The sequence below is a fragment of the Hordeum vulgare genome, chromosome 2H, assembly GCF_904849725.1.
Source record: "Hordeum vulgare subsp. vulgare chromosome 2H, MorexV3_pseudomolecules_assembly, whole genome shotgun sequence".
NCBI classification, from domain to species: domain Eukaryota; kingdom Viridiplantae; phylum Streptophyta; class Magnoliopsida; order Poales; family Poaceae; genus Hordeum; species Hordeum vulgare.
Genome location: NC_058519.1, coordinates 465,452,543 through 465,524,631, shown reverse-complemented (window position 1 = coordinate 465,524,631; position 72,089 = coordinate 465,452,543). Strand labels below are relative to the sequence as shown.

At 43.6% G+C, this 72,089-nt stretch overlaps 1 protein-coding gene across 1 annotated transcript; it reads right to left on the bottom strand.

Annotated features, from left to right (window-relative positions):
• Positions 1-43,814: 43,814 nt before the first annotated feature.
• LOC123430259 (transcription repressor OFP13-like) lies at positions 43,815-45,079 on the bottom strand. The gene is made up of 2 exons (XM_045114135.1): positions 44,484-45,079; positions 43,815-44,405 (listed from the first exon to the last, which is right to left on the bottom strand). Exons 1-2 carry the CDS (start codon positions 45,039-45,041, stop codon positions 43,992-43,994), a joined length of 972 nt encoding a protein of 323 aa, XP_044970070.1. The 5' UTR covers positions 45,042-45,079; the 3' UTR covers positions 43,815-43,991.
• Positions 45,080-72,089: the final 27,010 nt, after the last annotated feature.

Below are 72,089 nucleotides of genomic sequence, written 5' to 3'. Positions count from 1 at the left end.
GAAATACTTGTGTTGAAGTTAGTGTCGGAAATATGCCCTAGAGGCAATAATAAATTAGTTATTATTATATTTTTAGTTCATGATAATCGTTTATTATCCATGCTATAATTGTATTGATTGGAAACACAATACTTGTGTGGATACATACACAAAACACTGTCCCTAGTAAGCCTCTAGTTGACTAGCTCGTTGATCAAAGATGGTCAAGGTTTCCTGGCCATAGGCAAGTGTTGTCACTTGATAACGGGATCACATCATTAGGAGAATCATGTGATGGACTAGACCCAAACTAATAGACGTAGCATGTTGATCGTGTCATTTTGTTGCTACTGTTTTCTGCGTGTCAAGAATTTGTTCCTATGACCATGAGATCATATAACTCACGGACACCGGAGGAATGCTTTGTGTGTATCAAACGTCGCAACGTAACTGGGTGACTATAAAGATGCTCTACAGGTATCTCCGAAGGTGTTCGTTGAGTTAGTATAGATCGAGACTGGGATTTGTCACTCCGTGTGACGGAGAGGTATCTCGGGGCCCACTCGGTAATACAACATCACACACAAGCCTTGCAAGCAATGTAACTTAATGTAAGTTGTGGGATCTTGTATTACGGAACCAGTAAAGAGACTTGCCGGTAAACGAGATTGAAATAGGTATGCGGATACTAACGATCGAATCTCGGGCAAGTAACATACCGAAGGACAAAGGGAATGACATACGGGATTATATGAATCCTTGGCACTGAGGTTCAAACGATAAGATCTTTGTAGAATATGTAGGATCCAATATGGGCATCCAGGTCCCGCTATTGGATATTGACCGAGGAGTCTCTCGGGTCATGTCTACATAGTTCTCGAACCCGCAGGGTCTGCACACTTAAGGTTCGACGTTGTTTTATGCGTATTTGAGTTATATGGTTGGTTACCGAATGTTGTTCGGAGTCCCGGATGAGATCACAGACGTCACGAGGGTTTCCGGAATGGTCCGGAAACGAAGATTGATATATAGGATGACCTCATTTGGTTACCGGAAGGTTTTCGTGCATTACCGGAAAAGTTTCGGGCTCATCGGTAGTGTACCGGGAGTGCCGGGAGGGGTGCCGGGGACCATCGGGAGGGGTGTCACGCCCCAAGGGGTCTCATGGGCTATGGGAGGAGATAAACCAGCCCCTAGTGGGCTGGAATAAGTTCCCACTAAGGCCCATAAGGTTCGAGAAGGAAAAAACACAAGGTGGAAAGTGTTTCCAAGTGGGAAGGTGGAATCCTACTCCAAGTAGGATTGGAGTAGGACTCCTCCACCTCCAATTTCGGCCAAACCTTTAGGTTTTGAGGCTGCCTCCTCCCCTCCCTCCCACCTATATATACGGAGGTTTTAGGGCTGATTTGAGACGACTTTTCCACGGCAGCCCGACCACATACCTCCACGGTTTTTCCTCTAGATCGCGTTTCTGCGGAGCTCGGGCGGAGCCCTGCTGAGACAAGGTCATCACCAACCTCCGGAGCGCCGTCACGCTGCCGGAGAACTCTTCTACCTCTCCGTCTCTCTTGCTGGATCAAGAAGGCCGAGATCATCGTCGAGCTGTACGTGTGCTGAACGCGGAGGTGCCGTCCGTTCGGTACTAGATCGTGGGACTGATCGCGGGATTGTTCGCGGGGCGGATCGAGGGACGTGAGGACGTTCCACTACATCAACCGCGTTCACTAACGCTTCCGCTGTACGATCTACAAGGGTACGTAGATCACTCATCCCCTCTCGTAGATGGACATCACCATGATAGGTCTTCGTGCGCGTAGGAAAATTTTTGTTTCCCATGCGACGTTCCCCAACAGTGGCATCATGAGCTAGGTTCATGCGTAGATGTCTTCTCGAGTAGAACACAAAAGTTTTTGTGGGCGGTGATGTGCATTTTGCTGCCCTCCTTAGTCTTTTCTTTATTCCGCGGTATTGTTGGATTGAAGCGGCTTGGACCGACATTACTCGTATGCTTACGAGAGACTGGTTTCATCGCTACGAGTAACCCCGTTGCTCAAAGATGACTGGCAAGTGTCGGTTTCTCCAACTTTAGTTGAATCGGATTTGACCGAGGAGGTCCTTGGATGAGGTTAAATAGCAACTCATATATCTCCGTTGTGGTGTTTGCGTAAGTAAGATGCGATCCTACTAGATACCCATGGTCACCACGTAAAACATGCAACAACAAAATTAGAGGACGTCTAACTTGTTTTTGCAGGGTATGCTTGTGATGTGATATGGCCAACGATGTGATGTGATATATTGGATGTATGAGATGATCATGTTGTAATAGAAATATCGACTTGCACGTCGATGGTACGGCAACCGGCAGGAGCCATAGGGTTGTCTTTACACTAACGTTTGTGCTTGCCGATGCGTTTACTATTTTGCTAGGATGTAGCTTTAGTAGTAATAGCATGAGTAGCACGACAACCCCGATGGCAACACGTTGATGGATGATCATGGTGTGGCGCCGGTGACAAGAAGATCGTGCCGGTGCTTTGGTGATGGAGATCAAGAAGCACGTGATGATGGCCATATCATGTCACTTGTGAATTGCATGTGATGTTAATCCTTTTATGCACCTTATTTTGCTTAGAACGACGATAGCATTATGAGGTGATCTCTCACTAAAATTTCAAGACGAAATTGTGTTCTCCCCGACTGTGCACCGTTGCTACAGTTCGTCGTTTCGAGACACCACGTGATGATCGGGTGTGATAGACTCAACGTTCACATACAACGGGTGCAAAACAGTTGCGCACGCGGAACACTAGGGTTAAGCTTGACGAGCCTAGCATGTGCAGACATGGCCTCGGAACACATGAGACCGAAAGGTCGAACATGAATCGTATAGTTGATATGATTAGCATAGAGATGCTTACCACTGAAACTATTCTCGACTCACGTGATGATCGGACTTGAGATAGAGGATTTGGATCATGTACCACTCAAATGACTAGGGAGATGTACTTTTTGAGTGGGAGTTCTTAAGTAATATGATTAATTGAACTAATTGTCATGAACATAGTCTTTGCGAATTATGATGTAGCTTGCGCTATAGCTCTACTGTTTTTATATGTTCCTAGAGAAAATTTAGTTGAAAATTTATAGTAGCAAACTTTGCAGACTGAGTCTGTAAAACCGAGGATTGTCCTCGTTGCTACGCAGAAGGCTTATGTCCTTAATGCACCACTCGGTGTGCTGCACCTCGAGCGTCGTCTGTGGATGCTATGAACATCCGACATACACGTTTCTGATGACTACATGATAGTTCAGTGCAAAATACTTAAATGGCTAAGAAGCAAGGCGCCGAAGACGTTTTAAAACGTCACAGAACATAAGTGATGTTCTAAAGAAATGAAATTGTGATTTCATGCTTGTGCCCTTGTTAAGAGGTACGAGACCTCCAACAAGATTCTTTGTCCACAAAGTGAAGGAGAAAGGCTCAATCGTTGAGCATGTGCTCCGATTGTCTGAGTACGACAATCACTTGAATCAAGTGGGAGTTAATCTTCCAGATGAGATAGTGATGGTTCTCCAAAGTCACTGCCACCAAGCTGTGAGAGCTTTGTGATGAACTATAACATATCAAGGATAGATACAATGATCCTTGAGCGATTCGCGATGTTTGACACTGCGAAAGTAGAAATCAAGAAGGAGCGTCAATAGTTGATGGTTTGAAAAACCACTAAGTTTCAAGAAAGGCAAGGGCTAGAAGGGATACTTCGTGAAACGGCAAAACAGTTGCTGCACTAATGAAGAGACCCAAGATTAAACCCAAACCCGAGACTAAGTGCTTCTGTAATGAGGGGAACAGTCACTGAGGCGGAGCAACTCTAGATACTTGGTAGATAAGAAGGCTGTCAAAAGTCGAAAGAAGTGTATTTGATATACATGATGTTGATGTGTACTTTACTAGTACTCCTAGTAGCATGAGGGTATTGGATACCGGTTCGGTTGCTAAGTGATTAGTAACACGAAATGAAATCTACGGCATGAATGGAGACTAGCTAAAGGCGAGGTGACGATGTGTGTTGGAAGTGTTTCCAAGGTTGATATGATCAAACATCGCACGCTCCCTATACCATCGGGATTGGTATTAAACCTAAATAATTGTTATTTGGTGCTTGCGTTAAGCATGAACATGATTGGATCGTGTTTATTGCAATACGATTATTCATTTAAAGAGAATAATGGTTACTCTGTTTTCTTGAATAATCACCTTCAATGGTTTATTGAATCTCGATCGTAGTGTTACACATGTTCATGATATTGGTGCCAAAAGATACGAGTTCATGATGATAGTACCACTTACTTGTGGCATTGCCGCTTGAGTCATGTTAGTATAAATTGCATGAAGAGGCTCCATGCTGATGGATCTTTGTACTCACCTGATTTTGAATCACAAGTGACATGCAAATCATACCACATGAGCAAGGCCTTGTTTTCATTGAGATGAAATAAGATAGTAACTTGTTGGAAGTGATACATTTTGATGTATGGGGTCCAATGGGTGCTGAGGCACGCAGTGGATATCATTATGTTCTTACTTCACTGACGATTTGAGTAGATACTAGAGTATTTACTTAATGAATCACAAGTCTGAAATATTGAAAAGTTCAATTCTGTTTCGGAGTGAAGTTCGTCGTAACAAGAGGATAAACTGTCTACGATATGATCATGGAAATGAATATCTGAGTTACGAGTTTTGGTATGCAGTTAAGACAATGTGGAAATTGTTTCACAGTTCATGCCACCTGGAACATCATAGTGTGATGATGTGTCTGAACGTCATAGCCACGCACTATTTAGTATGGTGCATACTATGATGTCTCTTATCGAATTACCACTATCGTTTACGGGTTATGCATTAGAGACAACCGCACTCACTTTAAATAGGGCACCGCGTATTTCCGTTGAGATGACACAGTATAGACTGAGGTTTAGAGAAATCTAAACTGTCGTTTCTTGAAAGTTTGGGGTTTCGACACTTATGTGAAAAAGTTTCAGTCTGATAAGCTCGAACCCAAAGCGGATAAATGCATCTTCATAGGATATCCAAAACAGTTGGGTACATCTCCTATCTCAGATCCGAAAGCAAAGTGTTTGTTTCTAGAAACGGATCCTTTCTCGAGGAAAGGTTTCTCTCGAAAGAATTGAGTGGGAGGGTAGTAGAACTTAATGAGGTTATTGAACCATCACTTCAACCAGTGTGTAGTAGGGCGCAGGAAGTTGTTCATGTGGCGCCTACACCAATTGAAGTGGAAGCTGATGATGATTATCATTGAGCTTCGAATCAAGTTACTACAAACCTCGTAGGTCGACAAGGTCGCGTACTGCTGCAGAGTAGTACGGTTACCCTGTCTTGGAGGTCATGTTGTTGAGCAACAGTGAACCTACGAGTTATGGAGAAAGCGATGGTGGGCCCAGATTCCGACAAATGGCTGGAAGCCATGAAATTCGAGAGAGGATCCATGTGTGAAAACAAAGTGTAGACTTTGGTAGAACTACTTGATGGTCATAGGACTATTGAGTAAAAATGGATCTTTAAAAGAAGACACACGATGATGGTGATAAGTCACTATTAAGAAAAGCTCGACTTGTCGCAAAGATGTTTTCGATAAGATCAAACAGTTGACTATGATGAGACTTTCTCACTCGTAGCGATGCTAAAAGTCTGTTAGAATTATGTTAGTTGTTGATGCATTATTTATGAAATATTGCACGTAGGATGTCAAAACATTGTTTTCTCGACGGTTTCCTTGAGCAAACATTGTATGTGATACAACCAGAAGGTTTTGTCGATCCTAAAGATACTAGCAAGTATGCAAGCTCCAGTGATCCTTCAATGGACTGGTGCAAGCATCTCGGAGTTGGAATATACACTTTGATGAGATGATCAAAGATTTTGGGTTTGTACAAGGTTTATGAGAAACTTGTATTTCCAAAGAAGTGAGTGGGAGCACTATAGAATTTCTGATAGGTATATGTGGTTGACATATTGTGGATCAGAAGTAATGTAGAATTTCTGTAAAGCATACAAGGTTGTTTGAAAGAAGTTTTCAAAGGAGTACCTGGATTACGCTACTTGAACGTTGAGCATCAAAGATCTATGGAGATAGATCGAAAGCGCTTAATAGAAGTTTCAACAAGATGCATGCCTTGACAAGTTTTCGAAAGAGTTCAAAATAGACCAGCAAAGAAGGAGTTCTTGGTTGCGTTGTGAGGTGTGAATTTGAGTAAGACTCAAAAACCCGACCACGTCAGAATAAAGAGAATAGACGAAGGTCGTATTCTATGCCTTAGCCGTAGAATCTAAAGTATGCCATGCTGTGTACCGCACCTGAAGTGTGCCTTGACTCAAAGTATGTTGAGAGGTACAGAGAGTGATCCATGATTGAATCACTAGCAGCGGTCTAAATTTATCCTTAGTAACTAATGGACTAAGGAATTTTTCTCGATTATGGAGTTGGTTAAAGAGTTTGTCGTAAAGGGTTACGTCAATGCAAGCTTTGACACTAATCCGGATAACTATGAGTAGTGAAACGGATTCGTATAGTAGAGTAGATATTTGGAGCATTTCCGAATAGCACGTAGTAGCAGCATCTATAAGATGACATAAAGATTTGTAAAGAACGCACGAATCTGAAAGTTTCAGAACCGTTGACTAAAACCTCTCTCACGAGCAAGACGTGATCAGACCCCATAACTATATGGGTGTTGGATTCGTTGGAATCACATGGTGATGTGAACTAGATTATTGACTCTAGTGCAAGTGGGAGACTGTTGGAAATATGCCCTAGAGGCAATAATAAATTAGTTATTATTATATTTCTTAGTTCATGATAATCGTTTATTATCCATGCTATAATTGTATTGATTGGAAACACAATACTTGTGTGGATACATAGACAAAACACTGTCCCTAGTAAGCCTCTAGTTGACTAGCTCGTTGATCAAAGATGGTCAAGGTTTCCTGGCCATAGGCAAGTGTTGTCACTTGATAACGGGATCACATCATTAGGAGAATCATGTGATGGACTAGACCCAAACTAATAGACGTAGCATGTTGATCGTGTCATTTTGTTGCTACTGTTTTCTGCGTGTCAAGTATTTGTTCCTATGACCATGAGATCATATAACTCACGGACACCGGAGGAATGCTTTGTGTGTATCAAACGTCGCAACATAACTGGGTGACTATAAAGATGCTCTACAGGTATCTCCGAAGGTGTTCGTTGAGTTAGTATAGATCGAGACTGGGATTTGTCACTCCGTGTGACGGAGAGGTATCTCGGGGCCCACTCGGTAATACAACATCACACACAAGCCTTGCAAGCAATGTAACTTAATGTAAGTTGCGGGATCTTGTATTACGGAACGAGTAAAGAGACTTGCCGGTAAACGAGATTGAAATAGGTATGCGGATACTAACGATCGAATCTCGGGCAAGTAACATACCGAAGGACAAAGGGAATGACATACGGGATTATATGAATCCTTGGCACTGAGGTTCAAACAATAAGATCTTTGTAGAATATGTAGAATCCAATATGGGCATCCAGGTCCCGCTATTGGATATTGACCGAGGAGTCTCTCGGGTCATGTCTACATAGTTCTCGAACCCGCAGGGTCTGCACACTTAAGGTTCGACGTTGTTTTATGCGTATTTGAGTTATATGGTTAGTTACCGAATGTTGTTCGGAGTCCCGGATGAGATCACAGATGTCACGAGGGTTTCTGGAATGGTCCGGAAACGAAGATTGATATATAGGATGACCTCATTTGGTTACCGGAAGGTTTTCGTGCATTACCGGAAAAGTTTCGGGCTCATCGGTAGTGTACCGGGAGTGCCGGGAGGGGTGCCGGGGACCATCGGGAGGGGTGTCACGCCCCAAGGGGTCTCATGGGCTATGGGAAGAGATAAACCAGCCCCTAGTGGGCTGGAATAAGTTCCCACTAAGGCCCATAAGGTTTGAGAAGGAAAAAACACAAGGTGGAAAGAGTTTCCAAGTGGGAAGGTGGAATCCTACTCCAAGTAGGATTGGAGTAGGACTCCTCCACCTCCAATTTCGGCCAAACCTTTAGGTTTTGAGGCTGCCTCCTCCCCTCCCTCCCACCTATATATACGGAGGTTTTAGGGCTGATTTGAGACGACTTTTCCACGGCAGCCCGACCACATACCTCCACGGTTTTTCCTCTAGATCGCGTTTCTGCGGAGCTCAGGCGGAGCCCTGCTGAGACAAGGTCATCACCAACCTCCAGAGCGTCGTCACGCTGCCGGAGAACTCTTCTACCTCTCCGTCTCTCTTGCTGGATCAAGAAGGCCGAGATCATCGTCGAGCTGTACGTGTGCTGAACGCGGAGGTGCCGTCCGTTCGGTACTAGATCGTGGGACTGATCGCGGGATTGTTCGCGGGGCGGATCGAGGGACGTGAGGACGTTCCACTACATCAACCGCGTTCACTAACGCTTCCGCTGTACGATCTACAAGGGTACGTAGATCACTCATCCCCTCTCGTAGATGGACATCACCATGATAGGTCTTCGTGCGCGTAGGAAAATTTTTGTTTCCCATGCGATGTTCCCCAACAGTTAGTGATTCCCGTAGCATGCACGTACGGTGAACCGCTATGTTAGGAAGTCGGAGCATAATTGATCTATTGATTGTCATCCTTTGTGTTGCGGTCAGGATCGCGCGATGGTTAACACCTACCAACCCTTCCCCTAGGAGTATGCGTTTAGCGCTTTGTTTTGATTACTAATAAAAACTTTCGCAACAAGTATGTGACTTCTTAATGACTAATGTGAGTCCGTGGTATATATGCACTTTCAACTTCCAACATTGCTAGCCTCTCTAGTTCCGCGCAATTCTCGTCGGTGCACAAACCCACTTTATGCCTTCCTCAAAACAGCCACCATACCTACCTACTATGGCATTTTCATAGCCATTCCGAGATATATTGCCATGCAACTCCCAAAGTTCCGTCTCATGACTTGTGCCGTCACTCTCATATTGCCATTGCGTGATCATAAGATAGCTAGCGAGATGTTTCAACTTCATGCGCCATGTTATATCGTTGCACATCTCGGTACACTGCTGGAGGCATTTCCTATAGAGTCATCATCGTTCTGAGCTTTGAGCTGGGAGTAAATAAAAGTGTGATGATCATCATTATTAGAGCATTTTCCCATGTGAGGAAATTAAAAAAAAGAGAGAGAAGAGGCAAAAGAGCCCAAATAAAAGAAACAGAAAAAAAAGAGGCCCAAGAGCCCAAATAAAAAAAGAGAGAAAAAGAGAGAAGGGACAATGCTACTATCTTTTTCCACACTTGTGCTTCATAATAGCACCATGCTCTTCATGATTGAGAGCCTCTCATTTCGTCACCACCATATGCTAGTGGGAATATTCATTATATAACTTGGCTTGTATATTCCAATGATGGGCTTCCTCAAAATTGCCCTAGGTCTTCGTGATCAAGCAAGTTGGATGCACACCCACTAGTTCTCCTTTTGAGCTTTCACATACTTATAGCTCTAGTGCATCCTTTGTATGGCAATCCCTACTCATTCACATTGATATCTACTAATGGGCATCTCCATAGCCCTTTGATACGCCGAGTCAATGTGACCATCTCCTGCCTTTTTGTCTCACTACCACCACCACACTCTATTCCACTTATAGTGCTATATCCATGCCTCCCGCTCATGTATTGCATGATAGTTATAAAAGGTTTGAGAAAATAAGAGTGCGAAAACAATTACTTGGCCAATACCGTGGTTGTGCATGATTTAAATTAGTTGTGTGGGGATGATGGAGCATAGCCAGACTATATGATTTTGTAGGGATAACTTTCTTTGGCCTTGTTATTTCGAAAGTTCATGATTACCTTGCTAGTCTGCTTGAAGTATTATTGTTTTCATGTCAATAGCAAACTATTGTTTTGAATCTTACGGATCTGAACATTCATGTCACACGAAAGAAGTTACAAAGGACAACTATGCTAGGTAGCATTCCACATCAAAAATTCAGTCTTTATCACTTCCCTACTCGAGGACGAGCATGAGTTAAGCTTGGGGATGCTTGATACATCTCCAACGTATCTATAATTTTTTATGGTTTCAAGCTATTATCCTGTCAAACTTTGGATGTTTTGTATGCCTTTTATATCTTTTTGGGACTAAATTATTAATTCAGTGCCAAGTGCCAGTTCCTGTTTTTTCCCGTGTTTTTGACCCCTTTCAGAGGAGGGTTTTAAACGGATTCCAAACGGAACGAAACTTCCAAAAAGATTTTTTCCAAAATAGAAGAAGATCGGGAAGCTTGAGAACCAAGGCAGGGGGCCACCAGGGACCCCACAAGCCCCCTAGTCGTGGCCAGGGGGCCCGCGCCTACCAGGCTTGTGGGATCCCTAGGCCACCTCTGCCCTAGGCCTTTCGCCTATATATTCCCAATAATTCCAGAAAAAACAGGAGATCATCGAAAGTACTTTTCCGCCGCCGCAAGCTTTTGTCTCCGCAAGATCCCATCTGGGGCACGTTCTGGTGCCCTGCCGGAGGGGGGATTCGGATACAGAGGGCTTCTTCATCAACACCATGACCTCTCCGATGATGCGTGAGTAGTTCACCATAGACCTACGGGTCCATAGGTAGTAGCTAGATGGCTTCTTCTCTCTCTTGGATCTTCAACACAAAGTTCTCCATAATCTTCATGGAGATCTATCCGATGTAATCTTCTTTTGCGGTTTGTTTGTCGAGATCCGATGAATTGTGAATTTATGATCCGATTATCTAGGAATCTTATTTGAGTTTCTTCTGATCTCTCTTATGCATGATTTCATATCCTTGTAATTCTCTTCGAGTTGTAGGTTTTGTTTGGCCAGCTTGATCTATGATTCTTGCAATGGTAGAAGTGCTTGGTTTTGGGTTCATACCGTGCGGTGACCTCACCTAGTGACAGAAGGGGTGGCAAGGCACGCATCGTGTTGTTGCCATCAAGGGTAAAAAGATGGGGTTTTCATCATTGGTTTGAGTTTATCCCTCTACATCATGTCATCTTGCTTAAGGCGTCACTCTGTTCGTCATGAACTCAATACACTATATGCATGCTGGATAGCGGTCGATGTGTGGAGTAATAGTAGTAGATGCAGAAAGTATCAGTTTACTTGTCTCGGATGTGATGCCTATATGTATAATCATTGCCTTAGATATCGTCATGACTTTGCGCGGTTCTATCAATTTCTTAACAGTAATTTGTTCACCCACCGTAATATTTGCTATTTTGAGAGAAGCCTCTAGTGAACACTATGGCCCCCGGGTCTACTTCACACCATATTTTCAGCCTTACACTTTTTCTTCGTTGAACTTTCCGCCTTCAGATCTCACTTTGCAATCAATCTTGAAGGGATTGACAACCCCTTTATAGCATTGGGTGCAAGCTCTTTTGTGTTTGTGCAGGTACTCTGGACTTGACGAGATTCTCCTACTGGATTGATACCTTGGTTCTCAAACTTAGGGAAATACTTACTGCTCCTATGCTGCATCGCCCTTTCCTCTTCAAGGGAAAAACCAACGCAAGCTCAAGAGACGACAGAAGATTTCTGTCGCCGTAGCACAGATCTCTTTTCTTCAGATCTAGTTAGAACTTTAGTGGTTGCAGGGGACTCATGTACCTAAGGAATTAATGGAACCAATGGCGAGTTTGGATGAGTCGGTTCCCAAAAGTCATCATGTATCACACGTGTGTTGTAGCGAATGTCCACATTGTCCTCCTTTTCTTCAACAGTCATCTCACAGTTCTGAGGAGGAAGAGTTGAGGCTTGAGGAATTTGATCAGCTTCAATTTCCTCATCAATGGGTGTGGATGCAGCAGAGCGATTTTCTTAAATTTCCTCATCCCTTTCTTGAATGACATTTTCCTCACCAAAGGGTACAATCATGTAGAAAGGTGCAACACTGAGAGGAGATGCCTCAATTGGAGAAGATGAAGAAGTAGCCAAAGTCTTCATGCATTTTTCCTCTGAAGACTCTGAAGCTGTTGATGCCTTTCTCTTCTTGGCTTACTTTTGAGCTGCTTTTGTTTTCTTCACTTTTGATGCAGAAGGAAGTTTGACTTTCTTCACCACTAAAGACTTTGATGAAGGAGCATTTTCTTCACGCATTGCATATTCAGTTGCAGGCCTGGCAGATTCATCATCAATTTCATCAGCTGCAGGTTCATCAGCAGCAGGTTCTTCATTTTCATCAGCTAGGTGTACAATGTAGCTTCCCTGAGGAAAAGATGGTTGTGTTGGGGCTGCAACCCTGTTGTTGTACTCTGTAATGGCTTCAGTTGCAGCCTTGACGAATCTTACTTTGACTCCCTTCCTTTCAGCATGAAGGCTTGTGTATTTTTCGCTCAGGGTTTTTATCTCAGCTTGAGTGGACACAAGTTGCTCTGGCGTCAAGGTCAAAAGATTTTGTTGCAAGTACTTTTACTTTTAAGCCTTTGCTTTTTGAGCTTGTTTGGTTTGTTGGGCCTTCCATTTTTCTTCATTGATGAATGAGGCCACCATGTGACTGGATCCAGGAGGAAGCTTCAAAAAATCAATATGTGTGTTGGGATCTTTGTACCAAAGATCGATGAAATCCAGTATAACTTCGGATCCAGTGCGAGGGGAATTGTGGTACCTTTAGCTTGTGCGGCCCTTTCTTGTTTGTTTTTTATGATGGCTTGAAGAGTTTCACCATCAAATTCATCATCTTCCTCTGATGCTGAGGTAACATTGAGGACAACTCTGTTTGGACTGGGCCTTGTTCCTTGCCCAACATTCATCTTTGTCTTCAGTATGCCAGTTGAGGATTTGTGTGCCGTGCGAGAGGCAGATGGTTTTGGGGGAATTGGGGTCCCTATTGGTTGCTGAGTAGACTCGGGCTGCACAGGAATTGAAGACTTTGCTATAGTTGACGACTTTGAAACCATTGAGGACTTTGCAGCCACAGTTGGAGTTGTGTGAGGAATTTGCTATTTGGATAGTATCGTTGAGGACTTTGGCTTGACACCTGATTTCTTCATCAGTGCCTTCTTGGGAGGTTGTTCAGTGGAAGAAGCCTCAGCAACAGAGGAGGAGGCAGCAGCAGCAGAGTCCTCATTGAACTTCATCACAGCTTCTTTGGCAATTTTCTACAGTTTTGCCAAATACTTGGCTCTTTCCTCGGGATAGTCTTCAATAGTGACCATACTTGAGGGATGGGCACTTTGTTGATTTCCCAGAGCAGGTCTGGTGCTAGGAGGCTTGACAACGAACTTCCTGGCATACTTGGGAGTGACATACTTGTATTTCTTCCACTCCTGAGACCATCTCCTTTCAATCCTTTGAAGCCCGATCTTGCGCTTCACAGAGGTTTCCTTCCCGTAAATCGCTTCATCATGTGTGCAATAATTAGCATAGACGCCATCGGGAACTTGAAAGGCAGTGTTCTGCTCTGGCTTCTTACCACCCTTGTGTTTCTTGTCATTCTCCATTTTTTTCAGTTGAGGACTTTGCTGAGGAGTTTGAAATCGGGAGGAATCTGATGAGATATGCAGATTTTCTTCAAGAAATCATGCAAATGAGTTAAGTTGATGAGAATCTAGTGATTCATCGGCTCAGATTTTGTACCTGTGAACAGAGTATGGGTGTGAAGAATTTGGAGAGATCATATGCGTTCTCAGATTTGAGGAATTTGAATAATGACTCAAGGTGAGGAATTTGACCAATATAGTGTTGACAAATTTCGCTAAGCATTCTAATCTCGGGTTCTAGAGTTCTGTAGATTTGAAAATTTACACAATTGAGGAATCACGTGAAGAATTTAGTAACTTAGAGAAATTCATCACGTGTTCTAGACATGGATGTGTTCATCTAAAGGATTTTCTGAGGAATAACAGATTTCACAGTTCTAATGAAAATATATGGATCAACAGGGGTAGTAAAATTAGATTTTAATTACCCTGTGTGAAGAACACGGTGAGCACGACGAACTGAGGAAGTGAAAACGGAAAATCATCGGTTCAGATCTCGAGTGCCCTAACTTGGCAATTTAAGACAGCTATGGTGACGGCGGAGGGAGATCATCCGCAGTCAGCGTGAGTCCGGTGACGGCGAGGTCGAGGCAGCAAAGTTGTTCCTCATCGGCGATGAAGATTTCCATCGGCGGCGCTAGGGTAGAGCTCGAGCGGGGGAAGATGAAAGGGAGATGAAGAGTTCTAACTCAAGGGGGTAGGGGCTATTTATAGCTCAGGTGAAAACGGTTCGAAGCAAAACTTTCGGATGGAACTGCCCCTGCCCTTTCCCCTCTGCTTGACACGCGTTACCCACGTATGAGGCGGTGGAGATAGTGGAGATCGTGGTTATCCTATCATGAGTAGTGGGTGCGGTTAGAGCGATAACGACAGGAAAATATAAGTTTGAAAATGTTGAGAATTTTGTAGCAAAGTCTTCAACTGACAAGGAGTCAGTGAGGACTCTGAACAAGTGTCAATCAGAACGCATATGAAGAATTGAGAATAGTTTGGGTTGAGCTTAGCATAGAGGGGAGACGCGTCCAATCACATTCACTTAGATGAAAAACCAACTTGAAGACTTTATCAATAAGTGAATGTTGTTGAGTACATTGAAAGCTCATGTGTGTGTGTGTGTGTGTGTGTGTATAATCAATGAAGATCATCAGAGAAGATTTTGAAAACTTTTGAAGACTTTGAAAATTAGAGGAATTTGCAAAAAGTCTTAGTTTGGAAGAACCTCGGCTTTGATGAATTTCAAATTTTGGTGGTGGCGTAACCCACCATATAAGAATGATGATTTCAGGCCCCGCGTACAATTGTCGTAGGGCCGTGAGAAACAAATTATTCATTAATTTCTTTACACTTAGATTGTTATTCTTCATTGATTGAATAAAAATGTTACTTTTTGTGTTGCGCATCTAAGCCATCAATTTTCCATAAGTGTTAGCATGTGTGCCTTTTCACGGAACATTCGAAGATTCTAGGATATTTAGCTCACACCGCAACTTGCAAAACTATTTCTCTTCCAACGGCTTAGTGAAGATATCTGCTAGATGGTCTTCAGTCTTCACATGGTCAATGATTATGTTTCCCTTGAGTACATGACCACGAAGAAAATGATGATGAATCTGAATGTGCTTGGTCTTCGAGTGTTGTACTCTCATTGTTGCACTAGAGGGGCACATTATTCATGTTGATGTCATACTCCTTGAGGGTTTGCTTCATCCACAACAGTTGAGCACAACAAGATCCAGCTTCAGTGTATTCAGCTTCAACAGTGGAGAGTGATACGCAGTTCTTCTTCTTTAAGGATCAACAGAGTAAGGATCGTCCGAGGGAATGACATGTGTCTGACGTTGACTTGCGATCCACACGGTCACCAACATAGTCAGAATCAGAATATCCAATGAGGTGAAGATTTGAACCCATGGGGGTACCATAATCCAAGTGTTGGTGTGTGAGCTAGATATCGAAGAATATGTTTCACAGCCTTATGGTGTGATTCTTTCGGTTTTTCTTGGAAATGTGCACACGTGCAAACACTAAGCATAATGTCTCGCCTAGATGCACATAGGTACAATAAAGAGCCAATCATAGAGCGATATACCTGTTGATCGAAATATGTACCATTTTCGTCAGTGGAGAGGTGACCGTTGGTAGGCATGGGAATTTTGACGCCTCTGCATTCGTTCATGCTGAATTTCTTTAGGAAATTCTTGAGGTATTTCTCTTGAGAGATGAATATGTCATTCTGTTGTTGACGAATTTGAAGCCCTAGGAACAATTTCAGCTCCCCCATCATGGACATTTGATATTCTTCACCCATCATGTAGGTAAATTCATCACTATAACGCTTGTGAGTACAACCAAAGATGATGTCCTCCACATATATTTGGCATACAAACATTTCAATATCATAGGATTTGTGAAAATAGTGGGTCGAGTGACCCGGGTTTGAAGCCTTTCTTCACTAAGAATTCTTTCAATGTATCATACCACGCGCGAGGGGCTTGCTTGAGGCTATAGAGTGCCTTTTTGAGTTTGAAGACTTTGTTTGGATGCTTCAGGTCCTCAAAACCTGGGGGCTGAGCAACATATACTTCTTCCTCAAGCTAACCATTGAGGAATGCACTTTTCACATCCATTTGTTGTAGTGTTATATTATGATGATTAGCATAAGCAAGCAATATATGAATAGCTTCAAGTCTAGCAACATGTGCAAAAGTTTCATTAAAGTCAGTTCTTTCAACCTGTGTGTAGCCTTGGGATACGTATTGTGCCTTGTTCCTCACAACCTGACCATCCTCATCTTGCTTGTTTCGGTAGATCCACTTGGTGCCGATGATATTGTGCTTGCGAGGATCAGGTCTTTTGACGAGTTCCCAGACGTCATTCGGCTTGAATTGAAGAAGTTCATTTTGCATAGCTTGAATCCACTCAGGTTCCACGAAGGCTTCATCCGCCTTTGAGGGTTCTCTGATAGACACAAAGGAGAAATGCCCGCAAAAGTTAACTAAATGTGAGGCTTTTGAGCGAGTGAGGGGACCTGAAGCATTGATGTCATTGAGGATTTTGTCAAGTTCCACTTTATTTGCACTCCTCGGATGTGTAGGTTGAAGACTTTGGTTGGGCTGAGGAATTTGATCTGGAAAAATTTCCTAAGGTGCACCCGCTTGAATTTCATCATTCTTGGGGACGACCTCTTCAACAGGTGGTTGTTCCTCAGTAGGAATGATATCTTAAGTAGCCTTGTGCTTAATAGCTTCCTCGGGAGTCAATTTATCTGGCACACGAGCCATTTGCTCTGTTTGTGCGAGCCATTAGTTTCACCGAACCAGACATCTTCAGTTTCAACAACCTTGTTGTGATAAGTGTTGAAGACTCTGTAGGTGTGCGAGTCATTTCTGTAACCAAGCATAAAACCCTCATGTGCTTTTGGTGCAAATTTTGAGCTACGGTGAGGATCTCTAACTAGCATCTTGCACCGAAGACTTTGAAATAACTTACATTGGGTTTCTTATCAGTGAGGAGTTCGTATGAAGTCTTCTTGAGGAATTTGTGAAAATATACCCTGTTCATGATGTGGAAAGCGGTGTTGATTGCCTCAGGCCAAAAACAACGAGGAGTCTGATATTCTTCAAGCATAGTCCGTGCCATCTCAACCAGAGTCTTGTTCTTGCGCTCAACGATGCCATTCTGTTGAGGAGTATAAGGACCAGACAATTCGTGAGTAATACCAAGTTCATCAACATAATAATCAAGGCATGTATTCTTGAATTCTGTCCCATTGTCACTCCTAATGTGTTTGATCTTGACGCCAAAGTTCGTCAAGGCCCTTGAGGAAAGTCGTTTGAAGACTTTCTGCACTTCAATTTTGTAAAGAATGATATGCACCCAACTATAACGAGAATAATCATCAACGATGAAAAAGCCATAAGAGATGTTGTATTGGTTAGACTAGCATAATGAGTAGGTCCAAAGAGATCCATGTGAAGCAATTCAAAAGGACGACTAGTAGTCATGATAGTCTTCGAGGGGTGTTTGGATCTGGTCATCTTTCGAGACTCACAAGCCCCGAACAGATGGTCCTTGAGGAATTTGATGGTTTCGATGCCAACGGCATGCTTCTTCTTTGCTAGCGTGTGAAAATTCCTCATGCCCGCATGACCAAGTCGTCGATGCCATAGCCAGCCTTCTGAGGTTTTTGCTAGTAGACACGTGGCTGGCTGAGGACCCGCAGAGAAATCGACTATATACAAATCTCCTCTCCTAAAGCCTTCTAAGACTTTGGATTTGTCACATTCCATGATGACTACACATCTATATTTTGCTAAGATGACAATCATATCAAGATCACAAAGCATTGAGACTGACATGAGGTTAAACCCAAGGGATTCGACAAGCATGCCTTTGTTCGTGTGCCGGTCCTTAGAGATATGCTTCAGTGGTGATGGAGTCAGTGGGATATTCATCAATAAGCTACCAGTCATGTGATTTGTACATCCACTTTCAAGAACCCACTGTGTTCTTGGGTTGGTCATCCTACAAATGAATTAGTACTCCTTACCACCCCATATGCTTCAGATTGAAGAATACGATATTAATTTCATTAGACTTGAATTTCATGACATAAAATAAATTTGAGGACATAATGAGGACGTGTGAAATGATAGATCATTTCATCATGCTTTAGCTTGCGTCCTATCAAGCAATTTCCTGAGGTCTCCAGCAAATTCTTCACATGATGACTTTCATCTGGAGACCTGACTTGCAAAAGTGATTAGTTCGATTTCTTGACCACCCATATCCGACGGGGTGGTAAAGAGTTCATCATCCTACAAGCACCATATGAGAATTGGGGCATTGAACCTAATGCACTTTTTTCACACGAGGGGGGTTAGAATACTCAAATGAATAGGCAGAGAAATTCTTTGAGGATTTAGGAACATAGTGATTTGAGGAATAGTGCACATATTTATGTCCCTTGTAGTTTCCCTGCATATCAGAAGCATTAGTGCGAGTACGAGCATAATTTGATCCTCGTGAAGAATTTCGTCCACCTGAGGAATTTTATATGGGGATCATGTTCTTCACTTGTGGTGTCATGAGGACATTCACCTGAAGACTTTCCAAGCTGCTTTTGGGAACCCAGATTTTTCTTAGGTGTGGTCCATTCGTGCACTTAGTTCCAACATATCTAGCAAATACTTCACCAGCTTTATTTTTTAACAGTTTATAGTTGGAGTCAAATGACTCATCACACGAATAAGACATTTCACATGCAAAACCGGTTAGAGTGGATGGATCAACAGGAGGTCCTTTTGCAGCAACCCATGAGGTTTTGGGGTATTTCTAAGGTTTCCAGTATGACCCATCAACATTCAGTTTCCTCTCAAAGGCAATGCCCTCTTTCCTCGGGTTCGCGTTTAGAATCTGCTTTTTGAGCATATCGCTTGAGACTTTTGAACATGCCTTTCACATACAATTCCTTCAACCCTCCATTTTCGTTAGTAACATTTGTAGTTTCCTCAGATGAGTAATTGGTTACCACAGGAACAATTGAAGAATTTGTAGCGATAGAAGCATTTGAAGTTTCAGGTGAAGAATTAGAAGTTTCACGTTCGATGCATTTCAGACATGGTGGAATGAAATCTTCCTGAGCGGTACTTATCTGTTCAGATATCAATGAATCATTTTCCATTCGAAGATCATCATGGGACATTTTCAGCTTCTCAAGATCTAGCTTCCTTCGAAGTAATTCATAGGAAAGCTTCTCATGATTAGTGAAGAGTGCACCATAACGTTCTTGAAGACAATCAAATCTAGACTGAATATTTTGAACATCTTTAGTGAGGATTTGAGTACGATTCATTTCATTGTTCAACAAGCCATCGCTTTTGTCTAGTAGTTTCTGAGGCTTTTCCATAGCACTTTGTTGCTTAGTGGCAATGTTGGCAAGTTTATAGTAACTTGGTTTTTGATAATTATCACATTCACAGTCACTAGAATCAGAAGAGGATGTGTGGCTTGGTACCTTAGAACCTTTTCCATGAAGCAATAAGTGGGAGCAAAGTCATCATCATAGTCATGAGTGTTGTTGATGTTGTCATTTTCTTCAAGGTTGAAGATGGACTTGTTCACGAATGTGGTAGCATGTGCCAGACTTGCCACACCACACTCTGACTCCACTTGAGAACCTTCCTCTTCATCACATTCCTCAAATTCTTCTTCAATATAAATTTCCTTGCCAATGAGTGCCCGAGCCTTTCTGAAACTGGTCATCTTGTGCGATGAGGACTTTGAAGATGAGTACTTTCAAGATTTCTTCTTTTTTCTTTGAGTCGTCAGAACTGTCATCCTTGTACTTCTTCTTCCTTGATTCCTTCACCCAACGAGGACAATCAGCAATCTATTGACCAGATTTCTTGCATTTATGCATGTTCTTTTCTTGTAGTCCTGAGGTGCAGATTCCGATTACCTCATATCTCTTCTTAAAGACTTTCCGAACTGGACACGCCTTGAGAACTTCTGGAATTTCCTCATGAGCATAGCAAGTTCCCAATTTAGTTCTTCAGGATCACTGATGACCCACAAGTATAGGGGATCAATCGTAGTCCTTTCGATAAGTAAGAGTGTCGAACCCAACGAGGAGCAGAAGGCTCTGATAAACGGATTTCAGCAAGGTAATAACTGCAAGCACTGAAAATAGCGATAACAAGTGATGGTGTAGTGAGGTGAAACGTAGCAAGCAAAAAGTAACAAGTAACAAGTAGTAGCAACGGTGCAACAAGTTGCCCAATCGCTTTTGTAGCAAGGGACAAGCCTGAACAAAGTCTTATAGGAGGAAAAACGTTCCCAAGGACACACGGGAATTGTTGTCATGCCAGTTTCATCATGTTCATATGATTCTCGTTCGTTACTTTGATAGCTTGATATGTGGGTGGACCAGCGCTTGGGTACTGCCCTTACTTGGACAAGCATCCCACTTATGATTAACCTCTCTCGCAAGCATCCGCAACTAAAAAAGAAGAATTAAGACAACGTCTAACCATAGCATTAAACTAGTGGATCCAAATCAGCCCCTCACGAAGAAACGCATAGTCTGGGGTTTAAGCTTCTGTCACTCCAATAACCCATGATCTACTTACTACTCCCCAATGCCTTCCTTAGGCCCAAATATGGTGAAGTGTTATATAGTCGATGTTCACATAACACCACTAGAGGAAAAACAACATACAACATATCAAAATACCGATCGAATATCAAATTCACATGACTATTATCAGCATGACTTATCCCATGTCCTCAGGAACAAAAGTAACTACTCACAAAGCATAATCATAATCATGATCAAAGGTGTAATGAATAGCATCAAGGATCTAAACATAAACTCTTCCACCAAGTAATCCAACTAGCATCAACTACAAAGAGTAATCAACACTACTAGTAACCTTACAAGTACCAATCGGAGTCGTGAGACGGAGATTGGTTACAACAGATGAACTAGGGATTGTAGAGGAGATGGTGCTGGTGAAGATGTTGATGAAGATGCCTCCCCTCCGACGAGAAGAGTGTTGGTGATGACGATGGCGACGATTTCCCCCTCCGGGGGGGGGAGTTTCACCGGCCGGAGCTCTAGATTTGATCTGGTCAAGTTCCGCCTCGTGGCGGCGGCGAAACCACGAAAAAGCTCCCGATTGGTTTTTTTTTCTGGAACTAAATCCTTCATATAGCAAAAGAGGGGAGCTAGTGGGCCGTCAGGGAGCCCACAAGCTTGCCCTCCGCCACCAGGGGGGTAGGGCGCGGTGGCAGGGCTTGTGGCGCCCTGGTGGCCCCCCTCCGGTACTTCTTTCGCCCAGTATTTTTTATATAATCCCAAAAAATTCCACGTAACTTTTCAGGGCATTTGGAGATGTGCAGAATAGTGGACTAAGATTTGCTCCTTTTCCAGTCCAGAATTCCAGCTGCCTGAATTATCCCTCTTCAAATAAACCTTGCAAAATAAGAGAGAAAAAGGCATAAATATGGTACCACAAAGTAATATAACAGCCCATAAAGCAATAAATATCAACATGAAAGCATGATGCAAAATGGACGTATCAATCACCAAGACTGCAATGAGATTCTTCTTCTTCAGATGAGGAAACAGCCTTTGCCTTCAGCGCACGAGGTCTTGAATAACTTGGTCCATAAAGGTATTTCTTCTCTTCTTGTTGGAATTCATGAGTATTGAGTATCTCAAGTATATCAACAGGATCAGGCATCTTGTAGTCTCTTCGTTCTTGAATCATAAGTACTAGTGTGTCAAATGATGGATCAAGGGATCGTAGCAGTTTCTTCACAACTTCATGGTCAGTGATGTCTCTCGCTCCAAGATCCTGAAGCTCATTGGAGATGTCAGTGAGGCGATCAAAGGTATCTTGGCACCTCTCTCATTATCCAGTCTCTTGAAGCGGTTGAAGAGATTGTGAAGAACATCAACTCGAGAGCATGCTGTGTGGAGACTTCCTTATTAACCTCGGACAACCTTTCCTAGATATGCTTCACAGATTCCAAAGCACTCACTCTGCCATACCGACCTTTGCTCAGATGGCCACACATGATATTCTTCGGTTGAGAGTCGAGTTGCTTGAGTATCTTCACATCAGCGACAGTGATAGTTGAAGTGACACAGGGAACACCATTTTCCACAATATACTAGAGATCGTTGGCAATTGCTTCAAGGTGCATTCGCATCTTGTTATTCGAGTAGGGGAAATCCTTCCCCTCAAAAGTAGGACACCCCGTAGTAACCTTGATCATACATGCGGTTGACATAACTAAAACTCCAGGTAGTTAAACCAAAATCATATAGAACAAGGGAGTACCTTGCTCTGATACCAATTGAAAGTGCGTTATATCGACTAGGGGGTGAATAGGCGATGTTTACAAATTCATCACTAAGGAAATTCCTAGTGAGGAATGTCCTCAGTCATGAACTGAGTGTAGCGGAAAAGGTACTTCAACAAATATGCAAAACCAACTACAGCTAAGTACACAGAGTGAGTTCATAGGTTCGGCTTGCACAGGTCACGTAAACAGGATAAGCAAGTGATGAATAAATCAGTTGAAGAATTTGAGGTGAGTAATTCAGAGAAAGTTTTCAGTCAAATTCTTCAAACAGTACACATCAAAGTCATCAATATGCAATTGAGGAAATGAAAGAGTTGAATAGAACCCGTAGCTCGATGAAGACAATGGTTGATGACCCAGTTCCAACTGTTATGACAGTTGTACGTATGGTTTGGAGCGGCTTGGTATTTAAACCAAAGGACACACAGTCCCGGGACACATAGTCCCTACAGTATTCTCCTTGAGCTAAGGACACACAAACCTCACCCAACACTTGTGGTAAGTCTTCAGGGCAGACTTCAAACCCTCACAAACTCAGTCACCCGGCGATCCACAATTGACTGCTAGATGCTCTAGACCATGACCCCTAACCATGTGGACGATGCACACAGCCAAAGAAGGAAATAGAAAAGAAATATCCCGCCACAGAGATAAACTCCTCCCAACAATAGCATACATACCACCACCTAATACAACACCCAAAAAACAGAACATGTCTCCAAAAGCCATGTCTCCAAGAAGGGAACAATGCACAAGCGTCGTCGTTGCCCGATCCAAGATCTTAGGTTTTCACCCCAGAGAAAGTCTGCGCTCTCAAAACAATTCCTTCATCAAGGCAACCGTCAGTCACAACCAATAAAGGTCAGACCTTTGGTTTTTATCCTAAAAGTCACGACTCAGCACCCATGGACTACCACCAAAAATGAATTTCGTAAGTGTTGCCGCCCCCGATTATCACTACTGCTCCTGAGATTTATGTGACATGTGGCTCACTCCATCTTATCAAGGCTTTGTTCGTCTAACTTTTAATAAGTTGAGAGATTTTTTTTGGCCTAGTGTTGTAACATTGAGTGATTGAGATTGAGTCAATTTTCTGACGGATGTAATTTAGTAGTAAAACCATTTCTAATTTCATCATGGAATAGTTAAAGAAACTCTAATAAATTCCTTAGAATGTGCAACTTTAAAAAGCTGGCGACTATATGGCTATGCCCTTTTTTGGACCATACCAGAGCTTGTATAGTCGGTTCGTCCCGTAGAAGTTTCACAGCGGCCCGCAAACCCACTCCCTAGCGCAGTGTAAGTAAGGGTTCACGACCCGATTTATGGGCCAAAACCCTATCCCACCACCGCTGCAATCCCTGCCACTCCCCTCTCAATTTATCGCCGCTTGTGACTCCATCCCACCACCGCCGCAATCCCCGCCTCTCCCCTCTCGATGTGGCGCGGGATGTGGAGCTACGGCCACCGCGCCGACGATGGTGACAACCCCGAGCAGCAGCGGTGTGTCACCTCCGATGGCGTGAGGAAGCACGCCGCGAAGAGAAACACCAATCGCGGCCTATAGAGCCGTCGTCATCGCCGCTCCGCCGCGAGACAAAGGAGTACGACCACAGATAGGTGCTCCTCCGCCACGGACTCTCCTCTAGTTCCTCCGTCGCAGTCAGCTCCTCGGCCGATGCGTCAAGCTCGCGGGCACCGCTCGTGACGGTCAAAAAATAGTCGGAGGAGCTCCCGCCGCTCCATGCGATGAAGAGGGGGCCAAAGGCATTGAAGTTTGCCGCCAACTGCAAAGAGTGGCGCCTCGTAGCCAACCAACACGATAGGTCCACATCAACCTCATCTCCGACGGGATTTTTTCACTGTTTTAACCTATTGTTTGAAGTTGATCACAAAATGAACCCAATTTGAATAGATTTCACAATCTAACCCTTTTTGAAACGCCATAAGCCGTGGCGTTGCATCGCTAATACCAAACATCACTCTAGTGTGGCGTTTCTTACCACCACCAAAATGCTAGTCTACTGTGGCGTTTTCATTTCCTTGAAACACCATGCTAGTGTGGCGTTTCTACCAGAACCTCTCAACGACGGTGCCCCGGGGCGTTTCTGCCTCACTTACAAATGCCAAGGGGGCTGGCGTTTCTTAACGACAGAACCTCTCAACGACGGTGCCCTGCGGCGTTTCTGGCTCACCTCAAAACGCCAAGGGGGCTGGCATTTCTGGCTCACCTCAAAACGCCAGGGGGGCTGGCGTTTCTTAAGAACAGAACACTTCAAAAAAAAATACTTCAACAGACAAATTCACAGCATAACATCGTAATTCATAGCATAACACCATAATTCACATCATAACACCATAGTTCATAGTTCAACAGACATAGTTCATAGTTCATACTTCATACTTCATACTTAAGAAGATAAAAACTTCATAGTTTAACAGCATAACACTCAGAATACTACATAGGTCATAACTGTTGGGGAACGTCACATGGGAAACAAAAATTTTCCTACGCGCACAAAGACCTATCATGGTGATGTCCATCTACGAGAGGGGATGTGTGATCTACGTACCCTTGTAGAACATACAGCAGAAGCGTTAGTGAACGCGGTTGATGTAGTGGAACGTCCTCACGTCCCTCGATCCGCCCCGCGAACCGTCCCGCGATCAATCCCACGATCTAGTGCCGAACGGACGGCAACTCCGCGTTCAGCACACGTACAGCTCGACGATGATCTCGGCCTTCTTGATCCAGCAAGAGAGACGGAGAGGTAGAAGAGTTCTCCGGCAGCGTGACGGCGCTCCGGAGGTTGGTGGTGATCTTATCTCAGCAGGGCTCCGCCCGAGCTCCGCAGAAACGCGATCTAGAGGAAAAACCGTGCAGGTATGTGGTCGGGCTGCCGTGGAAAAGTCGTCTCAAATCAGCCCTAAAACCTCTGTATATATAGGGGGAAGAGGGGGAGCCTTGCCTTGGGGTCCAAGGACCCTCAAGGGCTTTGGCCGAGCCAAGGGGGGCAACCCTCCCCTTCCAAACCGAGTCCAACTAGGTTTGGAAGGAGGAGTCCTTCCCCCTTTTCCCACCTCCTCTTTTTTTTCTCTTTGATTTTCTTCCTATGGCGCATAGGGCCTTCTTGGGCTGTCCCACCAGCACACTAAGGGCTGGTGCGCCACCTCCAAGGCCTATGGGCTTCCCCGGGGTGGGTTGCCCCCCCCCCCCGGTGAACTCCCGGAACCCATTCGTCATTCCCGGTACATTCCCGGTAACTCCGAAAACCTTCCGGTAATCAAATGAGGTCATCCTATATATCAATCTTTGTTTCGGGACCATTCCGGAAACCCTCGTGACGTCCGTGATCTCATCCGGGACTCCGAACAACATTCGGTAACCAACCATATAACTCAAATACGCATAAAACAACGTCGAACCTTAAGTGTGCACACCCTGCGGGTTCGAGAACTATGTAGACATGACCCGAGAGACTCCTCGGTCAATATCCAATAGCGGGACCTGGATGCCCATATTGGATCCTACATATTCTACGAAGATCTTATCGTTTGAACCTCAGTGCCAAGGATTCATAGAATCCCGTATGTCATTCCCTTTGTCCTTCGGTATGTTACTTGCCCGAGATTCAATCGTCGGTATCCACATACCTATTTCAATCTCGTTTACCGGCAAGTCTCTTTACTCGTTCCGTAATACAAGATCCCGCAACTTACACTAAGTCACATTGCTTGCAAGGCTTGTGTGTGATGTTGTATTACCGAGTGGGCCCCGAGATACCTCTCTGTCACACGGAGTGACAAATCCCAGTCTCGATCCATACTAACTCAACGAACACCTTCGTAGATACCTGTAGAGCATCTTTATAGTCACCCAGTTACGTTGCAATGTTTGATACACACAAAGTATTCCTCCGGTGTCAGTGAGTTATATGATCTCATGGTCATAGGAACAAATACTTGACACGCAGAAAACAGTAGCAACAAAATGACACGACCAACATGCTACGTATATCAGTTTGGGTCTAGTCCATCACGTAATTCTCCTAATGACGTGATCCAGTTATCAAGCAACAACACCTTGTTTATAATCAGAAGACACTGACTATCTTTGATCAACTGGCTAGCCAACTAGAGGCTTGCTAGGGACAGTGTTTTGTCTATGTATCCACACATGTATATAAGTCTTCATTCAATACAATTATAGCATGGATAATAAACGATTATCTTGATACAGGAATTATAATAATAACTATATTTATTATTGCCTCTAGGGCATAATTCCAACAGTCTCCCACTTGCACTGGAGTCAATAATCTAGCCCTCACATCATCATGCGAATTACATTGTAATAAATCTAACACCCATACAGTTCTGGTGTTGATCATGCTTTGCCCGTGGAAGAGGTTTAGTCAGCGGGTCTGCTACATTCAGATCCGTGTGCACTTTGCATATATTTACGTCCTCCCCTTCGACGTAGTCGCGGAGGAGGTTGAAACGTCGTTTGATGTGTCTGGACTTCTTGTGAAACCGTGGTTCCTTTGCTAAGGCAATGGCACCGGTGTTGTCACAGAACAAGATTATTGGATTCAGTGCACTTGGCACCACTCCAAGATCCATCATGAACTGCTTCATCCAGACACCCTCCTTAGCCGCCTCCAAGGCAGTCATGTACTCCGCTTCACATGTAGAATCTGCTACGACGCTTTGCTTGGAACTGCACCAGCTTACCGCACCCCCATTAAGAATAAATACGTATCCGGTCTGCGACTTAGAGTCGTCCGGATCTGTGTCAAAGCTTGCATCGACGTAACCCTTTACGGCGAGCTCTTCGTCACCTCCATACACGAGAAACATCTCCTTAGTCCTTTTCAGGTACTTTAGAATATTCTTGACCGCCGTCCAGTGATCCACTCCTGGATTACTCTGGAACCTGCCTACCATACTTATGGCCAGGCTAACGTCCGGTCTAGTGCACGGCATTGCATACATGATAGAACCTATGGCTGAAGCATAGGGGACGGTGCTCATATGCTCTCTATCATCATCAGTTGTTGGGCACTGAGTCTTACTCAATCTCGTACCTTGTAAAACTGGCAAGAACCCTTTCTTGGACTGTTCCATTTTGAACCTCTTCAAAACTTTATCAAGGTACGTGCTTTGTGAAAGTCCTATCAGGCGTTTTGATCTATCCCTGTAGATCTTAATGCCTAGAATGTAAGCAACTTCTCCTAGGTCCTTCATAGGGAAACTTTTATTCAAGTAATCCTTTATGCTCTCCAAAAACTCTACGTTGTTTCCAATCAGCAATATGTCATCCACATATAATATTAGAAACGCCACAGAGCTCCCACTCACTTTCTTGTAAATACAAGATTCTCCAACCACTTGTATAAACCCAAATGCTTTGATCAACTCATCAAAGCGTTTGTTCCAACCCTAGATGCTTGCACCAGTCCATAAATGGATCGCTGGAGCTTGCACACCTTGTTAGCATTCTTAGGATCGACAAAACCTTCGGGTTGCATCATATACAACTCTTCCTTAAGGAAACCGTTTAAGGAACGCCGTTTTGACATCCATCTGCCAGATTTCATAATCGAAAAATGCAGCTATTTCTAACATGATTCTGACGGACTTAAGCATCGCTACGGGTGAGAATGTCTCATTGTAGTCAACTCCTTGAACTTGTGAAAAACCCTTTGCCACAAGTCGAGCTTTATAAACGGTCACATTGCCGTCAGCGTCCGTCTTCCTCTTAAAGATCCATTTGTTCTGAATAGCCTTGCGGCCCTCAGGTAGTACTTCCAAAGTCCACACTTTGTTCTCATACATGGATGCTATCTCGGACTTCATGGCTTCTAGCCATTTGTTGGAATCTGGGCCCACCATTGCTTCTTCATAATTTGCAGGTTCATTGTTGTCTAACAACATGATTGACAAGACGGGATTACCATACCACTCTGGAGCAGCATGTGGTCTCGTCGACCTGTGTGGTTCGACAGAAACTTGAACCAGAGTTTCATGATCATCATCATTAACTTCCTCCTCAACTGGCGTCACAACAACAGAGGTTTCCCCTTGCCCTGCGCCACCATCCAGAGGGATGAGAGGTTCGACAACCTCATCAAGTTCTATCTTCCTCCCACTCAATTCTCTCGAGAGAAACTCCTTCTCGAGAAAAGCTCCGTTTTTAGCAACAAACACTTTCCCCTAGGATTTGAGATAGAAGGTGTACCCAACTGTCTCTTTTGGGGAACCTATGAAGATGCACGTTTCCGCTTTGTGTTCCAGCTTTTCAGGCTGAAGCTTTTTGACATAAGCATCACATCCCCAAACTTTAAGAAACGACAACTTTGGCCTTTTGCCATACCACAGTTCGTATGGTGTCGTCTCAACGGATTTTGATGGTGCCCTATTTAAAGTGAATGCAGCTGTTTCTAATGCATAACCCCAAAACAATAACGGCAAATCGGTAAGAGACATCATAGATCGCACCATCTCTAATAAAGTACGATTACGACGTTCGAACACACCATTACGTTGTGGTGTTCCAGGCGGTGTCAACTGTGAAACAATTCCACATTGTCTTAAGTGAGCACCAAACTCGAAACTCAGATATTCACCCCCACGATCAGACCGTAGGAACTTGATCTTCTTGTTACGATGATTTTCAACTTCACTCTGAAATTGCTTGAACTTTTCAAATGTTTCAGACTTGTGCTTCATTAAGTAGACATAACCATATCTACTCAAATCGTCAGTGAAGGTGAGAAAATAACGATATCCGCCGCGTGCCTCTACGCTCATCGGACCACACACATCGGTATGTATGATTTCCAACAAGTCACTTGCACGCTCCATTGTTCCGGAGAACGGAGTTTTAGTCATCTTGCCCATGAGGCATGGTTCGCACGTGTCAAGTGAATCAAAGTCAAGTGACTCCAAAAGTCCATCGGCATGGAGTTTCTTCATGCGCTTTACACCAATATGACCTAAGCGGCAGTGCCACAAAAATATGGCGCTATCATTGTGAACTCTAACTCTTTTGGTCTCAATGTTATGTATGTGTGTATCACTATCAGGATTCAATATGAACAATCCTCTCACATTGGGTGCATGACCATAAAAGATGTTACTCATAGAAATAGAACTACCATTATTCTCTGACTTAAAAGAGTAACCGTCTCGCAATAAACAAGATCCAGATATAATGTTCATGCTCAACGCAGGCACTAAATAACAATGATTCAAGTTTATAACTAATCCTGATGGTAACTGAAGTGAAACTGTGCCGACAGCGATTGCATCAACCTTGGAACCATTTCCTACACGCATCGTCACTTCATCTTTCGCCAGCCTTCGTCTATTCCGCAGTTCCTGTTTCGAGTTGCAAATATGAGCAACAGAACCGGTATCGAATACCCACGCACTACTACGAGAGCCGGTTAGGTACACATCAATAACATGTATATCAAATATACCTGATTTTTCTTTGGCCGCCTTCTTATCAGCCAGATACTTGGGGCAATTGCGCTTCCAGTGACCCATACCCTTGCAATAGTAACACTCTGTTTCAGGCTTAGGTCCAGCTTTGGATTTCTTCGTCGAATTGGCAACAGGCTTGCCGCTCTTCTTTGAATTACCCTTCTTGCCTTTGTCGTTTCTCTTGAAACTAGTGGTCTTATTCACCATCAACACTTGATGCTCTTTACGGAGTTCAGACTCTGCGACTTTCAGCATCGCAAACAACTCGCCGGGAGACTTGTTCATCCCTTGCATGTTGTAGTTCAACACAAAGCCTTTATAGCTTGGCGGCAGTGATTGAAGGATTCTGTCAGTGATAGCTTCTTGCGGGAGTTCAATCCCCAGCTCAGCTGGACGGTTTGAGTACCCAGACATTTTGAGCACATGTTCACTGACAGACGAGTTCTCCTCCATCTTGCAAGCATAGAATTTATCGGAGGTCTCATACCTCTCGATCCGGGCGTTCTTCTGAAAGATAAACTTCAACTCCTGGAACATCTCAAATGCTCCATGACGCTCAAAGCCACGTTGAAGTCCCGGTTCTAAGCCATACAAGATTGCACATTGAACTACTGAGTAGTCCTCCTTACGTGCTAACCAAGCGTTCTTAACATCCTGATCAGCCGTAGCGGGTGGTTCATCTCCTAGCGCAGCATTAAGGACATAATCCTTCTTCCCAGCTTGTAAGATTAGCTTAAGATTACGAGCCCAGTCTACAAAGTTGCTTCCATCATCTTTCAACTTAGCTTTCTCTAGGAACGTATTAAAATTCAGGGTGACTGTCGCGTGAGCCATGATCTACAACACAAATATATTCAAAGTGGACTTAGACTATGTTCAAGATAATTAGAGTTTAACTTAATCAAATTACTCGCTAAACTCCCACTCAAAAAGTACATCTCTCTAGTCATTTGAGTGGTTCATGATCCACTTACACTAGCTCAAGTCTGATCATCACGTGAGTTGAGCATAGTTTCAGTGGTAAGCATCCCTATGCTAATCATATCATCTATATGATTCACGATCGACCTTTCGGTCTCATGTGTTCCGAGGCCATGTCTGCACATGCTAGCCTCTTCAAGCTTAACCCGAGTGTTCCGCGTGCGCAACTGTTTTGCACCCGTTGTATGTGAACGTTGAGTCTATCACACCCGATCATCACGTGGTGTCTCGAAACGACGAACTGTAGCAACGGTGCACAGTCGGGGAGAACACAATTTCGTCTTGAAATTTTAGTGAGAGATCACCTCATAATGCTACCGTCGTTCTAAGCAAAATAAGGTGCATAAAAGGATTAACAACACATGCAATTCATAAGTGACATCATATGACCATCATCACGTGCTCCTTGATCTCCATCACCAAAGCACCGGCACGATCTTCTTGTCACCGGCGCCACACCATGATCTCCATCAACGTGTCACCATCGGGGTAGTCGTGCTACTCATGCTATTACTACTAAAGCTACATCCTAGCAAAATAGTAAACGCATCTGCAAGCACAAACGTTAGTATAAAGACAACCCTATGGCTCTTGATGGTTGCCGTACCATCGACGTGCAAGTCGATATTATCTATTACAACATGATCATCTCATACATCCAATATATCACATCACATCGTTGGCCATATCACATCACAAGCATACCCTGCAAAAACAAGTTAGACGTCCTCTAATTTTGTTGTTGCATGTTTTACGTGGTGACCATGGGTATCTAGTAGGATCGCATCTTACTTACGCAAACACCACAATGGAGATATATGAGTTGCTATTTAACCTCATCCAAGGACCTCCTCGGTCAAATACGATTCAACTAAAGTTGGAGAAACTGACACTTGCCAGTCATCTTTGAGCAACGGGGTTACTCGTAGCGATGAAACCAGTCTCTCGTAAGCGTACGAGTAATGTCGGTCCAAGCCGCTTCAATCCAACAATACCGTGGAATCAAGAAAAGACTAAGGAGGGCAGCAAAACGCACATCACCGCCCACAAAAACTTTTGCGTTCTACTCGAGAAGACATCTACGCATGAACCTAGCTCATGATGCCACTGTTGGGGAACGTCACATGGGAAACAAAAAATTTCCTACGCGCACAAAGAACTATCATGGTGATGTCCATCTACGAGAGGGGATGTGTGATCTACGTACCCTTGTAGACCATACAGCAGAAGCGTTAGTGAATGCGGTTGATATAGTGGAACATCCTCACGTCCCTCGATCCGCCCCGCGAACCGTCCCGCGATCAGTCCCGCGATCTAGTGCCGAACGGACGGCACCTCCGCGTTCAGCACACGTACAGCTCGACGATGATCTCGGCCTTCTTGATCCAACAAGAGAGACGGAGAGGTAGAAGAGTTCTCCGGCAGCGTGACGGTGCTCCGGAGGTTGGTGGTGATCTTATCTCAGCAGGGCCCCGCCCGAGCTCCGCAGAAACGCGATCTAGAGGAAAAACCGTGGAGGTATGTGGTCGGGCTGCCGTGGAAAAGTCGTCTCAAATCAGCCCTAAAACCTCCGTATATATAGGGGGAAGAGGGGGAGCCTTGCCTTGGGGTCCAAGGACCCTCAAGAGCTTCGGCCGAGCCAAGGGGGGCAACCCTCCCCTTCCAAACCGAGTCCAACTAGGTTTGGAAGGAGGAGTCCTTCCCCCTTTTCCCACCTCCCCTTTTTTTCTCTTTGATTTTCTTCCTATGGTGCATAGGGCCTTCTTGGTCTGTCCCACCAGCCCACTAAGGGCTGGTGCGCCACCCCCAAGACCTATGGGCTTCCCCGGGGTGGGTTGCCCCCCCCCCCCCCCGGTGAACTCCCGGAACCCATTCGTCATTCCCGGTACATTCCCGGTAACTCCGAAAACCTTCCAATAATCAAATGAGGTCACCCTATATATCAATCTTCGTTTCCGGACCATTCCGGAAACCCTCGTGATGTCCGTGATCTCATCCGGGACTCCGAACAACATTCGGTAACCAACCATATAACTCAAATACGCATAAAACAACGGCGAACCTTAAGTGTGCAGACCCTACGGGTTCGAGAACTATGTAGACATGACCCGAGAGACTCCTCGGTCAATATCCAATAGCGGGACCTGGATGCCCATATTGGATCCTACATATTCTATGAAGGTCTTATCATTTGAACCTTAGTGCCAATGATTCATATAATCCCGTATGTCATTCCCTTTGTCCTTCGGTATGTTACTTGCCCGAGATTCGATCGTCGGTATCCGCATACCTATTTCAATCTCGTTTACCGGCAAGTCTCTTTACTCGTTCCGTAATACAAGATCCCGCAACTTACACTAAGTCACATTGCTTGCAAGGCTTGTGTGTGATGTTGTATTACCGAGTGGGCCCCGAGATACCTCTCTATCACACGGAGTGACAAATCCCAGTCTCGATCCATACTAACTCAACGAACACCTTCGGAGATACCTGTAGAGCATCTTTATAGTCACCTAGTTACGTTGCAACGTTTGATACACAAAAAGTATTCCTCCGGTGTCAGTGAGTTATATGATCTCATGGTCATAGGAACAAATACTTGACACGCAGAAAACAGTAGCAACAAATTGCCACGATCAACATGCTACATCTATCAGTTTGGGTCTAGTCCATCACGTGATTCTCCTAATGACGTGATCCAGTTATCAAGCAACAACACCTTGTTTATAATCAGAAGACACTGACTATCTTTGATCAACTGGCTAGCCAACTAGAGGCTTGCTAGGGACAGTGTTTTGTCTATGTATCCACACATGTATATAAGTCTTCATTCAAAACTATTATAGCATGGATAATAAACGATTATCTTGATACAGGAATTATAATAATAACTATATTTATTATTGCCTCTAGGGCATAATTCCAACAATAACACTTCACTTCCTCCCTCTCTTTGCAACCATCTTGCACTTAGTAACGTAGCCCTCTGGAGTGTTCTGCCAATCAGGACGTCTCATGTTCCTTGAGCTAGCTCGGCGTGTTTCCTCTGTTGGGTGAGTGGGTTGACTTGGCTGCGGAGCATCTTCCGTCTCCGAAGCCCCAAACTCAAAGAAGTACGGATCCGCGGCCTCGTCGTCTGTCTCCTCTTCTTCTTCAAACTCCTCAACATGTGCTCGGCTAGAAGAAGCACATGGTCGTCTCGAAGACGGATGAGTGGAAGTAGCCCGTAGATGGCTGGAAGATGGACGAGCGGAAGACTGCACATCCGTTCTGTACTTGTCTCGGACGTGATGCCTATATGTATGATCATTGCCTTAGATATCGTCATGACTTTGCGCGGTTCTATCAATTGCTCGACAGTAATTTGTTTACCCACCGTAGTACTTTCTATTTTGAGAGAACCCTCTAGTGAACACTATGGCCCCCAGGGTCTACTCCACACCATATTTTCAGCCTTACACTTTTTACTTCGTTGCACTTTCCGCCTTCAAATCTCACTTTGGAAACAATCTTGAAGGGATTGACAACCCCTTTGAAGCATTGGGTGCAAGCTTGTTTGTGTTTGCGCAGGTACTCTCAACTTGACGAGACCCTCCTTCTGGATCGATACCTTGGTTCTCAAACTCAGGGAAATACTTACTGCTCCTGTGCTGCATCACCCTTTCCTCTTCAAGGGAAAACCAACGCAAGCCCAGCTTCTGTCAACGTGTCAATTTCTGGCGCTGTTGTCGGTGGGATAGCAGAAGAATTTCTCGCGCCGTTGCCGGGGAGGGAGGATCAAGTCAAGAACTCATCCAAGTAGGTGTCGCAAACTGATCTCTTGCATTTACTTTGTTTGCCAGTTGCCTCACGTTTTCCTCTCCCGCACATCACAAATTTGCCCTTTTCTTCGTTTTCCTTTCGTTTGCCCTTTTCTCTCGCTTGCTTTCTGTTGCTTGTGTGCTATGTGCCTTCAATATGCTTGCATCTTCGCTTGCTGAAAATCTAGTGATATGGATCCTCATCCACTTGCTAATCTCTTTAAGAGATCCAATTATGTTGGACCAATTGCTAGTGAGTTGAGTGCACTTTACTTTCTCTTTGGAGTTTTGCTTGAGATGCGTGAATCTGAAAATCGTGATGAAGAAATTCATGAAGTGATTCACGAGGGCTCCTTGAATGAAAAGCATGATTGCAACGATTTCATTATAAATTCTATTAATGACAATCATGCTAAAAATATGCAAAACCCTAAGCTTGGGGATGCTAGTTTTGCTATGTCCAGTCCTTGTTGCAATGATCATGGTTGGGGTAATAATTTTTCTTATGATCTTGAAAAAAAAATTAAGCCTCATGATGACTATGATATTTGCAATAATATTGAAAGTGGGATTGGAGAAGTCATGACTTTAGTTGATGATAATCCCACTATTTTTGAAGAGCGTCAACTTTGCATGCATGTGGATCATGAAAAGAATATCCTTTGTGATAGCTATATTGTTGAATTTGATTATGATCCCACATGTAATTTCTATGAGAGAGGGAAATATTGTGGTGGAAACTTTCATGTTACCAAATTACCTCTCGTTATGTTGAGATTGCTATTGTCTCTTTCTTCTTCCTTGCATTTGGTAACTATTGGTTGTCTTACCAATTTGTTCTCCTATAAAATGCATATACATAGGAAGTATGTTAGACTTATATGTGATTTTCACATGCTTTATGATGCTCTCGTTGTGCTTCAATTCTTGTCTTTTATGTGAGTATCATTGAAATCCTTATGCCTAGCTAAGGGCGTTAAACAATAGCGCTTGTTGGGAGGCAACCCAATGCATTTATCTTTTTCTTTCTGTTTTGTTGCGTCCACACCATCATAATTCTGTTGTGGTTTTGTTTTTTGTGTTTCTTTTTGTGTTTGAGCCAAGCAAAGCCTTTATGACTAGTCTTGGTAATGGTTGTTTGATCCTGCTGGAAAAAGACAGAAACTTTTCGCTCACGGGATGATTTTTCATTTTTATTCAGAAAGAGCTTTTGAGTTGATTCTTTTTGCTGATGGTTGAAATGCTTTTTGCCCAGGCCGTCATAATGTTTTAGATTTGTTGAGGTACCAGAAGTATACGAAGTATACAGATTACTACAGACTGGTCTGTTTTTGACACATTCTGTTTTTATTGAATTGGTTGCATGTTTTGATGAAACTATAGTTAGTATAGGGGGTACTAGCCATGGAAAAGTTAGAATACAGTAGCCCATCATCAATATAGATGGAATTCAAGTTTGCTACAGTACCAAAAGAAGTGGTAGTTTTTTTTTGTACTAATGTTATCACAAGTTTCTGTTTAAGTTTTGTGTTGTGAAGTTTTCAAGTTTTGGGTGATGTTCTCATGGACAAAGAGATAAGGAGTGGAAAGAGCTCAAGCTTGGGGATGCCCAAGGCATCCCAAGCCAAATTCAAGGACACCAAAAAGCCTAAGCTTGGGGATGCCCCGGGAAGGCATCCCCTCTTTCGTCTTCAATCCATCGGTAATATTACTTGGAGCTATATTTTTATTCACCACATGATATGTGTTTTGCTTGGAGCGTCTTGTATCATAGGAGTCTTTTATTTTTTGTTGTGTCACAATCATCCTTGCTGCACACCTTTTTGAGAGAGAGAGACATGCACTCATCGTGATTTTGCTAGAATACTCATAATGCTTCACTTATATCTTTTGAGCTAGATACTTTTGCTCTAGTGCTTCACTTATATCTTTTGGGCTAGATACTTTTGCTCTTGTGCTTCACTTATATATTTTAGAGCACGGCGGTGCGTGATTGGGTAGTTGGCTTATGCTATTAAAGTAGTCACAAATGTGTTAGGTACCCAAAGAGGATGCAAAAACCTCCATCTTCATGTGCATTGAGTAGAAAGAGAAGTTTCGATTCCTCTCAATTAGTTTTAGGACGTGGATTCGGTAATATTGAGAGTTATGTTAGTAGGGTGTTGTGAATCTAGAAATACTTGTGTTGGAGTTAGTGATTCCCGTAGCATGCACGTATGGTGAACCCTATGTTAGGAAGTCAGAGCATAATTGATCTATTGATTGTCATCCTTTGTGTTGAGGTCGGGATCGCGCGATGGTTTACACCTACCAACCCTTCCCCTCGGAGTATGCGTTTAGCACTTTGTTTCGATTGCTAATAAAAAACTTCCGCAATAAGTATGTGAGTTCTTCATGACTTATGTGAGTCCATGGTATAGATGCACTTTCACCTTCCACCATTGCTAGCCTCTCTAGTGCCGCGCAATTCTCGCCGGTGCACAAACCCACCAAATTCCTTCCTCAAAACAGCCACCATATCTACCTACCATGGCATTTTCATAGCCATTCCAAGATATATTGCCATGCACCTACCACAGTTCCGTCTCATGACTTGTTCCGTCACTCTCATATTTCCATTGCAGGATCGTAAGATAGCTAGCGAGATGTTTCAACGTCATACGCCATGCTAGATCGTTGCACATCCCGGTACACTGCCAGAGGCATTTCCTATGGAGTCATCATCATTGTGATCTTTGACCTGTGAGTAAATAAAAGTGTGATGATCATCATTATTAGAGCATTGTCCCATGTGAGGAAAAAAAGAGGCCAAAGAGCCCAAAAAAAGAGAGAAAAAAGAGGCCTAACATCCCAAATGAAAAAAAGAGAGAAAAAGAGAAAAGGGACAATGCTACTATCTTTTTCCACACTTGTGCTTCATGTTAGCACCATGTTCTTCATGATTGAGAGCTTCTTGCTTTGTCACTACCATATGCTAGTGGGAATCTTCATTATATAACTTGGCTTGTATATTCCAATGATGGGCTTCCTCAAAATTGCCCTAGGTCTTCGTGAGCAAGCAAGTTGGATGCACACCCACTAGTTTTCCTTTTGAGCTTTCACATACTTATAGCTCTAGTGCATCTCTTGTATGGCAATCCCTACTCATTCACATTGATACCTATTAATGGGTATCTCCATAGCCTATTGATACGCCGAGTCAGTGTGACCATCTCCTCCTTTTTGTCTCACAACCACCACCACACTCTATTCCACCTATAGTGTTATATCCATGGCTCGCGCTCATGTATTGCGTGATAGTTATAAAAAGTTTGACAAAGTAAGAGTGTGAAAACAATTACTTGGCCAATTCCGGGTTGTGCATGATTTACATTAGTTGTGTGAGGATGATGGAGCATAGCCAGACTATATGATTTTGTAGGGATAACTTTCTTTACCTTGTTATTTTGAAAGTTCATGATTACTTTGCTAGTTTGCTTGAAGTATTATTGCTTTCATGTCAATAGCAAACTATTGCTTTCAATCTTACGGATCTAAACATTCATGTCACGTGAAAGAAGTTGCAAAGGACAACTATGCTAGGTAGCATTCCACATCAAAAATTCATTCTTTATCACTTCCCTACTCGAGGACGAGCAGGAGTTAAGCTTGGGGATGCTTGATACGTCTCCAACGTATCTATAATTTTTGATGGTTTCATGCTATTATCTTGTCAAACTTTGGATGTTTTGCATGCCTTCTATTTATTTTTTGGGACTAACTTATTAACTCAGTGCCAAGTGCCAATTCCTGTTTTTTCCATGTTTTTACCCCTTTCAGAGGAGATTTTGAAACGAAGTCCAAACGGAAGAAAATCCCCGAAGAGATTTTTTCTAGAATGGAAGAAGATCGGGGAGCTTTGGAGCCAAGCCAGGGGAGCCCCTGGGGCCCCACAAGCCCCCACCCCGCGGCCAGGGGAGGCCGCGCCATCCAGGCTTGTGGGCCCCCTAAGCGTCCCCTGACCTAGGGGTTGCGCCTATATATTCCCTAAAAATCCCAAAAAAATCAAGAGATCATCGAAAGTACTTTTCCGCCGCCGCAAGCTTCTATCTCCGCAAGATCCCATCTGGGGCACGTTCTGGTGCCCTGCCGGAGGGGAGATTCGGATACGGAGGGCTTCTTCATCAACACCATGACCTCTCCGATGATGCGTGGGTAGTTCACCATAGACCTACGGGTCCATAGTTAGTAAATAGATGGCTTCTTCTCTCTCTTGGATCTTCAATTCAAAGTTCTGCATGATCTTCATGGAGATCTATCCGATGTAATCTTCTTTTGCGGCGTGTTTGTCGAGATCCGATGAATTGTGGATTTACGATCAGATTATCTATGAATCTTATTTGAGTTTCTTCTGATCTCTCTTATGCATGATTTCATATCCTTGTAATTCTCTTCGAGTTGTGGGTTTTGTTTGGCCAACTAGATCTATGATTCTTGCAATTGGAGAAGTGCTTGGTTTTGGGTTCATACCGTGTGGTGACCTCACCCAGTGACAGAAGGGGTAGCGAGGCACGCATCATGTTGTTGCCATCAGGGGTAAAAGGATGGGGTTTTCATCATTGGTTTGAGATTATCCTTCTACATCATTTCATCTTGCTTAAAGCGTTACTCTGTTCGTCATGAACTCAATACACTAGATGCATGTTGGATAGCGGTCGATGTGTGGAGTAATAGTAGTAGATGCAGAAAGTATCGGTCTACTTGTCTCGGACGTGATGCCTATATGTATGATCATTGCCTTAGATATCGTCATGACTTTGCGCGGTTCTATCAATTGCTCGACAGTAATTTGTTCACCCACCATAATACTTGCTATTTTGAGAGAAGCCTCTAGTGAACACTATGGCCCCCAGGGTCTACTCCACACCATATTTTTAGCCTTACACTTTTTACTTCGTTGCACTTTCCGCCTTCAGATCTCACTTTGCAAATAATCTTGAAGGGATTGAGAACCCCTTTGAAGCTTTGGGTGCAAGCTTGTTTGTGTTTGCGCAGGTACTCTGGACTTGACGAGACCCTCCTTCTGGATCGATACCTTGGTTCTCAAACTGAGGGAAATACTTACTGCTCCTGTGCTGCATCACCCTTTCCTCTTCAAGGAAAAAACCAACGCAAGCCCAACCTCTGTCAACGTGTCAATTTCTGGCGATGTTGTTGGTGGGATAGCAAGGGTCATAGTCAAGATGAGCTCCAACTGTCTCCCTAATAGAATTGTTGAATGCAGCATCAACAGCCTCACTTGGCAGTAAGTCCAAGCAATCGGAACGAGTCCAGGCACCCTTGTGGATAATTATGTACTTTGTACGCATCCACTCCAAATGCCTTAAATATGTCGCCTCGTCAGTGTCGGATGTTTGATTAGTTTCAACTCGACTATGTCTCTGAGCATTCCACATGTCCACCCACATAATGTGGTGCTCCTCCCAATTGATGACACTCTTATTGTTATGCCGATTTGTCCTACAAAGCATTACCATACTACATCAGTTCCATTTTTTCGTGTTAGATATTGATCAACAGGATAAACACGTGATACAAAATACTCACTTATGTAGCACCACACTTTTCTCGACGTGATCCGGCGGGCTGTGTTGTTGGACTCCGAACTGCTTTGAAACACGATGAGGAAGATGCCACTCCACCACAAAAAAGCATATCATGGGGCACCGCACACGCCAAAGATGTTGGTCACGAAGGCACATGTTGCTCAGAGGGAACCGCCTAAGTACCATGTACGGCATCCATTTCACCTACATAACAACAAGTCACTCGACCATCCATGAAAAATTTCCAGAAAATTTGCGAAAGCATTTACCTGTTCATAAGTCAGCATGTCTAGCTCGCTTATGTATGCCTTATACCGCCCCATAGCTGCGATACTCGTCCATTGGACATTAGCCCATGTGTGTGCGATAGTGCGGTACCGCTCCTCATCTCCGTCAAACGGGTACATCCAAGGTTCTTACGGAGGAAGGCTGAGGTTACGACCAACAGGGATACGCTCCCACATCCAAACCTGTAGGGCCCAAACAAAACCTCCAAGAGTGGACGTCGGCTTGCTCCTCATACATGCTCCATCCAACTTCAAATTTAATAAAATAAAAATGCAACATATACCCATTTAATATAATGAAAATGCATCATATACCAATTGAATAAAACGAAAATGCATGATATTAAGCCGTACCTGACGGTACAAGAAGGCTAGTGCCGCTGAACCCCAACTCCACTTAACATCCCAGTCACGAAGAGGATCCAAAAACATCCACGAGGCTATGTCCCCCGTGCCATCCGAAAACACCACTTGGGTCAAAAGATTCCAGAGGTAAGCCCTGGCGAACCTCTCCACAACAGCCGGACTAGCATCGCTTGGGCACTTGCAAAAATGTCTCTGTATCCAAGAGAACAACACACCGGATGGCCTAGGATCCTTCCTGGTTTCATGAATCCATGGCTCGGGTTCAACACCAACCAATGTTGCAACCCGTTGTCACCACCCATCGGACCTAACCTTCCCAGTAAGAGCCCTGCCCTCGATTGGAAGCCCCGTGATCATAGCAATATCCTCCAGAGTTATGGTCATCTCACCAAGTGGAAGGTGAAAAGAGTGTGTCTCCGGCCTCCAACGGTCCGTAAGAGCGGTAAGGGTCGTGGCATTCAACCATGGTGGTGTACCTTTAAAGTTGAGCACAAACTGAAGAAGATCCATTCTTCTAAAATAAGGCTCGTACCGAGGGTCATATAAGAGAGATTCATTCGGGTTGTGCCCCCTCAAGCAAAGTAGTGGAGGAACCTAAACCAACAAAGCATAATTTGTTAGTTGTCTCAACTTGTCACAATATGAAAATCATGGAATATAGAAAAATAATCATCAAGGCCATCATAATTACCTCTCCTCTTTCAACTAGCACCGCACGATGCTTCTGCTCGTAGAACTCATCAAGGCCCGGATATTTATCCGGCTGAAACATCCTACATAATATGAACAAAATTTTTTTAGGCATTAACCTAGTGTGAAAAACCTACGCATTCACCTAGTGTCCATAATATGAACTAAATCTAGGCATTCATCTAGTGCCACTAATATGAACTAAACCTAGGCATTCATCTAGTGCCAATAATATGAACTAAACTTAGGCATAAACCTAGTGCGAATAATATGAACAAAACCTAGGTTATACCTAGAGCCACCATAAACTACACCTAGAGCCACCATAAACTACACGTATTAACCATCACAAAATAGATTTTACTTCAAAACATACATTACACCTAGTGCAAAAAAAGCTACACAAATATAAAGTCATTGCAAAAACTAATTGGAGGGATTGGAGGAGTTTACCAGCCTCTTCAATTTGCCCCAAAGAACCAACAAAACGGTTGAGGGAGGAGAAAAAACGAAGGGGGGATCTGGAGGAGGAGGGAGAGTTTTTTCGCCAAAGGAAGAAGGAAAGAAGAGGAGAATAGGTGGTTGGTGGGCGACGGGGTCGGGATGGGCAGATATTACGGCCAGAAACGCGAGGGTGCCTGGCGTTGCACATAAAGACAACAACGACACAGGAGACTGGTGTCGCACACATGGCCAACAACGCCACATTAGAGTGGCGTTTCTATGTAGACATGCAACGCCACGGTTTATGTCGTTTTAAAAAAGGGTCAAAACATGAAAATGTTTCGAAACGAGTTTGTTCTGTGATTATTTTACGCCACGTGGGTCAGAATAGTGAAAAAACCCTCTCCGACGACAACTACTGAGCCAACCAATATTAACTATAAGTTTGTAGCTTGTTTGACTTTTGTAGATGATCTATAAACTAGTTCAATTCCACGCACGAATGTGTGTGTTTTAAAATTTGTGGGTTTATATTTGGTTTTAAATCTACCACGGCTGATTTCGGTTCTTATCCGAACACTTGCGGACATACGAAGGGTCTGTTAGAGTTGCCCTTAGGGTCGGGTTTACTAATGGTCGAATTGTATCGTAAAAGCGCGAACATATGAGGGCTCTGTTGAAGTTGTCCTTATGATCGGAATTACTAGTGGTCAAATTGTACCGTAAAAACGACGTAAATGTCCAGAAGGACGGATGTTTGCATCTGGGCAACAGCCAACAGGGCAAGCATACAATGCGCGTATGGAGTGTCATCTGTCGCTTGCTAGTGCATTCAAAGGACATAAACATCACATATTTATGAGCAGCTGGTGAGGCATGCATTAATAGGAAACCGGATCCCATCCTTGAACCCTATGGTGTCCGATCCATTGCATCACAAGGGCAGTGGTTTGACTCATTCTTCGTCCGGACCTACACAAGAAAACTGGAGACGCACCTCTTGGCGCCAAAAAAATGTAAAGCAACCACAGCTTATTAACCGCCACAAGTATGTCAAAAATTAAGCTGAGTTGCCTCACTTTACAATCCATGAACACGCAGTCTAGCAACCAAGGAAAAAAATAGCACGCTAAAATGCCGCTATAGCGCGCTAATAGCGCATTTGAAAACCAAACGCTACGCTATGCATATTTCACTCGCTACGGCGCTATTCGTGCTAAATACGACAATTTCGCGCTATATCGCGTATCGGAGCTAATTTTTTTAAACGAATTTTTCATCAGCCCACTATTCTTTTGGGCTTTGTGGCCCAGTAACCCTAACCAGTGGCGACCAAACCTATAGCGACGACCAGACCTACCGACCGAACCCTAAATCCCTAACCAAACCTACCGCGCGATGGTGGTAGCGGCGGCCGCCGGTGCTTCGCCAAATCTTAATGTATGAACTATTGAACTCTGAACAATGCTATATGCCTATATCTGGACCATGCTTTGCTATATGAACAATGGTTTAGCCTTGGTTTTAGCTGTTGAAATCTGTCATTTGTGTTGCTATATGCTGAAATCTGAACAATGTTCTGTGACATGCTATTTTATAAAATAACGTGCTATTAGCACGCTATTTCGTTCATAGCGTTTTTTTTAAGGCTGCGCTATTTTAAATAGGGCGCTATTTTTTTCCTTGCTAGCAACAGAGAGAGCACAGCAAGAAAAAGATAAAGAATATGCAAGCATGGTCAATGAATCATCTCAGCAACAAATATACTACTACCGGGTCAGCATCGATTAGTTTTGCCAACTGTACAATCATTCCATACCTCTCACCAGCTCACAAGTATTCAACAAAAACTCTTTTCTGACTCTGGACGAGACTAGTAAATAAAAAAAGAAGAATCAAAACGAGTTCCTGATCAGCACTTCTCTTCGTCGTCGAAGGTGGCCGACGAGTAATCCTCGAACGTAATGCACGACGACGACGGCGACTGTGACGGACTTGGCGAGGTCGCCAGGCTCACGAGCAGGTCCACGAAGGCGCCCACGATGACGCCGTGGACTCCCTTCGCGTTGAGCTTGAGGTACCATGCGAGGAGCTCCTCCAGACCCTCCCAGTCCCGCAGCCCGTGCGCCGCCACCATCTCCGCCATGGACGCCCGGAAGTCGCCGTACGGGTCCCCCGACTCCACAGATACCACCACCGCACCAGCCTTCAGCTCGGAGTAATCTTCCGGCTTCTCTTCGATCTTGCCGGCCGGCGCGGTGGTTGCTTCTTCGTCCTCGGCGGCCGCGGCCGTCGTGATGTCTTCGGTCTTGCCTAGCGTCTCCGCCTGAAATATATCTCGTGTTAACACTGCTTCAACTGGTACCATCATCATTCATCTGCTCAAAACTATAAATAGCATTACCTGTGTGGGCGAGAAGAACTCTGCGCCGGCCGGCTCGAAGAAGAGCCGTTCCGACCGCACGCCGCACACGACGGCTGTCTCACGCAGCCGCAGCTCCTTTCTCTCCTCGGCCTCCGGCTCCCGATCCACGGCAGCCTGTCCCGACGCGGCGACGGAGTTCCGGCCACTGCAAGACGCTTCATCCAGGGACGGGCGCCGTAGGAAGTGCTCCGACGGCGTGTCGTACACTGTGTTCGCGGTCCGGTACACGACGGCCGCGGCATCCTCCGGGCGCGCGCGGAAAGAGCTGGTGCGCGGGTGACGGCACGACGGCCAAGGCCACGTGGACGGGGGCGGCGGGTAGCAGAGCTGCCGGTGGTGCGGGGTCGACGGCGACGGAGATGGCGAGGGCGGCGACGAGGGCGGGCGGTGCACGTCGCGGAGCTTGTGCAGGATGGCGGCGAGGCCCTTCCTGGCCTTGGTGGCGGGGTGGTGGCTGCCACTGGCGCTGCCGATGGCGGCGCGCGCGCGCTTCTTGAGCTTGCGGAAATGCAGGTGGGGAGGGTGCAGGGGAGACATTGCGCTGCCGCGTTTCACGGAAGGGTGGTGGGTCGTGGTGGTCTTGCCGCTTCTGCCCTGATCTGTTTGTTTTGCTTGTTTTATAGAGGAGGGAGAAGACAATGGGGCCTGGCTGGTAGTGTGCCCATTTACTGCATGGGTTGGAGTGGTTACAGTAAAGAATTGAATACTGCCGTTGAATGTTATATTGGCCAATGGTAACCACAAGAAACGGGAAATTTGACCGAAATTTAGTTTCCGTAATCCCCCCGTTTTTATTAACTCCGTATATTAGGTTTGTGTAAAATTAAATTTATGTACTTTTAACAAATTGTAAAACTATATACTTCCAACAAGATTGTAGATAAATATATTACTTCCTTCGTTTCATCGGTCGAACCACGATGTCGTGGATTTAGTCAATCCCGAACGCACTTCCCTTTGTCCAGTGTTATGTTACTTGCTCGAAATTCGATCGTCGGTATCTCCATAACTAGTCCAGTATCATTACTGTAAATTCTCTTTACTCATTCCGTAATAAAAGATCCAGTGACTAACTCCTTAGTCACATTGCTTGCAAGCTTCTAGAGATGTTGTATTACCAAGAGGGCCGAGAGATACCTCTCCGTCATATGGAGTGACAAATCCCAGTCTCAATTCATGTCAACCCAACATACTCCCTCGGAGATACCTGTAGAGCACCTTTATGATCACTCAGTTAGGAAGTGATATTTGATACCACACAAGGTATTCCTCCCGTGTCAAAGAGTTGCATGATCTCATGGTAGCAATAAACTACGTGATCTCATGTCAAAGAGTTACATACTTGACATGAAGAAAGGAGTAGCAATAAACTACGTGATACGATCAAATGATATGCTTATGGTTGGGTCTTGTCCATCACATCATTCTTCTAATGATGTGATCTCGTTATCAAATGAAAACTCAATGAGCTGGTCTAGTAGAGGCTCACTAGGGACATGGTCTTGTTTATGTATCCACACATGTATGTATGTTTCCGGTCAATACAATTCTAGCATGGAAAATAAACGTTTATCATGAACATGGAAATATGATAATAACCAATTTATTATCGCCTCTAGGGCATATTTCCAACACTCTCCCACTTTCACTAGAGTCAATAATCTAGCTCACATCTCCATGTGATTAATAACCAATGAGTTCTAGGGTTTGATCATGTTTTGCTTGTGAGAGAGGTTTTAGTCAACGGGTCTGCAACATTCAGATCCATCTGGACTTTGAAAATATTTATGTCATACTATAGACGCTGCTATCATGCTCCACTTAGAGCTATTCCAAATGACTCCTCTGCTATTCGGTTTGCTACTAAGAGTCATCTGGATGAGTGTCAAAGCTTTTATCGACGTAACCCTTTATGGTGAACTCTTTATCGCCTCCAAACTGAGAAACATTTCCTTAGTCCTCTAAGGTTAATTTTGACCTTTGTCAAGTGATCTACTCCTGGGTCACTCTTGTACCCCCTTGCCAGACTCATGGTAAGGCAAAATCAAGTGTGGCACACAACATGACATACAGTATAGAGCCTATGGCTAAGCCTTCTTTGGTTGATCCATTTTGAACTCCTTCCAAATCATGTCAAGGTATGTGCTATGTGAAAGTCTTATCAGACGTCTTGATCTATCTGTATAAATCTTGATGCACAATATTCAAGAAGCTTTACCCATGTCTTCCTTAGAAAAACTCCTTTCAAATAACCCTTTATGCTTTCTACAAATTCTACATCATTTCCAATCAACAATATGTCATCCACATATACTTATCAGAAATGTTATAGTGCTCCCACTCACTTTCTTGTAAATACAAGTTTCTTCATAAACTTTGTATAAACCCAAAAGCTTTGATCACCCCATAAAAGCGTATATTCCAACTCCGAGATGCTTGCACCAGTCCATAGAAGAATCGTTGGAGCTTGCATACCTTTTAGCATCCTTAGGATCAACAAAACCTTTTTGTTGTATCACATACAACCTTTCTTTAAGGAAACCATTAAGGAAATGTTGTCTTGGCATCCATCTGCCAGATTTCATAATCGAAAAATGCAGCAACTGCTAACATAATCCCAACAGACTTTAGCATCGCTATGGTTGAGAAAGTCTCATCGTATTTTACTCCTTGAACTTGTTGGAGACCTCTTTGCGACAAGTCGAATTTTATAGATAGTGACATTACCATCAGCATATATCTTGTTCTTAAAGATCCATTTGTCCGCAATGGCCTGTGAGTCATTGGGTAAGTCTACCAAAGTCCATACCTAATTTTCATACATCGACTCTATCTCCGATTTATGGCCTCTAGACATTTGTCAGAATTCGGGTCCATCGTCGCTTCTTCATAGTTCATAGGCTCATCATTGTCTAACAAGATGACTTCCAAGACATGATCACTGTACCACTTGGGGCAGTACGTGTCCTTGTCGACCTACGAGGTTTAGTAGTAACTTGATCTGAAGTTTTATGATTGTCATCATTAGTTTCCTCTTCAATTGGCGTACGCACCACAACAACACCTTTCTCTGTTGCGCTACTTTCCAATTCTTATCGAGTTCTAACTTCTTCCCGGTAACTTCTTTCGAGACAACCTCCTTCTCTGGAAAGGATCCATTCTTGGCAACAAAGTCCTCACCTTCGGTTCTGTGATAGAAGGTATACTCAATTGTTGTATAATTGGTATCTTATGGAGATGCACTTTTCCGCTTTGGTTTCGAGCTTATCACACATACATGTCGCATGCCGAAACTTTAAGAAACGGTAGCTCAGGTTTCTGTCCAAACCATAACCCATATGGTGTCATCTCAATGGATTTAGATGGTGCCCTATTTAAAGTGAATGTAGTTGTCTCTACTGCATAACCCCAAAACGATGGTGGAAAATCGATAAGAGACATCATAGAACACACCATATCTAGTAGGGTATGGTTATGACATTCAGACACACCATTACGCTGAGGTGTTCCAGGTGGCATGAGTTGTGACACCATTTCCACATCGTCTTTAATGCATACCAAACTAGTAACTCATATATTCAACTCCACGATCATACTTTGGACATTATATCTTCTTGTCATGATAATCTTCAACTTTGCTTTGAAATTTCTTGAACTTTTCAAAACTTCACACGTGTTTTTCATCAAGTAAATATATGTGTATCTACTTAAATCACCCGTGAAGGTAAGAAAATAACAATATCAACCACGTGCTTCAACACTCATTAGACTGCATACATCAAAATATATCGTTTCCAATAAGTCAGTTGCCCGCTCCATCGTATCGGAAAATGGCATCTTAGTCATATCTTGCCCATGTGGCATGGCTCACATGTATCAAGGGATTCAAAATAGAGTGAGTTCAAAAATCCATCACCATGGAGTTTCTTCATGCGCTTTTCACCAGTATGACCTAAGCAGTAGTGCCACAAGTATGTGATACTATCATCATTAACTTTGCATATTTTGGCATCAATATTATGAACATGTGTGTCACTACAAACGAGATTCATTAAACCATTCATATTGGGTGCATGATCATAATAGACATTATCCATGTAAACAGAACAACCATTATTCTCTAACTTAAATGAATAACCGTCTCGCAATAAACAAGATCTATATGATGTTCATGCTCAACGCAGGCACCAAATAACTTTTATTTCGGTTTAAAAATAATCCTGAAGGTAGAGCGAGCATGCCGATAGGGATCACATCAACTTGGAGACACTAACAACGTGCACCGTCACCTCGTTCTTAGCCATTCTTGTTTATTCCGCAGCTCTTGTTTTGAGTTACTAATATTAGCAATTGAATCAGTATCAAATACCCATGGGCACTAGTAAGGTACACATCAATAACATGTATATAAAATATACCTTTGTTGATGTTGTCAGCCTTCTTATACGCCAAGTATTTGGGGAAATTCCGCTTCGAGTGATCGTTCCCCTCACAATAGAAGCACTTAGTCGCGGGTTTGGGTCCAACCTTGGATTTATTCACTGGAGCGATAACTGGCTTGCCATTCTTGAAGTTTCCCTACTTTCCCTTGCCCTTCTTGAAACTAGTGGTCTCATTAACCATCAACACTTGATGCTCCTTCTTGATTTCTACCTCCGCGACCTAAAACATCGTGAATAGCTCAAGGATCATCTTCTCCATATCTTGCATGTCATAGTACATCCCCAAGCTCTAGCAGCTCGATGGTAGAGACCGGAGAACTCTGTCAATCATTGTATTATTTGGAAGATTAACTCCAACTTGATTCAAGCGATTCCAGCATGCAGACAATCCGAGGACATGATCACCGACTGAGCTATTCTCCTCCATCTTGCAGGCAAAGAACTTGTCACAAGTCTCATACCTCTCAACACGGGCATGAGCCTAAAATACCAATTACATCTCTTGGAACACCTCATATGCTTCGTGGTGTTCAAAACATCTTTGGATCCTTAATTCCAAGTCGTAAAGCATGGCACACTTAACTATCGAGTAGTCATCAGAGTGTGCATGCCAAACGTTCACAACATCCACAAACGATGCTTAAGGGGATACCGCACTGAGCGGTGCATCAACGACATAAGCCTTCTCTGCAGCGGTGAGGACTATCCTCAAATTATGGACCCAGTCCCATAATTGCTACCATCATCTTTCAACTTAGTTTTTACCAGGAACGTATCAAAAATTCATGGGAGCTACATCGCGAGCTATTGATCTACAAACTAATTTGAAAAGACATTTTAACTATGTTCATGATAAATAGTTCAATTAATCAAATTACTAATTAAATCCCACTCAAATCAACACCCCTTACATTTTCTACGTGTGAGATGATCCAAATCCACCAACCCAAGTCCGATTGTCACATGATATGAGGTGGTTTCAATAGTGAACATATCCATGTTGATTATATCTACTATATGACTCATGTTCAATCTTTCGGTGTCTTGTGTTTCAAGGCCATATCTGTACATGTTAGGCTCGTCAAGTTTAACCCAAGTATTCTGCATGTGCAAAACTGGCTTACACCCGCTGTATGTGAACGAAGAGTCTATCACGCCTGATCATCACGAGGTGCTTCAGAACGACAAACTTTCGCAATGGTGCATACTTGGGGAGAACACATTTTTTCTTAAAATTAGTAACGGATCATCTTATAATTCTACCTTCGTCCTAAGCAATAAGATGCATAAAAAGATAAAAATCGCATGCAATCAATAAGTGACATGATATGTCCATCATAGTCTTGTGCTTTCGACCTCCATCTTCAAAGCACCGACATGATCTCCATCGTTACCGGCATGACACCATGATCTCCATCATCGTGTCGTCACGTGGTCGTCTTGCCAACTATTGCTTATACAACTATTGCTAATGCATAGCGATAAAGTAAAGTAATGGCATAAACTAAATTTAAAGACAACCTTATGGCTCCTGCCAGTTGCCGTACTCATCGACACGCAAGTCGTGATAACTACTAGAAAACATGGTCATCTCATCCATCAACATATATCAAATCGCGTCTTGGCCATATCACATCAAAACATGCCCTCGAAAAACAAGTTAGGTGTTCTCTACTTGGTTGTTGCAAGTTATACGTGGATGCCATGGGCAACTAGCAAGAACCGTTCTTACCTAAAGCCACGACAGTGATAATCAAGTTGCCTTTTAACCTTCTACAAGGACCTCCTTTGTCAAATCATATTAAACTAAAGTGGGAGAGATAGACACCCGCCAGCCACCTTTATGCAAAAAAAAAATTGCATGTTAGTTTGTGGAACCGGTCTCTTGTGCGAGGACAAGTAAGGTTGGTCTGAGCCGCTTCATCCCACAATCTGAACATCAACACACAGAACTTCTCTTTGTTGTACTCATGCATATCATATACGCATATACCTATCTCATGATGTCACTGCTAGGGAATGTTGCATGGGAAACAAAAAAAATCCTACTAAACACCCAAGATCTATTATATGGAGATGCGAGCAACGAGAGGGGAGAGTGTGTCTACGTACCCTTGTAGACCATTAAGCGGAAGTGTATATTACGCGGTTGACGTAGTCGTACTCTTCATGATGCAATATGATCCATCACCGTACAGACGACGCCTCTACGTTTAGCACATGTGTGGCTCGATTACGTCTCTGGCTCCTTGATCCAACAAGTGAGGGCGGGGAATGAGATGGGATCTGGACGAGCACGATGGCATGGTGGAGATGGTGGTGGACCAGAACGATGGCACGGTGAGCAAGTAGGGCTTCGCTAAGTGCCTCCGGAACTACGAACGAGGAAGAACGAGAGAGACGGGAGGGAGAGGGCCGCCTCAAGGGAGGCTACTTGTTGTGTTCAGCCTTCCCCTCCCCTCCACTATTTATAGGAGGCAAGGGGGATGAGGGCGCGGTCCTAACCCCTCCTCCAAGGGAGGGGTGGCAGCTAGGAGGGAGGAGTCCTCCCTCCCGAAGGCACCTCCGAGGTGCCTTGCCCCTCAAGGTTTGTATCCCCTAGCCACATGGGCCCCTCGGGGGCTCGACCAATAAGGCTAGGGTGCCTCCCTATAGCCCATGCTGGCCCAAGGGGAATGGTGGAACCCTCCATGGACTTCCGAACCCCTCCCAAATCCTCCAAAACCTTCGTAAAGCTTGCAAGTACAATACCGGCAAAACCCAAAACTTTTCCGGTAGCCAAAATATGAGTTCCCATATATAAATATTTATGTAAGGACCACTCTGGAGCTCCTCGTGACGTCCAAGATCTCATCCGGGACACTGAACAACATTCGTTCATCAATGTACATATCCCAATACTACTCTAGCGCCATCGAACATTAAGCGTGTGCACCCTACGGGTTCGAGAATCATGTAGACATGACCGAGACACCTCTCTGGTTAATAACCAATAGCGGGACCTGGATTCCCATATTGGTTCCTACATGTTCCATGAAGATCTTTATCGGGAGAACCACAATGTCATCAATTCAGTCAGTCCCGTATGCAGTTTCCTTTGTCCAGCGGTATGTTACTTGCCCGAGATTTAACCATCGATATCTCCATACCTAGTCAATCTCGTTGCTCGCAAGTCTCTTTAATTGTTCCATAATACAAGAACTAGGGACTAACTCCTTGGTCGCATTGCTTGCAAGCTTCTTGTGATGTTGTATTACCGAGAGGTCCCAATGATACCTCTTTGTCATACGGAGTGACAAATCCCAGTCTCGATTCTTGCCAACACAATCGACGCCCTCGGAGATACATGTAGAGCACATTTATGATCACCCAGTTATGAAGTGACGTGTGATAGCACACAAGGTATTCTTGCGGTGTCAGGGAGCTGCATGATCTCAAGGTCTTAGGAACAGATACTTGACATGAAGAAAGTAGTAGCAATAAACTAAGTGATGCAATCAAATGCTATGATTACGGTTTGGTCTTGTCCATCACATCATTCTTCTAATGATGTAATCCCATTATTAAACGACAAATCATGTCTACAGTTAGGAAACCTTAACCATCTTTGATCAATGCGCTAGTCTAGTAGAGGCTCATTAGGGACACAGTGTTGTTTATGTATCCACACATGTACCTAAGTTTTCGGTCAATACAAATCTAGCATGGATAATAAATGTTTATAATGAACATGGAAATATGATAATAACCATATTGCTTCTAGGGCATATTTCCAACAATAACACAACACAATATGATGAATGCAAGGTCTAGTGACCAAAGTAATCAAACGTAGGAACCTAGGGTTTGATAAAACTGAAGACACGAAGAAGAAGATGTATCCTAGTGTTCACTTCCTTAGAGAGACGCTAGTCTTCATTGGAGAGATGGGTGTTACCATGAAGGCGCACCAACAACAAGAAGACTAACCCTATTCCCCATGAGATATTACCATGAAGGTTATTCTCTACCACTAGTGGTAGACCTTGAGAAGAAATCCATACCTTTATAGGGGCTAATCACACATTGATTCCTCACACAATAACTCTAACTACCTAGGAGAATCCAACCACCAAGAGTAACAATAATAAATTGGAAATTCTCAAGTATTTCTTAAATCACAAATTGCTTCTGTCAAAAGATAGAGGATGAGTGGATCTATGAGTAGGTGGAATCTCTATCAATAACTCTCAAGAATCTTCAATAAATCTTTGATTTGGTGTGTGGAGTACGAGACGGGACCTTTATCACATGTTTGGTTGAATTTAAAGTTTTGGACGAACCCTCCACGAGGTGGTGAAAGGTTATTTATAGCCTAGCCTTTTTAGTGCAAAAAACTACAGGTCACACAGTCTGGCAGAAAATTTCCCGTGCAGTCGAACCACTGACGCTTGTTTTGCAGAACACTGGATGGAGAGAAAAGCATCAACCGCTAGACAATCCGGCTTGAGTAGCATAGACAGTCTGGCAACCATCTCGGAAAAAGGTCCTCTTGATCCTCCTCCAATGCAACGTTCGACTATGATGAAACTTTTCTGTTGTTGTCGTGCAATTACATTACTAATGCATATCATGTTACGATACTATAACCATATCATCACATTAATATACTAAGCATATCACATTACTATACTATAAGCATATTAGCACACTAAGCATATCATTAAAATCTACACACCAAGCATATCATCGAACTACTACACTAATAAGTACCATACCACGGCATGATGGTTAACCATCATCCGTGTCACGCGGGTCACGAATGGCATCCCGAGGTAGGCATGATGTGGCAGAAGTGTTTTCCAGAGCTTGTTAGTTTCATCTTCGCTCAACCTAGTCATTCTATGGGCATATAGTGCTTCATCAAGTAGGTCCTCATCTTCTTCCTACGAGTTGAATGGATAATAACCAGCCTGTGAGTTTATCTTCTGAAGGGGAAGCTGATCAATTCATCCCCAGTGAGATGCATGCGGGCGATGAAACAATCTCATTCATCTCCTCCAATCTGGGTTATGTTCCTACCCTTATTGACCTTCATAGTGTAGGCCCCCTAGAAGCGTCGAAGATAATAGTGTCTCCAGTAATGAGCTCATTTAAATCCAATCTGACATTACAAGGGACGATATGTGTAAGAAAAATAAAAAAAACACAATGCATTAGTGGAAATAACAACAAAAACAAAAGAACAAACTATTAGAAGGTTCTTACAATTTTTTACCACTGCAGGAACAAAACACGACTGGAAGTAAATGCCGAACAACGTACCAGTTGCAAGGCTGGTTGCGTACTTTGACTTGCACACTCGACATAGTGATGGTTGCATCATTCTACACAAAACATATTGAAAACTAAGTATATAATCGAATTCTAGACTAGTGAACCGACACTAAGTATAATCAAGTAATAGGATGTTAAATATAATTATACATTAGTAACTGTATACACAAATAAATAAAATCCACGGAGGAAGACACAAATAAACAAATTCTACACAGGTAATATAATTTATGGGAGTTCATTTTATTCATTCCTCTCGCATTCCAGACTACACTACCAAATTAAGTTGAACTTGAATCATTAATATTCTAGACAGTTAAAAAATTCTACTCAAAATGCACTATATATATACTAAATTTTTTACACAAAGTAATCCTAAATCAACTAATATATGAATCTCACATATGGATTGTGCGTGGACGGAGGAGGTGTGAGTGGAGGGGAAGGAGATGCAATGGGAGGGGAAGGAGATGATTGAACCTTGCTGGGTGGCGATGTGGCGGCGACGGGGTGGTGACTTGAGGCGACGGGCGACGACGGGTGGCGGTTGATCAAGGGGTAGTTGAAATGAGAGGGCGGCGACTTAGGTCTTTTACTAAGACGTGAGAGTTGACTCAGGCAAGTCGTTGCTGGCGTGGGCCAAAAATGCAACGCCATGGCTAATAACAACCCAAACGAGAAAAACTAATTAAGATTAAAGAAAGACTTAAACATAAATAAATACTCAAAATTAAAACTGGTAGCAATAACGTTGTCAAAAATGTGATATAAATGATTGTTATTTTTTAACTAGTATAATCTTTAAATACTTAAAATACTACTTTAAGTGGAAGTACTATTTCCGGCGTAAAATAACTTGACACGCGAGCACTACTTAATTAGCTATGATGTGCATAGAAATTCAACGTCACCACTATCTTTCAAATGGTGAGTATAGGTGAGCCAACAAATTTGTGACGTGTTCAAAAAAAGCTAAGCCAACACTAACCATTTACAGCTGGCGTATCAATTTAGCCGACGACATCACTATTGAAAAAAAAATAATGCTGGCGTCGTGGGAAAATGATGCGCAACCAATAAAAATTATGACTAGCCATTTCTCCACTAATGAAAGGGGTCTTTACTCCTAGTCGCAATTCGGTTTTCCTCACTTTCACCCTTCTATTCATTTTTATGGTTTCACTATTTGACAACCTCCTTATTTTTCCTGAGAAAGTTAGATTTTGAATTTGTAATATCTGGACGTGTGTAAAGGGAACGTTGTGCTCGAGAAATACTCCCTCCATTTTTAAATATAAGTTTTTTAGACATTTTAATAGAAGACTATTTACGAAGCAAAATGAATAAATCTATACTTTAAAATATGATTATATACATCTGTATGTAGTTCAATATTGTAATCTATAAAAATATTTATATTTAAGAACAAAGGGAGTAGCTTGCTATCTGAGTTAAAAAAAACATATGATCGATCTAGTTTCAATGTTGTACACTGAATTTCCAAGTCTACATATTTATTTATTGAGTTTTATAAAGATGGTTTTTACATCCCCTATGTTCTCAATGGTTTAGGGGAAACAACTTAATCGGTACTATAATAAGGGGGAAATGGCGCACTCTAATGTGTCCTTGATGAATATGCCTTGTCATTTTTGAATCATTATATGTTTAATATTTCATCCTTAACTTCCTAGAAAAAGAGAGACATCCCTGAATTTAGAAGTTCTCGCAGAAAGGCTTCTATCAAACAACTAGTATCTTTTTGGGTGGACATTTGGACATGTTCGTTGCCAAGATTGGGGTGTGCTCATCATGTTCCTTTCCCTCCGGCTGTGGCCACTGGTCTACAGCTTTCTTCGCTCATTTTTAATGTGTCAAAAGCTACTTTGCTGAATATTGTACTCCCTCCGTTCCTAAATATAAGTCTTTTAAGCGATTTCATTAGGGGACTACATACGAAGCAAAATGAGTGAATCTACACTCTAAAGTATGTCTATATACATCCGTATGTAGTCTTCTAGTGGAATCTCTAAAAAGACTTATATTATGGAACGGAGGGAGTATCAGATAGCTGTTTCCGTCTGCTAGTAGAATGTAAAAGTATTAATAGTAGAAAAAACAACACAAAACGAGGAGCTTGCGGCTTTGCGCAGTGGCGCGTGGTTTTTATACCGGACGCTGCGGTGATATTTCTGTCATCAGGCAAACACTCGCTCTTGTAAATATTCTTAACAAGACGTGCGTTTAGGCAGTCTAAACATTCTCGAGAAAAAACATCACAAATCAAATCGAGGTGCGGGTGCGGCGTTCCGTTGTCCACAGATCAAATGGGTGCTGCGGTGCCCATGTCGGACCTGTCGCTTGCAGTTCATTTCTTACTGAAGAACTTCACAATTTCACATACGCAGACTGTCGCTGCATTACTACTCTGTTTGCACCATCACTTTCTGAATCATACTTTCATTACTACTCGAACAGTCTCACAATCCAGTAGCAATTCAAAAAAGACAAGCATATCGATGCAAAAAATCTATCGTTGGCCTCCCTGGCTCTCGCTGGCAGGCTGGCACAATCTGCACACCATTGAATGCAACAACGTAGGCAGGTGCAAGCATGTCACATCTCACACTTGTGGTTTTCTGCAATGAATGGCATGGGAAAGACTTGCGGCCAGGCAGGACTTCATCTGAAGTAAACAGCGCTGGAGGCTGAAGCACAAGCATGTGATTGTGATCCATGTAGTATTCTCTCCGGAGCTTGAAATGGAACGGAAACTGAGGAGAGATCCCCCGGCAAAGGCAAATCTCATAGGTTGGGCGTTGTGAATCACAAATCAGGAACAATTTATTTAAAGTAGACACGAAAATTCTCTTCCCGCGTGATTATTTAACTGCTATGCTCATTGCTGCTCTTGTCCTGACACCTGCATGCATCATCGCAGATAACCAAGCGGTTTTCTCGGGGAGCAGCTCTTTTATCGTTAGTTAATCTCCACGCGCGCGAGCGTGCCATCATTCTCAAGATCAGACGCTCTGCCATCTTTGTTTGATTGCTTAATCGAGCTCTCGCCGCCGTCGGAGCTTTTGAGGAGGAAAGCCCTGTCGTCTGTTCGTGCCACGGTTTTTAATTGCAGGATCGAGCCGGTGTTTCGTGAGTTCGTGCCCAAGTGGCAGGTGCACGTGGATATGCTGCGAGCGTGCCTCCCGTCGTCGGATCTCCCAATGGACGGACAGGATCACGAGACCGGTAAGAAAGTTTAGTGTAAGAAAAGCCTCAGAAATTAATAAGTAGTATTAGTATGCACTAATTAGCCAAGCACTGTATAAAAGATATTCCCTCCTTTCTGGTTTAGGCTGGCCATAGTGGGAGTAACTAAGGTAATATCATATACTCCCTCCGTTCCTAAATATAAGACCTTTTAGAGATTGCATTATAAACTATATACAGATGGACATAGACATATTTTAGAGTATAGATTCACTCATTTTGTTCCGTATGTAGTCTTCTAGTGAAAACCTTAAAGGTCTTATATTTTGGAACGGAGGGAGTACTTGGGACTAGCAAATATGCTGATGTGGTACACAATTAAAAAAAAAGAGAAGATTAGAGTAACATAGATAGATACCGTAACATGTTAAATGCTATGCACCTATGTGTCATGCATGTCAATAAATAAGGTCATCTATGATACTACTTTATGATACTATGCACTATGAAGGTAGTATCATACAATAGTATCATATGCATAATACTACTATATGTACTCCCCACTATGACCAGCCTTATATGGCTCAAATCTAAAATCTCATCAACCAAGGTGAATTGTGAGTGGATGACATTAGTTTTAACTAGCCAATGAAATATATCTCACATATTCAATTTCTGAGGCAATAAATGTAGCATCCTCCTTCTCATTGGACTTGCATGATGGATGTAGAAAATGATGCATGCATAGCCACTCATTTCCTTTCTCTACACTTTATGAATTAAATATGGGGTGGGACTCAAAGCACTTTAACTCAATTTGACTCAAAATGAGTCTAACATAATGAAAATCTGAATTTTTTGAGATGAGCCCTATAAACCGAAAAGGAGGAAGTATACCACAACATTAAAGAACCTTTGGCCCAAATGCGTCGTCTATCCTATAGGACCGTTAAAATAGTTTCTCCTCACTAAAACAAGAAAACAAACACTGTCGTGGTAATGATTCCGACATTAGAAAGAGATAGGATAAAGAAGCATGATCCATTGAGATGCAAATGGGTGACACAAGTGTTTTAGTAAGCTCGGGTCTCTCACGGTGGAGATAACAACGCTACGTCTCGTGCTCCGGAGAGGCTTTGTTTATTTGTTATGAACACAGTGTTACATGGTGTATTAGAGAAAGGGGAGAACGGATCCCCAAGCTAAGTCCTGAGACTAGAGAGAGAGCCGGAGCTCCGGGGGGGGGGGGGGGGGGGGAGAACGAGCCAGCCCGAACTATGTGAAAGGGTGGCTTATATAGAGTGCGGCACTCCCTCACCTCTTATGTTACAGTATGGGACATTAGTGCCATGATGTGAGCCTACTACGAGAATTGCATTATGAGGATGATGCTCCGACTGCCTTGCTGACTGTTGGTCCTTGCATATCCGAGTGAGTCGTCGGCCGAGTGGTTGACTCTCATCCGATTGGATGGGTTGTACATGTTCGAGTGGATAGTAAGTCTATATTTGTCTTGGTTCACCTGATATGAGGACCCCATGGTATTATGGTACTTCGACCCTTCATGGGCCTACCCATTTTGTGTATCCCCAACAAACACCATAGCACTACTTCGCCATGACCATCCATGACATGACATGGCGCACCCTATCGACCCCACACTCCCTTGCCTAGTATTTGAGTATGCTGATGACACCTTGATCCTATGCCATGCCGACACTTCCTCGATTACATGCTTAAAAAACATTCTTGAGGCCTTTGCTCTTGTGACCGGACTCGCTATTAACTTCCATAAATTTGCCTTCATTTGCATGCACTCCGGGGCGGAACTGTTGATCGAGCTGGCCTCCATCCTCTGTTTCGTTGCCCCATCTCTTCATTCCCGCAACCTTACCTTGGTCCCCTATGACGCCCTCGATTTAATCGTACGCTAACCATACACGCAAATGCGTACGATCAAACCCAAGGACTCACGGGAAGATATCACATCACAACTCTAGACACAAATAAAATAACATCAGCTTCATATTACAAGCCAGGGGCCTCGAGGGCTAGAATACAAAAGCTCGATAAACACACGAGTCAGCGGAAGCAACAAATATCTGAGTACAAACATAAAACATGGGGTGCCTTAGAGAAGGCTAGCACAAAAGATACAACGATCGAACGAGGCGAGGCCTCCTGCCTGGGAACCTCCTAACTACTCCTGATCATCAGCGGCCTCCACGAAGATGACACCATCGGGGCGGCAGGCGTCGGCAAGAAACTCCACTCCTGGGCTCCGTCATCTGGTCGCAGCAAACGGATCAAGGGGACAAGGGGGGGGGAGCAAAGCAGCGGTGAGTACTCATCCAAAGTACTCGCAAGTCTTACATCAGAACTAATCTAATTATGCATCAGTATCAAAGAGGGGGTGTTATATGTGGACTGACTGCAGCAAAGCGAGAATAGAGAGAGAAGACCTAGTCCTATCGAAGACTAGCATCTTCAGGGTCTTGCAGCAATAGACGAGAGTAGAACAGGGGGGTAACACATTAATAGTCATATTGTTGCAGCAATATTAAAGTGAGGTCACGCCTAAAGATCCTCCCTCGACTCCCTGCGAGGAAGCAATCCCGAGGCAAACTAATGATCCAGTTAAGTAACAATTGTAGTTGTATAAGATCGGGGCACAACTCCAAGTCGTCCTGTAACCGTGGACACGGCTATCCGAATAGTTAATTTTCATCCCTGCAGGGGTGCACCACATGTCCCGTCACGCTCGATAACACTCTGGACGGACATAATTTTCTGGGTCCTGCCCGGCCTCGGAATATCGACACGTCGCAGCCCCACCTAAGAATAATCAGAGAGGCCAGCCCGCCGGTCTAACTCCTAAGCACAAAGGGTTCGTGGGCCCAGTTCCCCTTCGCGCTCCTGCACGTGGCGTGGGCGGCCGACATCAGTCCTAGCATCCCTTAATCACAAGCGCGATGCATCTCGGCACCACTCGGGCGCGCGCCGCTACATTGCTGGCATCTGAAAAGCTTCGGCTGATACCGCGACGCCGAGTACCCATAATTCTTCCCGCGTAGCCGGTTAGTGCGAAAAGGTCTCCGACCAACCCAGATCAAATACCCAAATCCATTAACATTTTAATTAGGCCAACAACACAGTCTCACGGGAATCCACCCGTCTTACAACTAATCACCAATGATCCCATTAGCATGGTCGAGTAACTGTGTGGTTGTAACATCGGGGGGAATCCGAGGTATCACCCTCGTTGGATTCCGAACGATGTACCCGTCAAGGTGGGCTTAGAGGAATCACCCTCGGGGGTCCCACACTTGCGGGGTTGCACGACAGAGGCGTCATCGGGAATGGTGAAAGAGGAATCACCCTCGATAACCACGATCGACTAGCTATACTACAGAGATATCATCAAGAGTACTTAGCGAGGTGTCACCCTCGGTACCCGATAGTATCCCTATAGCGTCGTACAACGAAGGGGGTGTATGTGCTGTGTCGGGTCTGGCTCGTCGATCAGAGATCGAGATTGAAAACAAGCGGGGCAACTGGACTATGGGGTCAGAGGGGATGACTGCTCCACTATACTAGGCATTTTAAAGGTACAGGACTGAAAGTAGCAGTTCATCAAAAACAAGTTATGCATCAGATATAGGAGCTAACTACAACAGTAGCAAAATACTAATGCAAGCAGTAGGAAGAAAGACATAGGTGATATAGGAATGATCAAGGGGGGTTTGCTTGCCTTGCTGCTCTGCGGCAAAGGATTGATCGGCAGGGTCGTAGATGTACCCGGCAGCAGCGTCAGTCTCGGGGTCTACCCGTAAGAAGAGGGGGAAGAAACAATAAATAATAGCAACGGTGCAACACAAAGCATGACATGGCAAGATGCAGACTAGACATGAGATAACGCAGCAACATCCGTCATAGACGGGTCGGAAGAATATCTGACGATATTTTCCCGGGTCTCGGGCTACTACCGGTCATACTGGAAACGAAGGAAATGTTTCATGTTTGCTATGCTAGGGACGCGTGACAGATGAACGGGCCGTGTATCCGGGTTCGTCTCGTTCTGCTGATCAACTTTCATGTTGAAAATATTTTGATCTGACTCACGGATTATTTAATATTAATTTTTAAAGTTTTATTCAATAATTAGGAATTAAAACAGATTTAAATAATTTAATTAAAAGCTATTATGACATCAGCATGATGTCATGCTGACATCAACAGTTGACTGGTCAACTGACCAGCGGGTCCCGAACATCATAGGCACAAGTTTTAATTAAGATTAAATATTAATTAATCAAATTAATTTAGTGGGGGACCCACATGGCATTCTCTATTAGGTTAATTAATTATTCTAATTAACACATTAACTTATATATCTATTTAACTAATTTATTAACTCATTAACTAATTATTATATCTATTTATTTATTTATTTAATAAAAACATATATTTTTATTATTTACATTTTAATTTCCATTTTCTTCAAAGCGGGTGTGGGGCCTCCCTGTAAGTGGGTGTGGAGGTATGGCCCCACCGGTAAGTGACATAGGCCACATACATACTAAGCACACATATACCGAATCATACATAATGTATTTTCTTACGTACATGCATTCATACATATTAATACATACATACGTATATGCTTTATACATATATCATTTTTTTTGTTTTTCTCTCTAACTCTTTCTCAAACCTCTCTGCTAACAAGCAACCTCTCACAGAACCTTCTCATCTCAACAGAAAGAGGGAGGAGACAACCTCCACCTCTACCTACATGAACCTATAGGCGTCGGAATGCGGCGGCGTTCGTCGGAACGGATCCGGAGGGCAGAGAGGAGAAGAGGGGTTGTTCTCACCGAGCCCGTAGAGGTGCAAAGTGGGCTCGAGGGAGGGCGATGGCCGACGTGGTGCTGCTGTTCGGCGAGGTAGGCGGAGGAGCTCCGGCGTGGAGGCGCGGTGGTGACGATGCCGGTGAGTATGGTCGTCGGAGAGGCCTCCCGGAGGTCGGGGCCGGCCGGAGGCGCAAGTTGCAGAGGGCCAGCCGGTGCGGAGGTCGTTGTGGCGCCGCCGAGGAGGCGCTCTGGCGACGGGGAGTGAGGCCGCCGGGGAGGCGCTTGCCGAGGAGGAGGGGCGAGGTGCAGGGGCTCGGCCGACGGGGTCGTGGTGCGGGTTGGCCGAGGGGATGGGGAAGGGGCTGATGGGAGAGAGAGGAGTCGTGGGGTGGTTCGGTGCGTGAGAGAAGGAGACGAGGGGATGGGAGTCTCTCGGTCTAGATGAGAGGAGGGATCGTGGGGGGGGGGGGAGACCACGAGGAATTTGTGGGACGGGAGGAGGACCGAGAGGGGGGTGGCTCGTTTGCATGGTAGGTGGGGAGGGGCAGGATGACCGAGCGAGGGGTCTCGTGGGGAGGGAGCCCCTGGCGGCGGGCAGGGGGAACGGGGAGCCGAGGGGAGCCAGGGGGGTCGCTAGGGTTCGGTGGTGGGGCGGTTGGGGCCTGGCCAGTTGGGCCTCTTGGCCCAGCTCGGCCACGGGTGGGGGGTGTTTTGCTTTTCTTTTTTTTTTGTTTCTATTTCTTTATTTGTATTTCACTTTCAGTTTTATTTTACCCTTTTGCTTATTTCTTTATATTTTTTTTCTGCATTCTAGTTTAGAAAATATATTAACCACTATTATCTACTACAACTCAAACATTTTTATTTTTCTTACATCTGAAAATTTAATTCGTTTGTCTTTAAATTAAAAGTGATAACTGTTTTGATCTTTATTAAGTGACAACCTAGCTCAGTTAAATATGATGACCTAGCATCATTAGGGTGCGGTTACTGTAGCTTAATTACCGGGGTGTCACATCCCCCTGGCTCAAACTCCCAATTTCCGCCTACAAGCCCCTTACTAAGTCATTTGACTATTATTTATCCGGATGGCTCGCCCTCCTTTTCTCTTCTCGAGGGAGGAAGGTTATGTGCAATGTTGTTCTTAGACCCTATTTGGTTAAAAAGTTCTAGGACTTTTTTAGTCCCAACTAAAAAGTCCCTAGCCCCTACCTGTTTGGTTCGAGGGACTAAACATTGACTAGAGGTTATTAAATGGCATGCTAAAAGATCATGTTCCCCTAGTAATGGACTAGAGGTTATTAAATGACATGCTAAAAGTGAGGGCACAATTGGAAAAAGTCCCAAAAAGACTCTCCCTCTAGGTCTTATTTCTTTAGTCCCAAAAGCCCACTTTTAATCCCTAAAAGTCCCTCATGTTTGGTTTAGATGGGACCAAAAGGGACTTTTTCAGTCCCTACATCAAAAAGTCCCTCTAAACAAACATCCTCTTAGAGCAACTCCAATGGGGCGACCCATTTCATCCGCTGGCGTCCGTTTGGGTCGGCACAGACACAAATGTCGGCCCAACGCGCGTACGCCTGGCGTCCGCCTGCCGACCCATTCCCGACCCATTTTTTAGCACGATTTGCGTTGGCGCGGACACTAGACGAACGGGTGCGCGCACCTTCTCCTCCCCTCGGGCCCGCTGGTCGGTGGCATCCTCCACCATTTCCCTCCATTTCCCCCCAAAACTCTCCCGCCCACGCGCGCTCCCGCCCCACCCCCGCCATGGACGACGACCTCGACACCGCCGCCGGCCTCGCCTCGTCCGGCATGATGACCGCCCCCTCCAGCAAAGGCAAGCGCAAGACCACCATCGCGCCCAAGCCGAAGAAGACGATGACGCACGAACAACGTGCAAGGGAGTTAGCCAAGAGGAAGGGTCGCAGGCACGTGGCGGACGCGAGGGATGAAGCCATCGTGGCGGCTGCCGTAGCCCTGTCGCGCAGCAGTAGGTCGCCAATGTCGGAGATCGAAGTAAATTAAAAAAAATTCCTACGCCATACAAGGATCTATCTATGGAGAAACCAGCAACGAGAGAGGTTGTAGAGCATCTTCATACCTTTGAAGATCGCTAAGCGTAAGTGTTACTATGAATGCGGGTAATGGAGTCATACTCGCTGCGATTCAGATCGCGGTGGATTCCGATCTATGTGCCGAACTACGACACGTCCGCGTTCAACACATGTACAACCCGGTGACATCTCCCACATCTTGATCCAGCAAGGAGGAGGGAGATCTTGAGGGAGAGCTCCGGCATCACGACGGCGTGGTGGCAATGGAGCTACGCGATGCTCCGGTAGAGCTTCGCCAAGCTATGCGGAGGAGGAGAGAGAAGGGTAGGGCTGTGCGGAGAGAGAGAGTTTCTGTGTCTCAAATCAGCCCCAATACCTCGGGTATTTATAGGAGGGAGGGAGAGAGGGTGCGCACCCTAGTGTTCCCACCCTAGGGGTGGTGGCAGCCAGGGTAGTGAGAGGAGGGTGGCGCCCTAGGTGGGCCTTGGGCCCCTCCTGCGCCTAGGGTTTCCCCCCTTCCTCCCTTGCTGCGCCTTGGGCCTAGGTGGGAGGCGCACGAGCCCACTCTGGGCTGGTTCCCTTCCACCTTTTGGCCCATGCCAGCCTTCGGGGCTGGTGGCTGATAACCCACAAGTATAGGGGATCAATTATAGCCTTTCTCGATAAGTAAGAGTGTCAAACCCAACGAGGAGCTAAAGGTAGGACAAATATTCCCGCAAGTTCTATCGACCACCGATACAACTCTACGCACACTATACATTCGCTTTACCTAGAACAAGTATGAAACTAGAAGTACTTTGTAGGAGGGATATGATAGGCTTGCAAGAAAAGAAAGAACACGTAAATAAAAACTAGGGGCTGGTTAGATAAAGAAACAATTACGCTAGTTTGACGAGTGTGGAAAAGTGGTGGTAGGAGTTGTGGAATTGTCCCTAAGCAATTGACTACGTTACTAGACCGATACCAAGTTTTATGTGGGAGAAGCCACTTCTAGCATGTCATCCCTTATTTGGAATTCTATGCACTTATGATTGGAACTATTAGCAAACATCCGCAACTACTAACGTTCATTAAGGTAAAACCCAACCATAGCAATAAGATATATTGGTCCCCTTTCAATCCCGTATGCATCAATTTCTATGCTAGGTTGAAGCTTCTGTCACCCTTGCCCTCCAATACATAGTCCTATCAACATACTACTAACCCTATGGTGTGATCCACGCGCGCGCTCATATGATGGGCACACCAAAGGACAGCAACATAACACAAGCAAATTAAACCAATCATAGCAATTCATCAATCATCGATAGGACACCAAAAATCTACTCACACATTATAGGATGGCAACACATCATTGGATAATAATATGAAGCATAAAGCACCATGTTCAAGTAGAGGGTACAACGGGTTGCGGGAGAGTGGACCGCTGAATATAGATGGGGGAAGGTGATGGAGGTGTTGGTGAAGATGACACAGGTGTTGGTGTAGATCGCCGTCACACGATGATGTCCTGGGCGGCATTCCGGCGCCGCCGGGAAAGAGGGGGAGAGAGCCCCCCTTCTTCTTATTCTTCCTTGACCTCCTCCCCAGATGGAAGAAGGGTTTCCCCTCTGGTCCATGGTCTCCATGGTGGCGGAGGGGAGAGAGACCCTCCGAGATTGGATCTCTCTCCGTGTGTCCTTCTGTTTCTGCGCTCCCAGATTCTGGCTTTCACCGTTTCTTAAATTTGTGGAGATCCGTAACTCCGATTGGGCTGAAATTTTAACACGATTTTCTTCCAGATATTATATTTCTTGCGGCGAAAGAAGGGCCCCAACCACCTTAGGGATTGGTCACAATCCTGCGAGGCACGACCCCACCCCCAGGTCGCGGAAAGGGGGCTTGTGACCCCCTCGGGCATCGTTTCGCGTTGATTCTTCTTCCCAAAAATCATAAATATTCCAAAAAAATCCCCGTAGGTTTTTTATTACGTTTGGACTTCGTTTGGTATGGATAATCCGCGAAACAAAAAATATGCAACAAACAGGAACTGACACTGGGCACTGGATCAATATGTTAGTCCCAAAAATAGTATAAAAAGTTGCCAAAAGTATATGAAAGTTGTAGAATATTGACATGAAACAATCAAAAATTATAGATACGACGGAGATTTATCAACATCTCCAAGCTTAATTCCTGCTCATTCTCGAGTAGGTAAATGATAAAAAAGATAACTTTTGATGTGGAATGCTACCTAGCATAATCTTGATGATATAATCTAATCATGGCATGAATACTAAAACACGAGTGATTCAAAGAAATTGTCTATCATTTGACATAAAGACAATAATATTTCAAGCATACTAACAAAGCAATCATGTCTTCTCAAAATATCATGGCCAAAGAAAGTTATCCCTACAAAATCATATAGTTTGGCTATGCTCCATCTTCCCCACACAATGTATTTAAATCATGCACAACCCCGGTTTTAGCCAAGCAATTGTTTCATACTTTAGTGTTCTCAAACTTTTTCAACTTTGACGCAATACATGAGCGTGAGCCATGGACATAGCACTATAGGTGGAATAGAACATGGTGGTTGTGGAGAAGACAAAAAGGAGGAGATAGTCTCACATCAACTAGGCGTATCAACGGGCTATGGAGATGCCCATCAATAGATATCAATGTGAGTAAGTAGGGATTGCCATGCAAAAGATGCACAAGAGCTATAAGTGTATGAAAGTTCAAAAAGAAACTAGTGGGTGTGCATCCAACTCGCTTGCTCACGAATACCTAGAGCAATTTGACGAAGCCCATCATTGGAATATACAAGCCAAGTTCTATAATGAAAATTTCCCACTAGTATATGAAAGTGACAACATAGGAGACTCTCTATCATGAAGATCATGGTGCTACTTTGAAGCACAAGTGTGGTAAAGGATAGTAGCATTGTTCCTTCTCTCTTTTCTCTCATTTTTTTATTTATTATTGTATTTTTTTATCTTTTTTGGTGGGCTTCTTTGGCCTTTTTTATTTGGGCTTCATTGGCCTCTTTTATTACTTCCTCACATGGGACAATGCTCTAATAATGATGATCATCACACTTTTATTTACTTACAACTCGATATTTAGAACAAAAGATGACTCTATATGAATGCCTCCGGCAGTGTACCGGGATGTGCAATGATCTAGCGTAGCAATTACATAAAAAACGGACAAGCCATGAAAACATCATGCTAGCTATCTTACGATCATGCAAAGCAATATGACAATGATGGTGCGTGTCATAATAAACGGAACGGTGGAAGTTGCATGGCAATATATCTTGGAATGGCTATGGAAATGCCATAATAGGTAGGTATGGTGGCTGTTTTGAGGAAGAGTATATGGTGGGTGTAATGCATCGGCGAAAGTTGCGCGGTACTAGAGAGGCTAGCAATGGTGGAAGGGTGAGAGTGCGTATAATCCATGGACTCGACATTAGTCATAAAGAACTCACATACTCATTGCAAAAGTCTATTAGTCATCGAAACAAGGTACTACACGCATGCTCCTTGGGGAAGGGTTGGAAGGAATTAACCATCGCGCGATCCTGACCTCCACACAAAGGATGACAATCAATAAATAAATCATGTTCCGACTTCGTCACATAACGGTTCACCATACATGCATGATACGGGAATCACAAACCTTAACACAAGTATTTCTACGAATACACAATTACTCACTAGCATGACTCTAATATCACATCTTCATGTCGCAAAACTATTGCAAGGAATCAAACATATCATATTCAGTGATCTACAAGTTTTATGTAGGATTTTATGACTAACCACGTGAATGACCAACTCCTGTTAGCTCTCTAAATAGGTATAAGTGAAGCATGAGAGATTCATTCTTTCTACAAAAGATATGCCCCGCTCTAACAAATATAAGTGAAGCAAAAGAGCATTCTACAAATGGCAGTTTTCTATGTGTAGGGAAACAGGCAATCCAAACTTCAAACGATATAAGTGAAGCACATGAAGCATTCTATAAAGCCATACTCAAAAGATATAAGTGAAGTGCAAAGAGCATTCTATAAATCAACCAAGGACTATCTCATACCAGCATGGTGCATAAAAGAAAAAGGAAAAAAACACAAAAGACGCTCCAAGCATTTGCACATATCATGTGACGAATAAAAATATAGCTCCGAGTAAAATTACCGATAGATTGTAGACGAAAGAGGGGATGCCTTTCGGGGCATCCCCAAGCTTAGACGCTTGAGTCTTCCTTGAATATTACCTTGGGGTGCCTAGGGCATCCCCAAGCTTAGGCTCTTGCCTCTCCTTATTCCTTCATCCATCGTGGTCTCACCCAAAACTTGAAAACTTCAATCACACAAAACTCAACAAAACCTTCGTGAGATTCGTTAGTATAATAGAGTAAATGACCACTTTAAGTACTGTTGTGAACTCATTCCAAATTCATATTATCATTATATCTACTGTAATCCAACTTCACCATGCTTCATACCCCCCGATTCTACCCATAGATTCATCAAAATAAGAGAACAATGCATAGAAAACAGAATCTGTCAAAAATAGAAAAGTCTGTAGTAATCTGAACACATACCATACTTCTGCTACTCCAAAAATTCTTAAACAATTATACAAATTAGGGAAATTTGCATATAAATCAGCAGAAAAAAGAATCAACTCAAAATCTCTTTATGGATAGGAATTAAAAATAATTTCGTGAGCACAAAGTTTTTGTCTTTTTTAGCATGATCAAACAACTATCACCCAAACTAATGCTAAAGGCTTTACCTGGCACATTATTTTTATAATACAATGGAATTGTACAAGGGGATAATTATTTTTTGCGAGAAAATTCCATGAAAAATTCTACATTCTTTCCATGAGCATGAACACAAGTGTTCAAGGTCGACCCTCACTTCCGCAATGCATCACCTTTCAATCGCTTCTCTTTTTGAAAAAGTTTTAAGTTCCCCTCTATATTTTTTTGTTTTTAAACTATATAAAAGCACTCAACAGAAATAAATGTCTCTCTAAAACTTTCGGGTTATCTCCCAGGCAGCGCTTTCTTTAAAGCCATTAAGCTAGGCATAAAGTGCTCAAGTAATGGATCCACCCGGATCCCAAGGTATATCAAAGCCAATTTTAATTAACAATGATTTGTAATTTAGTAGTGAGCACAAGGTAACATATATCATGCAATGATGAAGTCTAACTCTCTTCCTATGCATTGGCATGTCATAAAAGAACAATTCATGCACATCAAGTAAAGCCCAATACGTAGCATAAGCAGTTTCTTGCAATTTTATCGTATTGGAAACATAGAGAGGTGGAGATGTAGTCCCTCTCTCATAATAATTGCAAGTAGGAGAAGCAAGCACATGCATATTATATTCATCAAAATCATCATGTGTAATAGTAGAAGGCAACCCATCTATGTAATCCCTAATAAGAGCAAACTTCTCCGATATAGTGTAGTTGGGAGAGTTCAAAAAGATAATAGGACTATCATAAGTGGGTGCGATCGCAACAATTTCATGTTCAACATAAGGAACTATAGCAAGTTCATCTTCATAAGCATCATTCATATTGGCATCATGGCCACAAGCATAGCAAGCATCAAGTTCATCAAAAAGGGATATTTCAAACGAATCCAAGGGATCATAGCAATCAACATAGCATTCATCCTTTGGTAAGAACGAAGGGGAATTAAACAATGTATGAGTTGAAGAGTTACTCTCACTAGAAGGTGAGCACGGGTAGCTAGTCCGCTCTTCCTCCTTTTGTTCTTCGCTCTCCTCGTTATCCTTCTCATCTAATGAGCTCACAGTTTCAGCATTTTCTTCTTCCATAGTTTCCTGCAAAATATTAGTCTCTTCTTTGGCATCGTAGAATTTCTCCATAAATCGATAAATATGGGCATTATATTCATAATTAGTATAACAATAACTAAGCATAACCAAATTTTCAGATCGGTAAGCATCATCATCATTATCATCACACCTTTAACAGAGCTTCAATTTCATAAGCACCCATAAAAGCAACAAACTCTTCTATTTGCTCCACATCATAGTAATCATATATACCATTAGCATAAGAAGCCAAGGTTTCATTAGCATTAAGTTTACAAGAAAAGGGAAGGTGTTTGGCCTTCATCCTAGAGCAACAAGTAATATCGTATCTCAAGCATAGCTCCCAAGCACACCATTTCAACATATGAATTTGATCCCATAATAGTTTCCCCTTTTGAGTCAAGCGATAATCCCTAAATAATTCACGTTGATCCAACATGTATCCCATTATATAATTGAATGGGGTTTTCTCAGGATTATTAAAGAAGTGCATAATATTTTCCACATAACGAGCATCGAGGGTTTTAGGAGGTTCCAGATCTCCATGAGTAGCAAGTACACCTATTTTTTTTGGTATTTCGTGTTCCATATTCATAACTAAAGATAGAGAACAACTTAGAACAACAAATAAATCTACATAGTGATAAACCAAACAAAGCACACATGAGAATATTCACTCCACGATATTGATCCCCGGCAACAGCGCCAGAAAAAAGTCTTGATAACCCACAAGTATAGGGGATCAATTGTAGCCTTTCTCGATAAGTAAGAGTGTCGAACCCAACGAGGAGCTAAAGGTAGGATGAATATTCCCTCAAGTTCTATCGACCACCGATACAACTCTACGCACACTATACGTTCACTTTACCTAGAACAAGTATCAAACGAGAAGTACTTTGTAGGAAGGATAGGATAGGCTTGCAAGAAAATAAAGAACACGTAAATAAAAACTAGGGGCTGGTTAGATAAAGAAACAATTACGTTAGTTTGACGAGTGTGGAAAAGTGGTGGTAGGAGTTGTGGAATTTTCCCTAAGCAATTGACTACGTTACTAGACCGACAACAAGTTTTATGTGGGAGAGGCCACTGCTAGCATGTCATCCCTTATTTGGAATTCTATGCACTTATGATTGGAACTATTAGCAAGCATCCGCAACTACTAACGTTCATTAAGGTAAAACCCAACCATAGCAATAAGATATATTGGTCCCCCTTCAATCCCGTATGCATCAATTTCTATGCTAGGCTGAAGCTTCTGTCACCCTTGCCCTCAAATACATAGTCCTATCAACATACTACTAACCCTATGGTGTGATCCACGCGCACGCTCATATGATGGGAACCAAAGGACAAAAACATAACCACAAGCAAATTAAACCAATCATAGCAATTCATCATTCACCGATAGGACAACGAAAATCTACTCAGACATCATAGGATGGCAACACATCATTGGATAATAATATGAAGCATAAAGCACCATGCTCAAGTAGAGGGTACAACGGGTTGCGGGAGAGTGGACCACTGAATATAGATGGGGGAAGGTGATGGAGGTCTTGGTGAAGATGACGGAGGTGTTGGTGTAGATCGCCGTCACACGATGATGTCCGGGGCGGTGTTCCGGCGCCGCCGGGAGAGAGCCCCCTTCTTCTTCTTCCTTGACCTCCTCCCTAGATGGGAGAAGGGTTTCCCCTCTGGTCCATGGTCTACATGGCGGTGGAGGAGCGAGAGCCCCTCTGAGATTGGATCTCTCTCTCTGTGTCCTTCTGTTTCTGCGCTCCTAGATTCTGGCTTGCACCGTTTCTTAAATTCCCGAAGATCCGTAACTCCGATTGGGCTGTAATTTTAACACGATTTTC

Bases quoted from the DNA above. Each gene is read 5' to 3' on its own strand.
- LOC123430259 (XM_045114135.1), bottom strand. From the start codon at position 45,041: ATGTCTCCCCTGCACCCTCCCCACCTGCATTTCCGCAAGCTCAAGAAG. The intron at 44,406-44,483 runs GTAATGCTATTT...GATATATTTCAG, and splicing joins AGTTCTTCTCGCCCACACAG to GCGGAGACGCTAGGCAAGAC.